Source organism: Budorcas taxicolor, chromosome 7, assembly GCF_023091745.1.
Source record: "Budorcas taxicolor isolate Tak-1 chromosome 7, Takin1.1, whole genome shotgun sequence".
In the NCBI taxonomy this organism is placed as follows: domain Eukaryota; kingdom Metazoa; phylum Chordata; class Mammalia; order Artiodactyla; family Bovidae; genus Budorcas; species Budorcas taxicolor.
This window is the reverse complement of record NC_068916.1, coordinates 71,028,059-71,100,147: the sequence shown is the minus strand read 5'-3', so window position 1 is coordinate 71,100,147 and position 72,089 is coordinate 71,028,059. Positions and strand designations below refer to the sequence as shown.

Sequence of the window (72,089 nt, the reverse complement as noted above, 5' to 3'; positions counted from 1 at the left end):
AAAATTTTAGAAATGGAGGATGAATGAGTTGCAGGGGTTGGGGATGAATGAGTTGCAGGGGTTGGGGATGAAGTGGGGAGGTAAGTGTGGTTACAAAAGGGCAACCCAAGGGATCCTTCTGGTGATGGAGCTATTCTGTATCTTGCCTGTGCTGTGGACAAAGGAACTTAAACAGGTGATAAAATGACAACTCCTCATTCCCCTCCCCTCACCAGCCCCTGGCAACCTGTGTAGTATTGATTCTTTCTGTCTTTCTGAATTTGATACTCTAGGTATCTCATAAGCGGAATCATACAGTATCTGTCTTTTTGTGACTGGCTTTTTTCACTTAGCATAGGACCCTCAAGGTTTATCCATATTGTATCATGTGTCAGAATGTCCCACTTTTTAAGGCCAAATAATATTCCGTTGTCTATATGGACCACATTTTGTTTATCGGTTCATCCATCGACGGACATTTGGGTTGCTTCCACCTTTTGGCCACTGTGAATAATGCTGCTATGAGCATGAGTGTACAAACAACTCTTATTCCCTGCCTTCCTGGCCCGATGAAGGCTTCTGTCCTGCCTGCTAACCCACCCAAAGACTGTTCTGCCTCCTTGGCTTGAATTCCATGTTGTCAGCCTTTGCTTCATTTGTCCTTTTTTTTTTTTCAACTTTTCAATGGTCTTTGATTTCTCCAAAGTGCTTGGCACAGGGCCTTGTTACGGTTACAAGTCTGAAAGGCTTTGGGCTGATTGCCAGAGCTGCCAGATGGCTGTGTGAGCCAGCCCTGCCTACCCTTGAACCTCACCTTATGTCTCCCTCTCTGTGCAGCCACACTGCCTTCTCCCAATTCTTCCTGCAGATGCCTTCGCTTTGCAGGGCCTTTGCACATTCTCTTCCCTCTGGCAGAAAAACCTTTTCCCACTTGTACTGAACTCCTAAAATTCTTCAGGTGCCAGCTTGAATATCATTTCCTTGGCCAGGCATTTTTATGCCTGTGTGCGTGTACTAAGGCTCTTTAGTTGTGCTCGACTCTGTGATCCTGTGGACTATAGCCTGCCAGGCTTCTGTGTCCATGGGATTCTCCAGGCAAGAATACTGGAGTGGGTTGCTGTGCCCTCCCCAGGGTGTCTTCCTGACTCAGGGGTTGAACCCTTGTCTCTTATGTCTCCTGAATGGGCAGGCAGGTTCTATACCTCTAGCACCACTTGGGAAGCCCTCTATGCCTGTACTTTTCCTTTATGGCACTTTTCACAATTAGATATGTGAGGTTACTTGTTTATTTTATTTTTTGGCTGTACCATATGACTTGCAGGATCTTAGTTCCCCAACCAGGGATTGAAGCCACCACCCTATCCCCATCCACAGAGGTGGAAGCTCGGAGGCCTAACCATTGGACCACCAGGGAATTCCCACAGTTACTTATTTACTAGTGCTCTTCCTCTTTAAACTGTAGGCTTTCTGAGGCCAGGGGATGGGAACTATGCTTACCATGATATCCTTTGTACCTAGCCTAGTGCCTGCCACATAGAAGGGGCTCCGTACATATTTGGTGATTGAAATAATTTACAGGAAGCAAAATGCTTGGACTAGGAGACCTGATGTTATATAATACTTTGGAGGGTGGGGGAAGATAATTACTATTACTAGTTGTACCCCAAATCCTAAGAACCAGGGTAGAAAGAAGGCTAACTTTTCAGTCTGTTCTCTTGAGTGGTCTGAAGTGTTCACTATGTGCATGTGTTCATTGGGAAAATGTTACATATAAAGAAATCAGGAGGCCTACCTCTAAAAGAGGACATTTGGACCCAGGTCTATGTGTGAACTCCCTTCCGTACCCCTTTCCCTATTCTCACTGGTGCTCCAGAGAGTGATTTCAGAAAGAGATCCATGTCCTTGCAGGAGAGGTTCTGCCAGTTATTTGCGCAGCCAAGCAGGAAGTTTACTCAACCAAAACAAAGACCCACTGGGACGAGCTTTTGAGCCTGACTTTTCCTTATGCTTAAACTTGCCAGAGTAGCATGTCCCTACAAAAATACTGTCCTTCCTAGCTTGTCATGGGTCCCGGTCATGGGACTCAGGTCGTTTGGAGTTCCAAGTCATTCAGTCCTTCAAAAGTACTGACCTTTGTCTAGAAAGAAAGGAAGAGAGGGAGGGAGGGAAGAAAGAAAGAAGAAAGGAAGGGAGGGTCGGAGGGAAGGAGAAAGAGGAAGGAAGGAAAGAAAAAATGAATAAAGATCCCCTCCCCCACCCCTTTGCCTGTTTCTGCTTCTGAGATGCTGTCAGAGGAGATGGCTTGGTTGGGCTTGACTCCATTCTCAGGGCAAATTTTTTTCTCTTGATTCTGTGCTTTTCAGTTTCTCCATGTGGCTACTTGTCCAAGGCCCTGCTTCGGCCACCTCCGGGAAATCAGAGCCAGGTCTAGCAAGCTTGTATCCTAGCTACCTTGGAAAAAGAAAAGGACCTTGATGAGAGATGAGCTAGAAATAGCAGAAGAGTTCAGTGAGGGAGCAAGCAGACCCAAGCAAAGGCCACAGCTGCTTTTGTATCTCAGCCGGAGAATGTTTGTTGGAAGAGCTAGAGCCCGAGCTCAGTCTTTAGACTGAGATGCAGAAAGGAGAAGTTGATTAAAGAAAGGAAACACTGTGTTGCATTCCTGCTTCCAGGTATGACACATTGTGGGAGATTGTTTCATGAATATCAGGTCACCTAACCTTCGTAATAATCTTAAGGGTGATAATTACTAGCCCACATAGCCTATTGGAGAACTGGAGTCCAAAGAGAGTTAGTGATGGAGCCAGGATGTATTTCAAGGGTACCTTGTATCTCTCTTACGGCTGGTGCTTGGCCACGTTGCCTCGACACTCTGATCAGCCCTGCCCAGGCAGACATTAGCCCTAATATCCAGCAGCGCTTCCCTGGTGGCTCAGATGCTAAAGAGTCCACCTGCAATGCAGGAGACCTGGGTTCAATCCTTTCATTGGAAAGGTCTGTCTCTTGGAGAAGGGCATGGCAACCTACTCCAGTATTCTTGCCTGGAGAATCCCATGGACAGAGGAGCCTGGTGGACTACAGTGCATGGGGTCACAGAGTTGGACACAACTCAGCATAGTGTTCTGTCTGTCTGCCAGCAGGGGAACTGTGGGTGTGGCTGCTCCACAGGTCATTAATGAAACCATCAATTGATCAACCTCCAGAATATGAATCAGTCAAGAGTTTCAAATTTGGAGTTCGACAGCTTGAGTTTGAAACTGGGCTTTACATGTGGACTAGTGTGGTGTGTTTGAGCCTTGTAGACTCTTGTGACCACTTGGTCTTTCTATGCCTCAGTGTGTTCATTTGTGAAAGGGGGATTAGGTTGTGGCAAGGATTAAGTGATTTAACAAACATGAAGTGCTCAGCACAGAACCTGGCACATAGTAGGAGGTCTATAAAGGTTAGCTATGATTTACTGAGCACCTACCACATGCTAGGTCTGGGGCTAGGGTTTGGAGATGAGCAACGCAAGGCCCTGGTCCTTGCTCTGTTTGGTCTGGCGCAGGGGGAAACAACAAATATTAATACATAAGTCAATAGGAAAAGCTTTGTGGGAAGATGTGACCTGAAAGATAGAGGGGTATGTGCTAAAGAGAGTGTAGGGTTCCAGGCTGAAAGAAAAGCACCTTCCTGAGCTTAAAAGATATTATTAGATCATCTGGGTTTTTGAGACCCTTTCTGTTAGCCTCCTCTGAGCCTGTGGGCTGGTTTCCATTACTCCAAAGACAGAGTCACATGCTGAAAGCTGATCTTTGGACCACAGCCTTCACAAAGACCATCAATGGTTCTACCAAACAAAGATTCTTCTGGGGAAGTAACAAAATATGATTAGTACTGGGTCCAAGGCGAGTAAATGGTTAAAAAGGTGAGTTTGGATTAAGACCAAACTGGGCCTGGGTCTTCAACTTTTGGTGGGTTTCAGGTCACCTATGGATACTTTTCAGTTATCCCAGGGCCAGACCTGGGGAAATCCTGAGTTGGTGACTTTAGGTGAGGTCTGGTAATCTCTATTGTCTCACGCTTAGCAAGGAGTGAAAACAATAATGCTCTCAAAGTGCTCTCATTTTGGATGCTGGTTCCACCACCTGCCACCTGGGTGACTTTTAACCTCTCTGAAACTAAATATCTTCAATGAGGATAAGAATACCTACCCATAGGGTTGTCATAAAGATGAGATGGTATTAATACACATAAACATTTATTAACACAGACCTTGGCATGTGGTAAGCATTCCAAGTATGGAAGTTGTTTTTACTAACATTTTTGGCCAACAATGAAATATTCAAGTTTGGCAGTAGGCATGATTTATTATGGGAATCCTGACCCATTGTAGGCTGCCAATGAGATGGATCAGAGATCCTTTTTTGGGGGTTGCTGCTTCTGCTAAGTTGCTTCAGTCGTGTCCGACTCTGTGCGACCCCATAGAAGGAAGCCCACCAGACTCCCTCGTCCTTGGGATTCTCCAGGCAAGAATATTGGAGTGGGTTGCCACTTCCTTATCCAATGCAGGAAAGAGAAAAGGGAAAGGGAAGTCACTCAGTCATGTCCGACTCTCAGGGACCCCATGAACTACAGCCCACCAGGCTCCTCCATCCAAGGGATTTTCCAGGCAAGAGTATTTATTTCTTTATGGGTCTTTTTTGTGGTGCACAGCCTTCTCACTGTGGTGGTGTTCTTGTTGTGGAGAGCACAGGCTCTAGGGCCCGCAGGATTCAGTAGTTGTGGTCCACGGGCTTAGTTGCTCTGTGGCACGTGGTCTTCCTGGATCAGGGATCAAACCCATATCTTCTGCATTGGCAGGCCAGAAGATTCTTTGCCACTGAGCCACCAGAGAAGCCCCAAAGATCTTTTCTTTTATTTTGGTTATACCAGGTCTTAGTTGCAGACGTGGGATTTAGTTCCCTGACCCAGGGATCCAGCCCAGGTCCCCTGCATAGGGAGTGTGGCGTCCTAACCACTGGGGCACCAGGGAAGTTCCCAGAGATCTTTTTATACTACATTCTTGTCTTTCCCTTCTCCATTTCACTTCTTTGAACACCTGCCGGGAGTGATGATAATAGCACTTTGGCCTTAGGGGAAAGTCAGGCAAGAGTGAATTCATTCCTTCTGCAAAGATTTTTTGAGGCCTACCAACAGCTAGAGACTTATCTAAGTGCAGGGGTGGGGGCAGTGAAGGAGGTGTATGGGAGGGGCAACCATCATTTCTTATAGTGACCAGTGGTAAAAAGAAAATAAAACAAGGAAAGGGGAGGAGCAGAGTCTGAATAGATTATCATTCTTTCTTCAAATTAGTCATTTTGAGCTGCTTTATACCCAGTCCAAAAATGTTGTTATTGATTATGACTTTCCTTCTCTTGAAATAGCATTCAAAGACCAGAGCACACACTTTTGAATATTCTTTATAGTGGCTAATACTTACCCATTAAGGGGAAAATATTCTTAAGGAAAAATTTCTTTAATTTATGTTTAATTGATTTACAATGTGGTGTTAATTTTTGCTGTACAGCAAAGTGATTCAGCCATATATATATACACACACACATATATATATTTCTTTTTTATATTTTTTCATTATGGTTTATCCCAGGACATTGAATATAGTTCCCTGTGCCATATGGTAGGACCTTGTTGTCCATCCATTCTATATGTAAGAGTTTGCATTACTAGCCCCAAACTGCCAGTCTATCCCCCTCGTCACCTCCTCGGCCTCTTGGCAACCATGTCTGTTTTCTATGTCTGGGGGTCTATTTCTGCTTCAAATGGGTGTGGCTACGTGTGTGCTCAGTTGTGTCCAATTTTTTGAGACCTTGTGGACTGTAGTCGGCCAGGCTCCTCTGTCCATGGAATTCTCCAGGCAAGAATACTGGAGTGGGTTGCCATTTCCTTCTCCAGGGGATCTTCCCAACCCAGGGATGGAACCCAGGTCTCCTGCATCTCCTGCATTGGCAGGGGGATTCTTCACCACTGCTCCACCTGGGAAGCCCTCCTGCTTCATAGATAGGTTCATCTGTCATATTTTAGATTGCTCATATAAGTCATATCATGGTATTTTTCTTTTCTCTTTCTGACTTCCTGAATACTTAGTGTGACAGTCTCTGGTTGCATCCATGTTGCTGCATGGATATTTTGTTTTTTTTAATCCCTGGGTTGGGAAGATCCCTTGGAGAAGGAAATGGCAACCCACTCCAGTATTCTTGCCTGGAGAATCCCATGGACAGAGGAGCCTGGTAAGCTATGGTCCATGGGGTGGCAAGAGTCGATCACAACTTAGTAACTAAACAGTAGCAGCAATAGCAGTATTTCATTGTAAATATATAACACTTGGCAATGGCACCCCACTCTAGTACTCTTGCCTGGAAAATCCCATGGATGGAGGAGCCTGGAAGGCTGCAGTCCATGGGGTCACTGAGGGTCGGACACGACTGAGCAACTTCACTTTGACTTTTCACTTTCATGCACTGGAGAAGGAAATGGCAACCCACTCCAGTGTTCTTGCCTGGAGGATCCCCGGGATGGGGAAGCCTGGTGGGCTGCCGTCTATGGGGTCGCACAGAGTCGGACACGACCGAAGTGACTTAGCAGCAGCATTTATCCATTCATCTGTTGATGGACATTTAGTTTTTTGCATGTCTTGGTTATTGTGAACAGTGCTGCTGTAAAGAGAGGGGTGCATGTATCTTTTCAAATTATAGTTTTGTCTGGATATCTGCCTAGGGGTGAAATTGCTGGATACCATTTATATTTGGTTTTCTAAGGAATTGCCATACTCATTTTCATAGTGGGTGCACAAATTTAGTTCTCTTCAGCATTTTAGGAAGGTAGCATTTTCTTCACACCCTCTCCACATTTGTTATTTGTAGTTATTTATTTATTTTTGGCTGTGATGGGTCTTTCTTGCTGCAGGTGGGCTTTCTCTAGTTGCAGAGCATGGGCGTAGTTGTCCCTTGACAGGTGGAATCTTCCGAGACAAGGGATGGAACTCATGTACCCTGCATTGGCAGTCAGATTCCTGACCACCAGGAAAGTCCTGTTATATGTAGATTTATATATATATATATACACTTAAAAATATTTATCTTGCTGTGCCAGGTCTTAGTTGTGGCATGTGGGTTCTAGTTTGCTGATCAGGGATCAAACTGGGGCCCTCTGATTGGGAGCTCAGAGTCTTAGCCACTAGACCACTAGGGATGATGCCATTCTGACCGATTTGAGGTGGTACCTTATTGTAGTTTTGATTTGCATTTCTATAATAATTAACAATGTTGAGCATCTTTTCATCTGTGTATGCTGCTGCTGCTAAGTCACTTCAGTTATGTCCGACTCTGTGCCACCCCATAGACGGCAGCCCACCAGGCTTCCCCATCCCGGGGATCCTCCAGGCAAGAACACTGGAGTGGGTTGCCATTTCCTTCTCCAATGCATGAAAGTGAAAAGTCAAAGTGAAGTCGCTCAGTCGTGTCTGACCCTCAGTGACCCCATGGACTGCAGCCCACCAGGCTCCTCCATCCATGGGATTTTCCAGGCAAGAGTACTGGAGTGGGGTGCCATGTCCATATAGTCCAATGTATTGTTTCTTTGGAGAAATGTCTATTTAGGTCTTCTGCCCATATTTTGATCCTGTTGTTTTTTGTTATTGTTGAGTTGTGTGAGCTGTTTGTATATTTTATAAATTAAGCCCTTATCAGTTGCATAATTTGCAAATATTTCTCCCATTATATAGGCTATATTTTCAGTTTGCTTTCTTTTCAGTTTTGCTTATAGTTTCCTTTGCTGTGCAAAAGTTTGTAAGTTTGACTGGATACCATTTGTTTATTTTTGTTTTCATTTCTGTTGCCTTGGGCGACTAACCTAAGAAATATTGGTGTGATTTATGTCAGAGAATGGTTTGCCTATGTTCTCTTCTAGGAGATTTATGGTGTCTTATATTTAAGTCTTTCGGCCATTTTGAGTTTTTTGTGTGTGCACATGGTGATTTGCATACAACTGTCCAGCTTTCTCAGCACCACTTGCTGAGGAGACTGTCTTTTCCCCATTTTATATTCTTGCTGCTTTGTCAAAGATTAATTGACCATAGATGTGTGGGTTTATTTCTGGGCTCCCTATTCTGTTTCATTGGTCTATATGTCTGTTTTTGTGCCAATACCATGCTGTTTATTTTTAATTTATTTGGCTGTGACAGGTCATAGTTGTGGCATGTGGGATATTTTAGTTTTGGGAGTGCAGAATCTTTAGCTGCAGTATGTGGGATCTAGTTCCCTGAGCATGGATCCAAACCTGGGCCCCCTTCCTTGGGATCATGAAATCTTAGTCACCATCCGGGAAGTCCTGCGCTGTTTTGATTACTGTAGCTTTGTAGTATTGTCTGAAGTCCGAGAAGATTATGTCTCCTGCTTTGTTCTTTTTCCTCAGAATTACTTTGGCTTCTAGGTCTTTTATGGTTCCCTTAATTGTATAAATTGTAGGATAATTTATTCTAGTTCTGTGAAAAATGTCATGTGTAATTTGATAGCAATCGCTTTAAACCTATGCATTGCTTTGGGTAGTATGGCCATTTTAAAAATAGTAAATCTTCTAATCCAAGAGCATGGGATATCTTTCCATTTCTTTGAATTATCTTTAATTTCCTTTATTCATGTTTTATAGTTCTCAGCATATAAGTCTCACCTCCTTGGCCAAGTTTGTTCCTTATGGAAAATTTTAATCATGCAGAAAAATAGAAGAAAAATTACAATGCCTTCTATTTCTAACATTCAAATGTAAAATATTAATACTTTAGAGTATTTATTCCCAGGAGTTTTTATGCATTTAAATAATATTGCAATACTTTATATCCAAAGACTTATATCATAAATACTTTTCATGTTAATGCAAATCTTTATGAATACAAGTTTGGTTTTTTTTTAATGGTGACGATATTCTTTTATTTTTGAGTGGTGAATTTTCAAAACTTTTTTAGAATTTCTCAATGGTATACTGTTCTTCACATGTCTGAGACCCAAGAACAAGGTCAACTCTTCATTCCAGATTCAAATATCATTTTTTACAGCAGCAATCTGAATACAACTTTTAAAGTTGCATAATATACCACGGAGTGGCCATATTATAATTAATTTACCAAACTTTGTTAGGTAAATTTGGTAAATTTAGGTTGTTCCTTTTCTCTCCCCTTTAATAAGGTGAAAGTGAAAGTCACTCATTCGTGTCTGACTTTTTTAGACCCCATGGACTATACAATCCTTGGAATTCTCCAGGCCAGAATCCTAGAGTGGGTAGCCATTCCCTTCTCTAGGGGATCTTCCCAAGCCGGGTCTCCTGCATTGCAGGTGGATTCTTTACCAACTGAGCCATGGTGCACAGTGATAAAATCCTTTGTATATAAAGTTTAAAAAAACACCTAGAAATTGAAAAATTAAGGGACCTTGTTTATATTATCAAGTTGCTATTCAAAAAGAAAATATCAAATTGCAGAGGCTTGAGTGCCTAAAGGAAAGCTCATCTCACTCACCTTCACTCACATTTGATATCACCATTTCTTTCATCTTTACAAGTTCTCTGGGAAAGGGCATGGTCTCTCATTTTTGTTTTAATTGGAATTCTGGTTCCATCTCTTACAAGCCATGACATGACCTTGGGGAAGCTAGTTTACAGTTCCAAGCTTTGGAGTCTGGGACTTCCTGGTGGTCCAGTGATTAAGACCCTGCCCTTCCACTGAAGGGGGCACAGGTTCAGTCCCTGGTGGGGGAAGTTGCACTTGCTGCGCTGTGTGACCACCCCCCCCCCCAAAAAAAAATGTATATATATATATAAACAAATAAGTTTTTGAGTCTGTTTGGCCAGGCTTGCGGTGTTGGCTTAGCTATCACCAACTGTGTGATCAGGGGCAAATCACTTCACTTTCCTTAGTCTGTTTTCTCATTTGTATGATGAATAAGAGTTACTGTGAGAACAAAATGATTTCTTATTTGCAAAGCATCTAGCAAGTAACAGTTATTATAATCACAAGTCCAGTATGACTAAAAGATGTGATTATTATGGCCTCCCTTTATATTTGTGGCTTTAAGATGCCAGTCTCCCTAATCACCCACCCTGCAAACTTGCAATGTCAGGATTTGAATTTGGAGGTTCACGCCCAGCAGGTTTCTCCTCAGCTTTCAGAAGTGTGATCTCCCTGAGAGCTGAGCTTGGAGAGCCGAAAACCAGGAGGTAGACAAGTTAGAAATCAACTGTAACTCAAGCATGGGAAGCTCGATTCTAATCCCCTGTCAGGTAGAAAGAGGGCAGAAGTGGAGTGGTCTCCCAGGGCCTCAGGCACTGTTTGGAAAGACAGAGACAGGCAGCCCAGCTACAGCCCAACCTTCTCCAGAGATTCCTGACAGTTGCCAGCAGAATCGAAAATGAGGGAGACTAGTTAGAGAGAAATTCCTCTTCCATATTCATGCAGGATGAAGGCAGAGGTGTTGATTTCCTCTTAAGTACACGTGTCACTTCAACTGTAATTACCTTTCTGCAAATTCAAGTACAGACTGGGGTGGGTGGGGAAGGGAAGGATGTGAATCTATAATGGGATTCTAAAAAGGAAAACAAAAGCCACAACAGCTCATCAAATTTATAACCAAATGCCAACTGCAGTCACTTTCTGGGACAATTATTGGGACGTAGAACTGATGGAGAACGGGATTTGTTTGACCAGATGTGGGTTCTCATAAAGGAAATTCACACATCAGGACCCATGAAATGGAGGCTGCCCCAGTGGCCACCCAGCCCAAGTCACAAATCTAAACCTAAGTCAAGCCTTATCTTTTAAAAACAGCCTGTCTCTAGAGTAAGAAAACAAGATAAAATGGGATTTCGAATAAGATACAATTTGGAATCAAAACAGGTCCAGGTGACTGTAGGACCAATCTCCAACAATCATACCTTTCTACTTTGTGACTCAGCCTCTTTAGAATTTAATGGGCTATGATCTTTGATCTCAATTACAAGGTCAGGGACTTCTCTGGTGGTCCAGTGGTTAGGAACCCACCTTGTAATAATGCAGAAGACGCAGGTTTCATCCCTGGTTGGAGAGCTAGGATCCTATATGCCACGAGGCAACTTAGCCCGTGCGTGGCAACTACTGAGCTTGATAGCTCCGGAGGCTGCGCACCACAACTCAAGAGCCCACACTCCACAACAAAAGGTCCTATATTACACAAGGAAGATCCCGAGTGTCACAACGACGACCCGATGCAGCCAAATAAATAAATATTTTAAAAATAAGTTACAAGGGTAAGGGGAGTTCCCTGGTAGTCCAGTGGTTAGGGCCCTCTACTTTCATTGGATGGCCACAGCATAAGTCCCTGGTCAGGGAACTAAGATTCTGCAAGCTGAGCCACCAAAAAGAAAAAATTACAAGGGCACATAAAGATCACACCCAACGGAGAAATAACCCTTGAATTCCCTGGCCCACCCGAATCATGATTATTATGTACGCCATAATCTGCAATGAACAGTATTGAAGATGTTTCACCCTATGAGACTCCAGAGTTATCTGAAGTTCCCCAGAATCTGTGGGCAACTTTATCATCAGACATTTAGCAAAATCAAGAGTGCTAAACTCAGAAAAACATAATCTACCAAACTTTTGTCTAAATTGATTGGATATCCATTAATAGCACCAAGGCTACACGAGGAATCATCCCCATTGTTGAATCTTAAATTTTACAAAGATTACTGTTGCTTGCACCAGGCCTTGTAATACTCCCATCCTCCCAACTAAAACACTGAGTGCGCAAGGATGGCAATTTGTCCAAGACCTAAGGTTGATAAATAAAATTGTGATTCCTCATTTTCCAGTTCTACCCGATCCAAAGAGCTATTATCACAGGTCCCACCAACTGTTAAATGAACACAGTGGTAGCCTTCAGCTCAGCTTTCTTTAGCATCCCTGTGGACCTGCATCACCAACATTTATTTGCCTTTCATGGAACACTCAGCTATACACTTGGACCACAATGCCTCAGGGATTTACTGAGGCTTCCACGTATTTTTCCCAACCCCTCTAGCAAGATCTGAGCACCCTACAATCCCCTCAGTTTTACAATATGTGGGTGATGTGTTGTTATGTTCTTCCACACAGGAAGTCTCTAAATTAGACTCAATATATTTACTCTAACAGTTTCCAAACAAAGTCCTCAAAAAAAAAAAACTCGAGTTTTGCAATCAGTATATTTACTATTTAGGACATGATTTAAAGTGCTAGGGGATTTTACTTTTCTCTAAACTGCATACAGTGAATACAAAACTTTCCCAAGCCTACTATAAAAATAAAACAAAACAAAAAAGGGTTTTAGGCCTGGCAGGATATTGCAGGCTTTGGATTCCTAATTTTTCCTCAAAAGCTTCCCTGTTTTATGAACTCACCAAAACCACACCAGAACCATCCTCATGACAAACATGAACAAGCACCTACTGACCTTTAGACAGCCCTCCAAAATCCCCGGCATGGGGGCTACCCAGCTATGACACGTCCTTAGAGTCCTCTATGAAAGGAATAATCAGGCTTTAGGAATTTTTTTTTTTTTTAATTTTTGGCTGTGCGGGGTCTTCTTGCAGCTCTCCAGCTTCTCTTTTTGCAGCTCACAGGCTCTAGAGCTCGTGGGCTCAGTAGTTGCTGTGCACAAGCTTCTCTAGTTGTGGCACTGGGGCTTAGTTGTCCCACCCAGCATGTGTGATCTTAGCTGCCCAATCAGGGATCATAGCCATGTCCCGTGCATTGGAAGGCTGATTCTCAACCCCTAGACTATGAGGGGAAGTCCCAGGCTTTAGGAGAGGAAGAACGAGACCTGCCAAATATGACAGCAGGCCGCTGAACATGGGAGCCAGGGCTCACCCAAAGCAGCTTACGGCAGTCACAGCTGCAACTCAGTTAATAATAGCCTCAACAGGTCTGAACTGATGCTTATCTCAAACATCTCACGCTGTTGTTCTAAGATCAGCATCTTCTCTCAAGTAGACCCACTGCTTATAGATTCTGCTTTTGTCTCCATCTTCATCTTAAACGCTGCCTGGCTTGGCTTCCCTTATCACGTGCAGGAGAAGAACATGGCTGCGAGACAGTCACTTTCGAATTAGGTACCCCACATCCAGACCTAAAGGACATAGGCCTACATAACCCAGATTTAATTTTCTGTGTGGATGGGTCTCATACTGAAAATAAACAGTGAAAATATCAAGCAGGTGATGAGGTCACTACTCAATATGAGTTCATTGAATGCAGGCCTTTCCTGGAGGTAATTCAGCACAACAGGCAGAATTATTTGCCTTGACCAGAAGACCGTGCATCATAACTCAAGAAAAAGCAGTTAACATTTACTGATAGCCACCATGCCCTTGGCATGGTAGATAGTTTTCCAGCTTCAAGCAACTCCTATTAAAAAGAGGGAATAAGTGGAAGTTCTTCTCTCCACCATTCTCCTCCCTTCTAAACACGCTATCATTAAAATCACTCATAAAGAACTGAGCCTGAAATACCAGAGAAAGGCATGGGAAGATTTTCATGCCATAGTCACTGCATCCACACTTCCCCTACTAAGGACACCAATACTAGAAATCATATTAAAAACAAATTATTTAGGGGACTTCCCTGGTGATCCAGTGGCTAAGACTCTGAGCTCCCAATTCAAGGGGCCAGGGTTCAATCCCTGGTCACAGAACTAGATCCCACATTTGCTGTTGTTCAGTTGCTCAGTTCTGTCTGACTCTCTTTCACTCCATGGACTGAAGCACACCAGGCTTCCCTGTCTTCATTATCTCCCAGAGTTTACTCAAACTCGGGTCCGTTGAGTCGATGATGCTATCCAACCATCTCATCCTCTGTCACCCCCTTCTCTTGCCCTCAATCTTCCCCAGCATCAGGGTCTTTTCTAATGAATAGGCTCTTCACATCAGGTGGCCAAAGTACTGGAGCTTCAGCATCAGTCCTTCCAATGAATATTCAGGACTGATTTCCTTTAGGATTGACTGGTTGGATCTCCTTGCAATCCAAAGGAATCTCAAGAGTCTTCTCCAACACCACAGCTCAAAAGCATCAGTTCAGTGCTCAGTCTTCCTTATGGTCCAACTCTCACATCTGTACATGACTACTGGAAAAACCATAACTTTGACTATACAGATGTTTGTGGACAAAGTAATATCTCTGCTTTTTAATATGCTGTCTAGTTTCATCGTAGCTTTTCTTCCATGGAGCAAGTATCTTTTAATTTCATGGCTGCAGTCACCATCTGCAGTGATTTGGGAGCCCAAGAAAATAAAGTCTGTCACTATTTCCATTGTTTCCCCATCTATTTGCCATGGGACCAGATGCCATGATCTTAGTTTTTTGAATGTTGAATTTTAAGCCAGCTTTTTCACTCTCCTCTTTCACTTTCATCAAGAGGCTCTTTATTTCCTCTTCACTTTCTGCCATTAGGGTGGTGTCATCTGCCTATCTGAGGTTTTTGATATTTCTCCCGGCAGTCTTGATTCCAGCTTGTGAGTCATCCAGCCTGGCATTTCGCATGCATATAAGTTAAGCAGGATGACAATATAGAGCCTTGACTTACTCCTTTCCCAATTTGGAACCAGTCCTTTGTTCCATGTCTGGTTCTAAGTGGTGCTTCCTGACCTGCATATAGGTTTCTGAGGAGGCAGGTAAGGTGGTCTAGTATTCCCAACTCAGTTTGTTGTGATCCACACAGTCAAAGTCTTTAGCATATTCAGTGACGCAGAAGTAGATGTTTTTCTGGAACTCTCTTGCTTTTTCTATGACCCAATGGATGTTGGCAATTTGATCTCTGGTTCCTCTGCCTTTTCTAAATCCTACTTGCCTTTCTTTGGGATTGGAATGAAAACTGACTTTTTCCAGTCCTGTGGCCACTGCTGAGTTTTCCAAATTTGCTGGCATGTTTAGTGCAGCGCTTTAACAGCTTCATCTTTTAGGATTTGATATCGTTCAGCTGGAATCCCATAACCTCTGCTGGTTTTTGTTCATAGAACATGAACAAGGCTTCCTAAGGCCCATGTGACTTCACACTCCAGAATGTCTGGTTCTAGGTGAGTAATCACACCATCGTGGTTATCTGAGTGAATAAAACTTTTTTTGTACAGTTCTTTTGCCACCTCTTCTTAATATCTTCTGCTTCTGTTAGTCCATACCATTTCTGTCCTTTATCGAGCCCTTCTTTACATGAGATGTTTGCTTGGTATCTCTAATTTTCATGAAAGAGATCTCTAGTCTTTCCCATTCTATTGTTTTCCTCTATTTCTTTGCATTGATCACTGAGGAAAGCTTTCTTATCTCTCCTTGCTATTCTTTGGAACTCTGCATTCAGATGGGTATATCTTTCCTTTTCTCCTTTGCCTTCCACTTCTCTTCTTTTTTTTCAGCTATTTGTAAGGCCTCCTCAGATAACCATTTTGCCTTGTTGCATTTCTTTTACTTGGTGATGGTTTTGGTCACCACCTCCTGTACAATGTTATGAACCTCTGTCCATAGTTTTACAGGCACTCTGTCTACCAGGTGCAATCCCCTGAATCTATTTGTCATGTACACTGTATAATCAAAAGGGATTTGATTTAGGTCATACCTGAATGGCCTAGTGGTTTTCCTTACTTTATTCAATTTAAGTCTGAATTTTGTGATAAGGAGTTCATGATCTGAGCCACAGTCATCAGCTCCCAGTCTTGTTTTTGCTGACTATATAGAGCTTCTCCATCTTTGGCTGCAAAGAATATAAACAGTCTGATTTCAGTATTTGACTGTCTGGTGATGTCCATGTGTAGATTCCTCTCTTGTGTTGTTGGAAGACAGTGCTCTGACCAGTGCATTCTCTTGGCAAAACTTTGCCCTGCTTCATTTTGTACTCCAAAGCCAAATTTGCCTGTTACTCCAGATATGTCAGGAGAAGGAAATGGCAACCCACTCCAGTGGGATTCTTGCCTGGAGAATCCCATGGACAGAGGAGCCTGGCAGGCTACAGTTCATGGGGTTGCAAAAGTCGGACATGATTTAGTGACTAAACCACCACCACCACCAGGTATGTCTTGACCTCCTACTTTTGCTTTCCAGTCCCCAGTGGTGAAAAGAACATCTTTTTTTGGTGTAAGTCCTAAAAGGTCCCGTAGGTCTTCATAGAGCCATTCCACTTCATCTTCTTTGGCATTAGTGGTTTGGACATAGACTTGGATTACTGTGATGGTTACTGTGAATGGATTCTTGCCCACAGTAATAGATAAAATGGTCATTTGAATTAAATTTTCCCATTTCTTAACCATTTTAGATCGCACATACCACAACTTAAAAAAAGGCCCTATGCACCACAGCTAAGATCCAGTGCAGCCAAATAAATAAAAATAAATATTTAAAAATATGTTTGTTTGCTTGCACAGGGTATTAGTTGTGACACATAGGATCTTCAGCCTTCATGGCAGCACTCAGGATTTTTAGTTGCAGCATGTGGGATCCAGTTCCCTGACCAGAGATTGGATCTAGGCCCTCTGCATTAGGAGCAGAGAGTCTTAGCCACTGGACCACCTCAAAAGGTTTTATATCAATAAGATCCCCAAGCTCTGGGATATTCAGGATGGCCATTTGGTTCTCCCACAATCTTTTTTCCATAACTTATGTTCCATGTCACACGATAAGAAAAGGAAGAAGTATTTACAAGCTATCAGCACTTTCTTTCTTGAGGAGGAAAGTGAGGAGAGTGCCAAATAGTGGCAGACTTTTAAACTTTAAAGTTGTCTGAGTACCTGAACTGCTAAATCAATAGCTGCCCAACAAAAATCCCTGGACTCTGACCAAAGTTGTTCTTGATAATAGATAGCCCTTGATTATCTTTTAGATGAGCAAGGAGGTATCTGTACTGTGGCCAACACCACTTGCTGCACTTGGATTAATAATTTAGGGAAGTTGAGACTCGGCTGTGTAAGATCACTGAGCAAACAATTTTGCTTAAGAAGGTGACTCCTTCAACAGGGTTTTTCTTTGATCTATCTGATCTGAGTTGGTTTGCATCGCACGGACTTTGGCCTCAAGGTACCCTCCAAATATTGGGTGGCATCCTGCTTATAATCATTCTAATAATCTCCCTGGTGTGCCATGTTCTCTCAAAGGTTTTAAATGCATGCCCGCAGCCTCTGGGAACCAGACAAATGATCTCCGTTTGCCTAGAGCTGATCTCAGGTGGCGTCAGCCTGTGGGGGCTTGATGCAGGATTTTAGTTCCAGACCAGAGACTGAGGTCAGGCCACTGCAGACAGAGTGCTGAGTCTTAGCCACTAGACCACCAGGGACAAGACCCTGGCTTGTCAGCTGTGTAGAAATGAATTTCCACATAGAGACGAAAAGTAGTAAAACTAACAATGTGTTTATCAGGAGGAAAAAAAATGTAAGCATGGATAGAAACACTGGCAGGCTCAGAGAGAGTCGCACCCTTGCGGTGATTTGAATCACTCTTAAAGGGTATTTCTTCTGGGTTTCTGTTGGCCAATCACCTTGCTTTTCCTAGTTCTGAGTGTATTTGGCATATCTTAGGATCCTCCCGTGTGTACTTGTGCATCTCTTAGCCAAGATGGATTCTAGTCAAGAGGCTTATGTGTACTTTGACATCACTTATTATGAGATGATGCCCTCTCCCTTTTGACCTTCAAGGAGCCTTTCTGTGCATGTGTAGTTGGGAAGATCTCCTGGACTTGGAGAATGAGGAGTATGTGGTCTTTTATCTCTTATCTGTGCAGGACTTTGCTATTCTCTGGATCCTCATCTGGGAGTATCTGTCCCCAGGGGGACAAACTCTGGCTGCTGAGCCTGGGGCCAATTTATCTCCTGCCTCAGAATGTCAAAAATGAGATGAAGAAAATAGCCAACTCAGGGACCAAGACCCTGGTTATCCTAGCCTATGAATTCCAGTTAGAGATCCAGCCTGATCCCAGCATTCACAGAAAGCAGTCGTGCAGAGCAGAGCTAACACCTTAAGTTTTAATCAATGCTCTAGTACAACTGAGAGTATTGATTAAATGTGGTGAATTGATAAATCACCTTCATATATCAGGACCTACAAAATGGAGCCTGGGGCTTCCCTGGTGGCTCAGATGGTAAAGAATTCACCTGCAATGTGGGAGACCTGGATTCAATCCCTGGGTTGGGAAGATCTCCTGGAGGAGGGCCTGGCAACCCTTTCCAGTATTCTTGCCTGGAGAATCCCCATGGACTGAGGAGCCTGGCGGGCTGCAGTCCATGAGGTTGCAAAGAGTCCAGGTGAGCGACTAAGCACGCCAGTGGTCTGATCCAAGTTATAAATCTAAACCTAAGTCAGCCCACACTATCTGGAAACACCTGACTGTCTAGGAAACTAATCACAGCCCTCCAACTCAGCTAAAGCTGGGTCACCTTACCCTAGAGAGCAGGACCTCCCTGATCTCCTGGTCAATCACACCCTGTTTCCACATTGCCTTATCTGATACTCTTTTGCCCAAAATCCCTTAGAAGGAGTGCTCTGCAGCTTGTGAGGCACTGTACTTCCCCATCCATGGGTTGTTTTCACTTAAGTAAAGGACAGAATACTCATTTCTAAGATGTATTATTTTTGTCATTTAATGTTCAAATTCTGTTACCTGAAAAATGGGTTTGCCTCTTGGCTCTTGATACATGTTGAACCAAAGATGGGGTTAGAAGGAAGGATTTATTATTACTAGCAGCAAGTGAGGAGAACACTGGGGTCTTTCTTAAAGCAGTGTCTCCCCAACAGCAAAACTGGGAAAGTTTAAGCTTAAAAAAAAAAGTGTTAATGGCTCTGTCAGGTCTGACACTTTTTTTGACCCCGTGGACATGCAAAGTCCTGAACAGGCTTGATCAGAGGAGAATTCACAATAGAATTGGGGCCAAGGTCACAGTCTACCCTTTAGTTAATTGAAATCGGGAGGGTCAACATCATCATTTCATTCCCCACCAGGGTGGGGCCTTTGTTCATGCAGAACTTAACAGATATATTATTATGTATATCCCCTGAGGAGGAACTAGGACTTCAGCTCAGTTCAGTCCCTCAGTCTTGTCCCACTCTTTGTGACCCCATGAATCACAGCACGCCAGGCCTCCCTGTCTATCACCATCTCCCAGAGTTCACTCAAACTCACGGCCATCGAGTCGGTGATGCCATCCAGCCATCTCATCCTCCGTTGTCCCCTTCTCCTCCTGCCCCCAATCCCTCTCAGCATCAGAGTCTTTTCCAATGAGTCAACTCTTCACATGAGGTGGCCAAAGTACTGGAATTTCAGCTTTAGCACCATTCTTTCCAAAGAAATCCCAGGGCTGATCACCTTCAGAATGGACTGGTTGGATCTCCTTGCAGTCCAAGGGACTCTCAAGAGTCTTCTCCAATACCACAGTACCAAAGCACCAATTCTTCGGCACTCAGCCTTCTTCACAGTCCAACTCTCACATCCATACATGACCACTGGGAAAACCATAGCCTTGACTAGACGGACCTTAGTCGGCAAAGTAATGTCTCTGCTTTTGAATATGCTATCTAGGTTGGTCATAACTTTTCTTCCAAGGAGTAAGCGTCTTTTAATTTCATGGCTGCAGTCACCATCTGCAGTGATTTTGGAGCCCAAAAAAATAAAGTCTGACACTGTTTCCACTGTTTCTCCATCTATTTCCCATCAAGTGATGGGACCAGATGCCATGATCTTCGTTTTCTGAATGTTGAGCTTTAAGCTGACTATTTCACTCTCCTCTTTCATCAAGAGGCTTTTTAGTTCCTCTTCACTTTCTGCCATAAGGGTGGTGTCATCTGCATATCTGAGGTTATTGATATTTCTCCTGGCAACCTTGATTCCAGCTTGTGCTTCTTCCAGTCCAGCGTTTCTCATGATGTACTCTGCATAGAAGTTAAATAAGCAGGGTGACAATATCTAGCCTTGATGTACTTCTTTTCCTATTTGGAACCAGTCTGTTGTTCCATGTCCAGTTCTAACTGTTGCTTCCTGACCTGCATATAGGTTTCTCAAGAGGCAAGTCAGGTGGTCTGGTATTCCCATCTCTTTCAGAATTGTCCACAGTTTATTGTGATCCACACAGTCAAAGGCTTTGGCATAGTCAATAAAGCAGAAATAGATGTTTTTCTGGAACTCTCTTGCTTTTGCGATGATCCAGCGGATGTTGGAGATTTGATCTCTGGTTCCTCTGCCTTTTCTAAAACCAGCTTGAACATCTGGAAGTTCATGGTTCACATATTGCTGAAGCCTGGCTTGGAGAATTTTGAGCATTACTTTACTAGCGTGTGAGATGAGTGCAATTGTGCGGTAGTTTGAGCATTCTTTGGCATTTCTTTGGGATTGGAATGAAAGCTGACCTTTTCCAGTCCTGTGGCCACAGCTGAGTTTTCCAAATTTGCTGGCATGTTGAGTACAGCACTTTCACAGCATCATCTTTCATGATTTGAAATAGCTTAACTGAAATTCCATCACCTCCACTAACTTTGTTCGTAGTGATGCTTTCTAAGGCCCACTTGACTTCACATTCCAGGATGTCTGGCTCTAGGTGAGTGATCACACCATCGTGATTATCTTGGTCATGAAGCTCTTTTTTGTACAGTTCTTATGTGTATTCTTGCCATCTCTTCTTAATATCTTCTACTTCTGTTAGGTCCATACCATTTCTGTCCTTTATCGAGCCCATCTTTGCATGAAATGTTCCCTTGGTATCTCTAATTTTCTTGAAGAGATCTCTAGTCTTTCCCATTCTGTTGTTTTCCTCTATTTCTTTGCATTGATTGCTGAGGAAGGAACTAGGACTTACCACTGAACTATTGTCTGACTGCCTTTTCCCTGCTCCTCCATTTCTTTGTTCTCTAAAATCAAGGATTACTGAGACCTGTTCAAGGGCAAGCAGTGCAGCCAGGCTGATTGCAAAATGGCTTAGGCCAAATGGCTTCTTTTATATCAAGAAAGCCATTCCTGGTTCTCTTTCTCTGGGGACCTTGTAACCTATATTCTTATAACCCCAATTTATAAGCTAAATGGCTCTCGGAGCCTCAGTTTCCTCATCTGTTAAATGAGGATAATAGTACCAATCTCATGGGTTTTATAGAAATTAATGATATAAATATTATCCCAGTGCCTGCAAAATAATAAGAATGCCTGCTTTTTTTTTTTCTTATGGGAGACAGTTGTGAGTGTTAATATACTGTTTTATATAGTTGAAATGTTCAATTATATTCTTACTAAAGAAGTCTTTTCTTTATAAAATGATATAGTACATAATAATAGTGATTCGGTGACTTTATCTGGCAAAATGAAGGGTTAGTATCCCTAAGTTTGTCCTCTACTAGTACAATACAGATGACAATATCTTTCAGATAATATTGTTGTGACAATTAAAGGAGAGAAATGTGAGGAGATGTTCTACATAGGTTAGCTGAGCTAGAATTAGAATTTTCTATACCAGCTCAGTTTTATAAAAATACAATATGTATCACATATATAACTGAAAAATTTCTAGTAGCTGTATTAAAAATATGAAAAGAAATGGATGAAATTAACTCTAATAATGTATTTTACTTAAAATATCATTCCAGGGACTTCCCTGGTGGTCCAGTGGTTAAGGCTTTGTACTTCCACTGCAGGGGCTGTGAGTTCAATCCCTGGTCAGGGAATTAAGATCCTGCATGCTACATGGCTGGAGAAGGCAATGACGCTCCACTCCAGTACTCTTGCCTGGAAAATCCCATGGACAGAGGAGCCTGGTAGGCTGCAGTCTATGAGGTTGCTAAGTGTTGGACACAACTGAATGACTTTGCTTTCACTTTTCACTTTCATGCATTGGAGAAGGAAATGGCAACTCACTCCAGTGTTCTTGCCTGGAGAATCCCAGGGACAGAGGAGCCTGGTAGGAAGCCGTCTATGTGGTCGCACAGAGTCAGACACGACTGAAGCGACCTAGCAGCAGCGGCATGCTACATGGCATGGCAGGGGGGTTAAAAAAAAAAAATACACACATATATATATACATAATTATTCCCAACATGAAGATACTCTTATTTTCGAATTTTAATAATTTATTTTTATTTATGTTGATTTGCAGTATTGTGTTAATTACTGCTATATGGCAAAGTTATTCAGTTCTACATATATATATATATATATATATATATACACATTCATCTTTTAATATAGTCTTCTACATTATGGTTTATCGTAGGATGTTGAATATAGTTCTCTGTGGTATACAGTAGGATCCTGCTGTTTACAATGGGATATTTTATAAAATTTTTTTCCCACAAGTCTTTAAGTGTCAGTGTGTATTTTATATTTATATCACATCTCAGTTTGGACCAGATACATTTCATGTCTTCAGTAACCACACAAAGCTGGCAGCCACCCTGCTGGGCAGCATAGCTCTGAAAATATTGGCAGCAAGGCTATAGGGAGGTACAGATTTCCATCCTTCCCTTCTCTTCCCTTGTCTAAATCTTTTGAAAATTGAAAATCAGCCTATGAAAAGCATCTTCCAAATTCACCTTCCTCTCTATGGAATGTCCTTTTTTCAAGTACTCTGCTCCTTGGCTGACAGCAAAGGTTTTGGGCTCTGGGTGAGTCTGGAAGAAGATTGCAGACTTTTCTGTTTTTGTCTGTGACCAGAAGTTCTAGCAGGAGAGTACTTTTTAATTTTGGAATAACAAAAACTACTTATTGACTGTCAGGCATAGTGCTAAGTGATTTATATTCATTACTTTATTAACTCCTCACAATGACTTATAAAGTAGGTTGTTTTATCATGTTTGCACAAATGCAAAAATAAAGGCTCAGAGAAGTGAAGTAACTGTCAAAAGTCACACAGCAGGACAATGGCTGGACTTGATCTCAGTGAATTTGAAGTCATTGCCTGAACTAATGAGCTATTGTACCGTCCTTTATCATTAGTAAATTGCAGAGTAGCATTCAAATTTGCCTCTGACTCCAAGTAGACAGATTCAGCCACTCTCTGAAGCTTCAGGTTTCTCAATTTAAAAGGAAATAATGATAGTCACTTTGCAGGGTAATTTTAAGGATTAAATGAGCTAATTTACTTGCAAATCTGTACTGGAAATCAAAATGATTTGTCTCCCTACAGGAACTCTAGTTCTGGCCTTTCACCAGGGGCTCATCACAATCTGATTACCATAAATTTGGTAACCTTTAGTGACAGTCCCAGGAAGTGGGACCCCAGTGCTTGGCACAAAAGCCCAAGAAGTTAGAAAATTTGGGTTGAGAATATGGGCCCTGCACACCCTTGATGATAAGAAACTGTGGGTGAGTCCTTTCTCCTCTGTAAACTGAGGGGACAGAACCGGAAGGGGTCTCAATCCCTTCCCAGCTCTGACCCTTCCCTCTGAACAGCAGAGCACTGCCTCCCTTCCACCAGGCTCAGGCTCAGGCTCCCTGCATACCACTGCCCTGCCACCCTCCCCTCCCCGGTTTAAAGGCCCAGTGTGTCAGCTGCACGACTGTGAATGTACTCAGCGCCTGTTCCCCCGTGGGTGGAAAACGCAGAGGTGGCCTTGTTATGAATGAATATTGAGCAAAAACCACAGGGTTGAGGCTTCAGAGAGAAGTCACTATGGTGACCAAAGCCAAGAGAAGGAGCGTGGGCTCCAAGAGCCCTCCAAGGTCTAGCCTTTCATTCCAGAAGTCTGCCAGCCTCCCCGCACTGGGCTCCCCCCACCCCAGGAGCTCTGCTGAGTTAAGCGCCTCAAGGTCAAGCGAACAAAGCGAGGACGACACCTAAATTGGCTTGTCTGTTCCCTTCTTCCCCAGCAGCCACAAATCTGGGTGGAGAGGGCTGAGTACGGAAGGAATTCAGATTTGGATATGGGGGCCAATACTTACGGAAAGGGGTCACCTCTGAGGGTTCAGGGACAGGCGGAGGGTGGGAGCCGCGCCACCTCTAATGAACGCTGAGCCACAGAAACAGTCAAGGTCGAAGAGCTCCTTATGAGTCATTCACAGTCCTTGAAAAACTCTCTGAGGACTTGCTTCTTGTTTTCACCCAGTAAACATATGAGAGCAAAATATGATGTGCTGTGACCCAAAGGAGAATGGAAAGGGCAGGCTGGCGGAGGCTCTGGGTTCTCAGATCGGAACTCTTGCGCCTTCTCCCCATCACATCCCATGTCTCTGAGTCATGTCTGAGGCTCTGCACACCCAACCCAGACGGCCCATGTTTGTGATCTTCCTGTTACAAGACTACCCAGGTTCCATTTTATACACTAATTTATTTGCTGAAGAAAGATTTTAAACATTTTCTGTAAGAACTACATGTTCTATGTAGAAAAACGAGAAACTTAAGATAACTGGGACATGTAGATGGGCAAAAAGAAAAAGAGAGCCCGCAGTGATCCTGCCAAGTCGCTTCAAGTGTCCGACTCTGTTCGACCCCATAGATGGTAGCCCACCAGGCTCCCCCGTTCCTGGGATTCTCCAGGCAGGAACACGAGTGGGTTGCCACTTCCTTCTCCAATGCATGAAAGTGAAAAGTGAAAGTGAAGTTGCTCAGTCGTGTCCGACTCTTAGCGACCCCATGGACTGCAGCCTACCAAGCTCCTCAGCCCATGGGATTTTCCAGGCAAGAGTACTGGAGTGGGGTGTCATTGCCTTCTCCAACAGTGATCCTACTCCCTAGTAATAACTATTCATTTGGTCATCTGTTTATGAATTTTACAATTTTTTTTGGCAGTCCTGCATGTGGGATCTTAGTTCCCAGATGAGGCACTGAACCCATGCTACCTGCAGGGAAGCACGAAGTCTTAACCACTGGACTGCCAGAGAGGTTGCTACAAATGTTTTTGAGGGTCTGCTGTACGCCAGGCACTGTGCTCTCTGCGTGCTCCGTCGTGTTCAGATTCTTTGAGACCCCATGGAGTGGACCCTCCACCCCCTGACCCCTGCCCTCCGGCTCTTCTGTCCATAGGATTCTCCAGGCAAGAGTACTGCAAGGAATTATCGCTCCCTCCTCCAGGGGATCTTCCCAACCCAGGGATCCAACCCATGTCTCCTGCATCTCTTGTGTTGGCAGGCTGATTCTTTACCACTGAGCTGAAGCACTGCGCTCTGTGGGAGAGGTCACATGATGCACAAGACTGATGTCACAAGGGTTTTTTTCTATGTATAGCTGTTCGCACATTCCTTCCTAAGAAGAATCTCTGCTATTTTAAAAACAAATACAAATAAAACAGAAAGTTGGAACTTAATATAAAAATGAACCAAAGCAACATAGAACTGAATATTTTGTTTTGTTTGTATTTGCAAATGTAACAGCTCTGTTGTTGCTGTTTAGTTGCTAAGTCGTCTCTAACTCTTTGTGACTCCATGGACTGTAACCCACCAGGCTCCTCTGTCCATGGAATTTCCCAGCCAAGAATGCAAGAGTGGGTTGCCATTTCTTTCTCCAGGGGATTTTCCTGACCAGGGATCCAACTGGCATCTCCTACATCAGCAAGTGGATTCTTTACCACTGAGCCACCTGGGAAGCCCAGCACCCGTGTAGTGAGAGAAATTACTGGGGGTAAGCACGGAAATAGCTGCTTAGAAACGAGTAGCCATGAACTGAATGCTAAGACTAGGGCCTGACCGGCAGCCTCTAGCTTAGAATTTGTATTGCATGCGTGCTCAGTCTTGCCCAACGCTTACATTGGACGAACCAAATGACCTCCACACTCCCACCCAGGCCTTCAGACCTTTGGGAGGGATAATAAGAATAGTTGCTGCTTCACAGCCCAGATCCAGGTAGAGATGATTGTTTTTTTGAGGTAGAGGTGATCATTATCATTTGAGGCAGAGAGAAGGAAAGCAAGACAGAGAGAAACTGTGATGACACAGAAGTAATGCTATCAAAATGAGTTTGTGTTTTTTTCAAGAATGGATGTCATATATGAACCTCTTTAGCTGAGGTTTCCACCTGTTTTTCAGAAAGATTAAGTCTGTCAGAGCAAATAACAGTTTTTTTCAGAAAAAGCACAGGGAGTTCTTCGTAATCAACAAGCAAATCGATGTTACTCTTTGGTGCCTATATTTACTAGCTGTGTGACCTTGGGCAACTTACTTAACCTCTCTATTCCTCAGTTTCCTAATCTGTAATGGTGATAATTATGTGATTATACCTCATAGGGCTTAATTGATTTAAGGCTTGATGTAAAGTAAGTACTTGATAAATATTAGACATTACTACTTGGCCTAGCACTGTGCTAAGGAAGCTGTAAAATTAAGTCCTTACTTTACAAGGATCTAATAATCTAATAGCTACCACATTTGACATGAGGGGAGAACCCAACCTAGAGGATTGTTAAGTAAATAAAAGTTCTTGGAATTATTATGAGGGGGTGGGTACGTTCAAAGGTGTTTAGAATCTAAGGTCAGGTTTTGTTTTTGTTTTTTTAGATTTTCTACTTTAAAGGTCAGATTTAACCTGTCAGCTTGAAACTAGAAGGCTAGACCAAAAAAATGCACATTGATTTGCCATTTACCCAAGGATCTTGTCCCAGGGAATGGCTAAGGAAACATAAGAAACAGCAAAAAATCAAAGTTGCCGAGAGTGCATTCTTTGGAGACTGTGAGGCCCAGTCTCTAGCTTTGGAAGCTTTCTTTGACCTCTCTGAGGCTCCCTTTCTTGCTGAGTTGTTATGTTCATTTCTGTAAGATACGAAGAGTGAAGTCTGGCCAACCATTAGGGTATGCCTAGCTAGGCCTGACTGACTTGTGTTTTGTTTTGTTTTTTAATTTGTTTTTTCTTTTTGGACTGTGCCATGCAGCATGCCGGAGAAGGCAATGGCACCCCACTCCAGTACTCTTGCCTGGAAAATCCCAAGGATGGAGGAGCCTGGTAGGCTGTAGTCCATGGGGTCGCTACTAGTCGGACACGACTGAACAACTTCACTTTCACTTTTCACTTTCATGCATTGGAGAGGGAAATGGCAACCCACTCCAGTGTTCTTGCTTGGAGAATCCCAGGGACGGGGGAGCCTGGTGGGCTGCCGTCTATGGGGTCGCACAGAGTCGGACACGACTGAAGCGACTTAGCAGCAGCAGCAGCATGCAGGATTTTCGTTCTTAACCATTTGACCACCAAGGAAATTCCAGGTCTGTTCAACTTTTAACACTGACCATCCTGTGTCACAGGAAATATTTCAGTCCCAGACAAACTGAGACATTCAGCCTAGAACCACTCCCTCCCAAGCAGTACCCTTAGGGTCCCTTTTGAAGGAACTATGTTGACATGGCAGCTGTTGAGCATATACAGAGAGGGGCAGGGACCACGTGAAGGAACACCTGAGACCAGGGAGGAAGATGACTCAGGATGGTGCCCACCTGTGATGTGCTTGATTCCACCAGGCTCATCTGGCTGCTGTCTCAGCCTGGCACATAATAGGTGCTCACTAAATAGCTGGATAGATGATGGCTCTCTTTACAGGGATTTTCTTCAATGTTGGGATTTACTTTTTTTTTTTTTAATATTCATTTATTTATATGGCTGTGCTGGGTCTCAGTTGCAGCATGCAAGATCAATCTTCCTTGTAGCATGCAGGATCTTTAGCTGCGGCATGCAGGATCTAGTTCACTGAGTAGGATCTAGTTCTCCGACTAGGGATTGAACCCGGGCCCCCTGCACTGGGAGCTCTAAGTGTTACCCACTGGAAATCCCAGGATTTATTTTTTTTAGTATGATGGCCCCTTCCACCTGCCAGTCTGAGGTGAGGATCTGTTACTAGGGGCAGGTAATATGGTGTGGAAAGCATCTGCATTGAATAAGAGACTTCAGCAGAGTCTGTGGATGAGTGTGTCGGGGTGGGGGGAGGTTTGGGGAAACATCTAGAATATTTTTTTTTCTTTTCATCTTTTAAAACCTTTAAATGAGGTGTCCATCAGCTCCCAGTGATCCTCACCTTCTTGGTACTCCTGCCCCTGTGTGATCTTCTCCTCTTGTGTTTGGGCTGGCTCTAGTGTCTTAACTTGCTTTTGAACAGAACACAACAGAAGCGACAGGCTGCCCCTTCTGAGATTAGGCCATAAGAGACTGTGACTTGTGTCTCCCTTGCACCATTTCTCCCTGGCTCTTCTCATTTGCTTGCTCTGATGAAGCAAGCTGTCAGTCACAAACTATTCTCTGGACAGGCACACATGGCAAGGAGTTGAGGGCAGCCTCTGGCCGGCAGCCACTGAGGAACTGAATTCTGCCGGGATCATGAGAGTGAGGTTAGAAGTGGGCCCTTCTCTAGCCACACTTTCAGATGACACTGCAGCCCCTGCTGGCATCTTGGTTATAGCCTTGAGAGAGCCCCTAAATAGAGGACCCAGCTAACCCTTGCCTGAATTTCTGACCCAAGACACTGATAAAATAAATATGTTGTTTAAGACACTAGCAGTAAAGGAAAACTAATACAAATCTATACACAAAAAAGCACATATGTGCACAGCTTGATGAATTTTTATAAGTTGAACATTCCTTATAACTAGTGAGTAGATGAAAAACAGAAAAATATCAGAGTCGCCGGAAACTCCATTCATATTCCCTTTTAGTCATTAGATGTACTGTCCCCTTTCTCCTGCTAAGAATAACCTCTATTTTGAGTTGTAACAGCATAAGTTTGTTTTCTTTCTTTTGTACTTTATATAAATGTGATTACACAGTACATAAAACAACTTTTTAGCGGATTCTCAGAGATCCGTTAGAGAACCGCTGAGACACATGGAGAGCCAGCGACATGTCTGTCCATAGTTATCATCACAGTCTTGGCCTGGGAGTGGGTGATCTGATTGTAGAAGAGAAATATTGGTTACTTGGACAGAAATAGCCCTAGAACAGGAGGAGCAATTTATTCAGCCACTGTGACTTCATGACGATGTGCTGACAGTTACTTCCTTTTGTCCTGAGTCTCCAGGACCCATGCTTTTGTCTGTCTGTAATTCGATTTCCTGAGAGACCAGGCCCAGGGAACAAAAACTACTAAAACATAATTAGCCATATTTATCTGTCTTCATAAACCACCACCCCAGTGTTTTGGTCTTTACTTTATCTTCCCTGGGTGGGGAAGATCCACTGGAGGAGGGTATGGCAACCCACTCCAGTATTCTTGGCCTGGAGAATCCCATGAACAGAAGAGCCTGGCAAACTACAGTCTGTGGGTTCACAAAGAGTTGGACACAACTGAGCGACTGAACACATACACAAATTGTAGTACTCTGGAGAACTCAGATCAAAGTCTGTTTGAGACAGTGAGAATCCGCTTGGTTAGTCAGCTGGATTTCTTATCCCTGCCATTCATCTCTCAGTCCACCCATCCTTTCAACAATTTGTCAAACCAAACAGCTATTCATCTGTTATGGTCTGAATGTTTGTGTCCCTCCAAAATGCACATGTTGAAATCTCAACCACCTAGGCAATGGTATTAGGAGGTGGGACTTTGGGGAGATGATTAGGTGACCAGACTGGACTTCCCAGGTGGCACAGTGGTAAAGAAGTTACCTGCCAGTGCGGGAGATATAGGTTCAATCCCTGGGTTGGGAAGATACCCTGGAGTAGGAAATGACAACCCACTCCAGTATTTTGCTTGGAACATTCCATGGACAGAGGAGCCTGGTGGGCTAGACTCCAGAGGGTTGCAAAAAGTCAGATGTGACTGAGCACTAGATCGCTAAAACAAGGCCCTTATGCAAAGAGACTAATGCCTTTATGAAAGAGGCCCAAAAAAGCACTCTTGCCCCCTTCTGCCAGTGAGCATACAACAAGAATTATGCAAGCTGAAGGAGGGCCCTCACTGAACTGTCCTGGCACCTTGATCTTGTATTTCTAGGCTGCAGACCTATAAGAAACAACTTTCTGTTATTTATAAGACACCCTGTCTGTGGCATTTTGTTCTAGCAGCATAAATGGACCAACCTTTCAACCATTCATCAAAACCTCTCTCAATTCAGCAACAAATGCCATGTGGCTATCCATTCTATAGGGGCTTCCCTCAGAGCTCAATTGGTAAAGAATCCGCCTGCAATGCAGGATATCCTGGTTCAATTCCTGGGTCGGGAAGATCCGCTGGAGAAGGGATAGGCTACCCACTCCAGTATTCTTGGGCTTCCCTTGTGGCTCAGCTGGCAAAGAATCCACCTGCAATGTGGGAGACCTGGGTTCAATCCCTGGTTTGGGAAGACCCCCTAGAGAAGGGAAAGGCTACTCACTCCAGTATTCTGGCCTGGAGAATTCCATGGACTATATAGTCCACGGGGTCGCAAAGAGTCGGGTACGACTGAGAGACTTTCACTTTGATTTCATCCATCCTACAAATACCTCCGCTATGCTGACCCTATGCCAGGAGAAGGCTGAAGGCAGTGGAGACTAGGATATAGCAGCACATGTAAAAGCTGGATTCCCAGTAGATCTGGAAACCCCTGAGGGCAGATCCTTTGTTTTATATTTGAAGTACATAAGATATGACTTCTATTTCCCTTTCCAGCCTTATCTCCCTAGCTTATCTTCTTGCTTATTCCTCTTCAACCACATTGAATGAGAGAGATTTCTTGATCATTAGGGTCGACTCTTGTGACTTCATGGACTGTAGCCCACCAGGCTCCTCTCTCCATGGGATTCTCCAGGCAAGAATACTGGAGTGGGTTGCTATTCCCTTTTCCAGGGGATCTTCCTGACCCAGGGATTGGACTGTGGTCTCCTGCATTGCAGGCAGACTCTTAACCATTTGAACCACCAGGGAAGTCACACTGGTCTTTCTGGAGTAAACCAAGCCCTCTTTTGTCACAGGACTTGAGCAATTGCTGTTCCTTTTGACCCAAATGTTCCTTCAGCAATGTCAATAGCTGGCTCCTCCTTCTTTTTAAATATATTTATTTATTTAGCTGGCTCAGAGGGTAAAGCATCTGCCTGCAATGCAGGAGACCTGGATTCGATCCCTGGGTCAGGAAGATCCCCTGGAGAAGGAAATGGAAACCCACTCTAGTATTTTTGCCTGGAGAATCCCATGGACAGAGAAGCCTGGTAGACTATGATCCATGGAATCGCAAAGAGTCAGACACGACTGAGCGACTTCACTTTCACTTTCATTTACTTAGCTGTGTTGAGCCTTAGTTGTGGTATGTGGGATCTAGTTTCCTGACCAGGAACTGAACTCAGGCACCCTACATTAGGAGTATGGAGTCCCAGCCACTGGATCACCAGGGAAGTCCCTGGCTCCTTCTTAATCCTTTGCATTGGTTAAAATGTCTTGTCCTCAGAGAGGTCTTTTCTGATCACCTTATCTGAAAGTGACACTCTCTGCCTCTCCCCTAGCTATTCCCTATCACCTCGTCCTGTTTATTTCTTGTATGGCATTGCTCACAATTGGTAATCATGTTATTTATTCATTGCTTATTTTCTAGCTCCCTAAGTAGAAAAATAAGTCCCAGGAGGCTTACGTGTTCTTTCTGCATGCCTTTTGACTGCTAGCCCGGTAACTGACATATGGTGTGTGTGTGCTCAGTTGCTCAGTCATGTCCAACTCTTTGTGACCCCACAGACTGTAGCCTGCCATGCTCCTCTGTCCATGGGATTTTTCCAGGCAAGAATACTGGAGTGGGTTGCCATTGCCTTCTCCTGGGGATCTTTCCGACCCAGGGAACCAACCCGGGTCTCCTACATTGTAGGTGGATTCTTTACCACTGAGCCACTTGGGAATCCCCAACTGACATATAGTAGGCCTTGAATATTTATTTGTTGAATAAATGGATGAAAGATCTCCCCAGTATTAGAAATCTTGCAGAGCAAGGGAGAGCAGACCCCAAAAGATAAAGTAGGAACAGAGAGAGCCTTGAAGGACAAGCAGAAGAGGCTAGGAAGCCAGTAGAGAATCTTGAGTTGCAGGCTGAAAATGGTGATTTAGAAGGGTTACTTGGTATGCCACTACCTGCTATAAATCCTTAATTTAAAGGATTTACTGCAGTATCTTGCAGTGAATTACTGCAAGAGGTAATCACATCCTAGGACCTGAACTGTATTTTTCTCCCTGTGGGATATTATGCAATACAGGAACTCAGTGTGGGTCTCCAAGTTTCATAGAACTATATGTTATGTTTAATTGATTATGTTGAAATATAGAAAAGCAATCATGGTAAAAACTCTGTAAGTTGGGATCCATGGCTGTTTCCTTTAAGAGATCTAGCCTGCAGGGGACAGATTATTTGTTCAATGAATGAGTGAAACAATCATGCTCTTGGAAGGACTTGCATTCTCTAGGATCTGTTGCTAGCCATCTGTGTGATGGATAAGAAGGCCTGTAACCTGGCTAAGGATCGGTTTCCTCACCTGTAGAACAGGGAGAAGGTTTAACTCACAGGTTTTAAATGAGAGCTTATGGGGGAAATCTCTGGTACAGAGTGGATCAGTACCTTTATTTCCTTCTGTTAGTTTGGAGATGCTGAACCTGCCCTGATTGGGATTTCCTATTTGCCTTTCCTAAGAGCTCCAGGGCTTGAAATAGGGCCTATGGCGATTTTTCTTTCCCATTTTCAATCCTTTCAATGTAAAACTGCAGGGTTTTTTTTTTAATTGAAATATAGTTGATTGATAATGTATTTGTTTTAGGTGTATAGTAAAGTGATTCACTCATATATATATGTATTATTTATCAGGTTATTTTCCATTATAGGTTATTATAAACTATTGACTATAGTTTTCTGTGCTATACAGTAGGTCCTTGTTGTTTATTTTATATGTAGTAGTGTGTATTTGTTAATCCCAAACTCCTAATGTATCTACCCCCACCCCCACCCCCCAAAAAACACACAAAACCTTGGAATTCTGACTGCAATTTACTATATGACCTTGGGCACCCTTTTTGTGCCTCAATTTCTTTATTTATAAAATAGGTGTAATAACAGTTGGGCTTCCCTGGTGGTTCAGTGGTAAAGAATCTGCCTGCAATGCAGGAAATGAGGCAGGAGCCATGGTTCCATCCCTTGGCTGGGAAGCTCCCCTGAAGGAAATGGCAACCCATTCCGGTATTCTTGCCTGGGAAAGCCTATGGACAGAGAAGCCTGGTGCACTCAACAGTCTATGGGGGTGGAAACAGAGTTGGATGCAACTTAGCAACTAAATAACATTACCAGTAACTGCCTTATAGGAGTATTTTAAGGATTACATGAGGTGTTATACCAAGTGCTTGTACTAGTGCCTGGCACATAGGGGATGCTTAGTAAGTACTGGCTGTGATGAGTCTTTATGATTCCCTTTTTCACTCTTAATTTTGGTAAACTTTCTTCCTTTCCTCCTGTAGGCATTCTCAGTGCCTATGATCTCTTCTGGAGAAAAGGCTCACTCTGAGGTACACTTTGAGAGAAATCGATTCAGTAGAGTCTTCCAAACAAACAAATCAAGAAACTTAAAGTGGGAATAGACAAGTAGGGGCATTAGGACACTGAAGAGAGAGGCTTTTTGCACCTGTAGCATACACGAGGCAACGATAAAGGCTGAAGCAAGAAACCAGGTGCTACCACTTTACAGTGAATTTGGGTTGAAAAATTGCTGTTCATGTGGAAGTCCAGCAATGCCTCAAAACTGGTTTCTGAAACATTCATCAGCTTAATCCAGTGTGTGTGATGTTCTTCCTGTTTTCATTAGCATTTTCCTACTTTGAAATAAGTAGGTGCATTGTTCCTAGAAAGTGGAGAGTACTCAAGGAGACACTCCTTGTGTGGGAGCTGAAGCGGCTGCCATGAGGTTATGGAGAATGTCTTTCACATCTTTCTATCCCTAGCAATAGCACAGTGCCTAGCATAGGAGGAGCTCAAAAAGTGTTTGTAGAATTATCTTCAAACTTTAGTTGTCCTTCCCAAAGAAGCTTCTCTTGCCCACACGCGGCCGCAAGCAGGTCCGCTCCTAGAAATAACATTTATTCTAAGGACCTCTGCGCAGAGATTCTTGGGAAGCGGTTCCCCTCCCTCATTACCTCGTTACTCCTCCCCTCTGTAGCCTTGAAAGAACAGGCACGCCACGTGATTCCCTCCTTTATCCCGCCTCCGAGAAAAACCTGGTTGATAATGGGCAGGAGTGTAGGCCAACCATAAGACTCTACTTTCTCTTCCATCCAATAGAAAGAGGCGATAGGTACTAGGCTCAGCTTTTGTGACTTCCCCCGCCCCCTTTGAGCCCGCCCCCCCATTCTCCTCTAAGATTCGACATTTGACAACTCGTCTGGCCAATGAGAAGTTCCTCCTCTGTATGAGAAGGATGGACCGACTGAATGATAGACGTCCCCACCTGACCAATGAAATGTCACAAGTGCGGGAGGGGTGTAGGACAGGACCAATGGCGCGGTGCCAATAACGAGCATCGGGGTAAGGGCGGGACAAAACTGTTTGCTGGAGGGAGGGGAAGGCCTAGGGAACCAAACAGCGCTGCCGCCGCCGCCGCTACAGCCCGAGTTGGAGGAGGGAGAAGCCAGGAAGAAAATGGCGGCCGTGGCTGCAGAGGCGGCAGCGACTGCAGCGTCCCCCGGGGAGGGGGGCGCCGGCGAGGCCGAGCCGGAGATGGAGCCCATCCCCGGCAGCGAGGCCGGCACTGACCCCCTCCCGGTCACGGCTACTGAAGCATCTGTGCCGGACGGCGAAGCTGACGGGCAGCAGTCCTCTTCTCAGGCCGACGAACCGCCGCTCCCGCCGCCGCCGCCGCCGCCGCCGCCGGGGGAGCTCGCCCGCAGCCCAGAGGCGGCGGGGCTGGAGCTGGAGCCTGAGGAGAAGCTGCCCGCTCGAGTAGTGGAGCCGGCGGCAGCCGCGCCTCAGGAAGGGCCCAGCTTGCCACCTTCTCCTGTACCGCCGCCGGAGGAGACCCCGGCTCCCGAGGAGCGCCAGGAACCGCCGCTGCCCCAGCCAGCAGCCCCGGCTCTCGTGCCGCCGGCGGGCGGGGACTCCGCGGTGTCGCAACTGATCCCCGGCTCGGAGGTGCGGGTCACGCTGGACCACATCATTGAGGACGCGCTCGTCGTGTCGTTCCGCCTCGGGGAGAAACTCTTCTCCGGGGTCCTCATGGATTTGTCCAAAAGGTACCGCGCCCGCCCCCAGCAGTCCCCCGGGACGCCCCGGCCCTCTTGGTCCCCGGGGAGGGAGCGAGCCCAGGCTGCCCCTTTACACCCGGCTCCCGCCTCTCGGGCGCCCCGCCGCCTGCGCCGCCCTCGGGTACCGCGCGGCGCGTGGCGCGCGCTCCGAGTGGGGCAGGCGCGCGGGGCCGCGAAAGGGCGATCCCTGCCCCAGGTGGGCGCCTGGAGGCAGGTGTGCCGCCAGGTGGGGGGCGCGAGTGCTAGGGGGGCTCCCGGGTCTCACTCCCCCCACCCCCAGTCCCAGCCTCCTTTCACACCTGACCCTGGCTCACCCACACTGAGTCGGGTGGGTTAATGCAAAACGCAGAAGAATTTTCGCAGAGTTCGGGGTACAGAGTGGGGGAGATTGCTGTGTCCCGAAATTAATCTTTAATGAGGTTGGAGAAAGGGGTGTGTGCATTGGGGTTCCGGAAAGGTTAACTGTCACTCCTTATAAAGGGAAGAGCATTTATTCAAAATGAGCCCTTTGATTGTTATTCTTAATGTTAGAACTAATTCCCCCTATATAACTGTTCAATACGGAAGCATATGTGGGTAATTACGATAAATTTTAAGAGAAGCTTAAAGAAGAGATGGGATTTTCGTTATTTAACTTTTAATATCAAGATGATGTGGTATAAAAGTGTTCAAATACTGACTTCTAAAACTGGATACAGTTTGAATGGTTGAGTTCACCCATAAACCTCTTTAGCACATTTTCATTTCTTACATTGTTTTGGGGCTTTGGTTTAGACAGGTGAAGATACTGTGTTCCGAGTCTGGAATTAAGTTAACCTTTTTATTCTCTTCTTTTGCAGATATGAAGTGCAGAGACTCCCATTCACGGCTCTCCATTCTGTTTCCTGCAACAGCACACACACTGATGGTATCTCACCTATTTAGAAATGGCTTATTTTAGTGTGTTTTACTTGTAACTGCTTGCCCTCCCATCAAGACACAAGAATCTTTCCTCATTTGGGGAAGAAGTATGTAATAGAAGTATGGGAAAAGATGGGAGCCTTTACCATTATCGCACACACTTCTTGAAAAATTTTTTTAGTTTTTTATTTATAAAGAATTTTGGGTGAAGACTTTTGCACTTTTGTTTTCGTAAAACAGAAAGCAGAATAAGACCAGTGTGCTTTCTACTGATGTATTTATTTATTAGCAAGAGAGAAACTGTATGGTCAGTAGTGTGTATGCTATTGAATCAAACAGAAGTGAAGGGCAGTGATTGTGTGAGAATCTGGATTTCAAATCTGCAAAAGGAAGGTGCAAAAAGGTAAGTTGTTTCTGGAAATGGAATCCATAGTGCTTTCCTGTTTTGAAGTGCTCATTGTCCAGGTGTTTTGTTTTTTAAAATTTTCTTTCATAGGAAATTGCAGTTCTATTTTGCCTGTAGTATTTCTAATGAACAGCAGCTTCTTTTGTAGCTTTTGTTATGAACCTTTTACATTTTAATGTTTTGAAATGAAAAGATTTATTCATAATTTTTTAAAAAGCCATTAAGTGAACCATATTAACTTTTCATTCCACAAATATTTATTGAGCACATTTATGTAAGGCACCCTCCTAGCTATTCTAAATACTATATGTATGAGACACAATCTGACCCTCCTAGAAACTTACATGGGAGGCATACACATTATGGAAGTGGTGAGGAAATAAAATAGTTTTAAAAATTTAGCTCTTTGAGGAATTATTGGATCAGTGATTGATTAGTTGAAAATCCTTTCATAATATAATATGGAAAAATAGATCTGCCAATATTATTTTGTAATCTATGCTTACTTTGCATACTTTCACGCACAGTTTTGGGGTTAACTGATGATTCAGGAGAGAAATCTTTACAGATTTTATCAAGACTGTGAGTAGAGTCATCAGTTCCTTTAAAAATAGTTTGTATCAGGAATTCCCTCGCTGTTCAGTGGATAGGATTCTGCACTTTCACTGCCTGGACCCGGGTTCCATCCTTGGTCTGGGAACTAGGATCCACAAGGCTGCGTGACCAAGAGATAAATAAAAATAAGTTGTTTCCTATTTTAATTGGCCATTGAGTGAAACCTTTAGGTAGAAATAACAACAGCTTCCTCTATATGGGAAAAGAATATGAAAAAAAATAGACGTGTATGTATAACTAAATCACTTTGCTGTACACCTGAAATGAACACAACACTGCAAATCAACTGTACTCCAATATAAAAATTCAGAGCTTCCCTTTTTATTTTTTTGAGTGCCTGTTAAGTAACAGGCTTTGAACCTCATGCTTTAATTCTGGGGGTATTTTTCATTTAGATGGGAGGAAATTTTGTCAATTTTGCCAGTTATTTAGCTTGTAAATTACAAAGATTCAGATGTAGCTGATCTGATTCTAAAGCCTGTGCATTTTCTAATTTCATATTCGAAAGGCAGTTGGGCTGGCAAATTTCCTGTTAAGTAGTAAGTAAAGAAGTGCATGCTTCTGAAATATATGCTTATCCTTCTGTTAATAGCTATATGGGATAATACAGAGGTTGTGTATGTTGGAGCCAGGCAGGTATTTTTAGTCAGCTCATAGCCGTAGAACCTGCTCTGGAGACTCCCCATTTTCATAGCTGTATACTGGGAACGTAGTAAGCTCTGAGGCCTTGGTTCTTGCCTCTTCAGTGAGAGATCAGATTGGGAGGCTACTAGGCTCCTCATTGTACGTGTACTTTTCTTCAGTCTTCCAATGGACCACTTAATGCTTTTATTAATTTTTTTATTCTGACGTGTGGCACAGAAGTGTCTTTTAAAGTTGGAAGAGTTGTTCATGTAGAAAGAGTGTCAGATCCTAGAGTACAGGATTTTATATATATATATGTGGCTTGATCAAGAGTATGCTTTTTGTAAGCATTTGTTTGACATTCTTTACCTTCCTGTCATTGAATTATTTTTTGCTTTATTTTTAGAATTGTTTGATTGAAGAAGACATTTTTGAAGAGAATCTTTTTGTGGAAAAGGAGCAGGACACATGTAATTAAAAAAAACCTAAAGAAAAGAAAGTGGTGCTGAATGGTACATTGATCTGGACAGAGTTTCAGGGTACATGGGTGCTGACTTCTAGCATCTGCCTCTCCAGTTAACACCTTGACTTTGGGCAAATCTCTTTGCCTGTCTGGGATTCAGTCTCTAGTCTTTATGAGGCTAATTCATTTTGACTTAAGGCAATTCACTTTAGACACAAATAAGCAAACAAACTTTACACCTCAGTTTATAGACCTACATAGGGTGACCAAGTGGTCTGGTTTTCCTGTACCATCCTATACAGGTACCTGGTTTCCTGTACCTGGTTTGATTGTTGGATCTCCTTTCTTGATTCAAAGTAGCTTGCTTCGGCAAGTGAAAAACATGGTCACCCTAAAAATGAGGATATTTGAATATCTAGTTAAAACAGATTTTGTGTAGTGGAGTATTTATTTGAAACTGAATGGCTTTAAGTTGAGGCTTGCATTATTTAGCTTATTCTAGGCCTATCCACTATTTTATCCTCAGCCCTCTTTGGTAGTTTAAATTAACCCTGTCTACTTTAGCAAAGTCTAATGACAGTAGTCTAATGACTAGCAGATAAAGTAATCAAGTAACTCCCAGATTTAGTTTGGTTTTCCTATTGTCTTTTCTTCCTTAACCTTATGCTTTTGAAATTTTGACTTTGGTATGTTTGTTTCTTCATTTAGCATTATATACTATTATATAGTAAACATTTCTTCAGGTTGCTAAACTGTCTCAATGCTTATTTTAGACAGAATAATCATTGGTTGTACAGTATTTGTTTAATTTTCTTATGGTAAATGAACATCCATGGTATTATGGTAAGTGGATGTTCCTTGCTCTGACATATGTCAGCTGTTAGCCAGATTTGTTTTATCATATGCACACCTCCACTGGGTTATTTTGAAGCAAATCGTAAACATACCATTTTACCATAAATATTTTGGTACAGATCTCTAAAAAGATAAGGACTTTAAAATTTTAACTGTACTACTGTTGTCACATCTAATACAATAGCAATTCCTTCACATCATCATATATGCAGTCAGTGTCTCAAAATTAACATCTAAGTGAAGTGAAGTCGCTCAGTCGTGTCTGACTCTTTGTGGCACCATGGATTGTAGCCTACCAGGCTCCTCCCTCCATGGGATTCTCCAGGCAAGAGTACTGGAGTGGGTTGCCATTCCCTTCTCCAGGGGATCTTCCCGACCCAGGGATCGAACCCTGGTCTCCCACATTGCGGGCAGACGTTTTAACCTCTGTGCCACCAGGTAAGGTAAAGTCGCTCAGTCATGTCCGACTCTTTGCAACCCCATGGGCTGTAGCCTACCAGGCTCCTCTGTCCATGGGATTTTCCAGGTAATAGTACTGGAGTGGATTGCCATTTCCTTCTCCAGGGGATCTTCCCGACCCAGGGATCGAACCCGGGTCTCCCACATTGTAGACAGACACTTAACCATCTGAGCCACCAGGGAAGCCCCCTAAAACATCTAAGTTTTGTTCAAATCAGAATTCAAGTAAAGTTTATGCATTGCAATTGGTTAAGTTCCCTAGGGTTTCCATCTGTAGTTCTCCTGCCATTACTTTTATTCCCTTGCAGTTTATTTGTTAATCCATAGCCTTTTTGGTAGAATTTTCCACATTGTGAGTTTCTTCCAATTGCATCCCCTTGGATGCATTTCCATAACATTTTAAAAATAGTTCTTTTCCCTCAGGAGTAAACAGATGGGACAACTGTAGCCCCCTACAGGCCCGCAAGGGCCTTGTTTTGGGTCAGTAGAAATGATACGATATCTTTTGCCTGCCTGCAGACTTCTAGGCCTCTCCCTTAAACACACCTCCAACTTTAGTAATTCCAAACATAGAAAAGTTTAACCAGGCAAGATAACTTGCTGAGGGCAAAAGCCTTCAGCCGGAGCTTCTGAACAGGTAGTTTCTCAGGCTTTTCAATCTATACTTGAAAGAAAATAAGTCTTTCTGTAAGTTGTGACCGACTCTCTGCCCCACCAGGCTTCTCTGTCCATGGGATTCTCCAGGCAAGAATACTGGAGTGGGTTGCTGTTTCCTTCCTTCTCTAGATCTTCCTGATCAGGGATCAAACTCAGGTCTCCTGCTTGGCAGGCAGATTCTTTACCACTGAGTCTTTTGAAGGGACGTATGTATGAGACCTGTGGTTCCTTTCTATAAGAGGGATCTTTAAACTGTTACTATTCTTCACATCTTTAAAGTTAATAAAGCCACGTTGAAGTCCTAAAAAATCTTTCTGATCCCGTATTTTGGGAACTGATAGGAATTAAGGGATCATGAAGTAAATGCTTATGCTTAAAAATTCTTGTGCATTTTAATTTTGTGGTACGTACTTATTAAAGATTATAGCTAGTTGTATTTTGGAAATGATCTTTTACAAATATTGACTTTTGTTTGTGTATGCAGGTTGCATTAATAAGAACTGAGGTGATTTCTTTAGACAACTTCAGATTTCACTAAATTCTTAAGACAATTTATAGATTTACTTGTTTTTTTAAGGAAATATAAACCAAGACAATGATTTTTTTTCTTTACAGACATCATGAAACGTATGGTGCAATAGCCCTACTTTTGGTGGGAAAAATATACAGCCATTCTGGTGAAGCAGTGAGTAGTGGTATGAGTAGCTTATATTAAGTGTCCAGGTTGAGAATTTAGGCCCTGAAGTAGTATGCTTGAATGATTGTGCTGAGTTGTGTATATTTAAAACACTTAAAAATATTTTTGATTATTCTGCTTATATCTAAACATGTTGATAAAGAATTTCCACAGTAAAACAGCATAGAGATGAGTGCCAATTACTTTGACCCAGGCAGCTTTAGGACAGCCACTGCTGTACTTGTATATATATTGTATTGAGAGTTAGCTCTTCATTGCTGGTTGGACTGCAGTGATTTTTTTGGAAATGATTAATTGAACATTAAAAGTCTAGTTTGAATGTAAAGAATCTTGTAATATCATAGTATTGAAAATGAATTTTGTAGACTAGATAACTAGATGTGTTAAACACAAATTATGCCAGGCATGTTTTATTGGAGTTGGGTCTCCAATAAAATGAGGTTAAATTTCAGCCTTTTATGTGTGAATAAGACCATACTTCACTGTGTACTGTCTTAAAGCAATGCTCTTGATGGAACTAAGTTCAATCTTCCTAAGATCAGCTTTTCTGTGGGGGGCCATTAAAGAATCTGTGTTCATCTTCTCTGTTATGGCTGAGTTAATTTCACATTGATTAAAAATGAAAGATATTTCTAGTAGTAAATTGTGCCTCCGAAGTGCCTCCTTGTTTCTTGGCGTTTACTGGCCCCACTCTGTCTTAACTCCCTCGTTAGTTCAGGCACACCAGCAAAGCAGAGCTTACTTTAGTGGCAGACCATGCAGGAAAGTGGAGGTTAAATTATACCCTGGATGGATTTAATAGAGAATGTTTTGGCTAAAATCTTTTGGGCAGTTTTTCTCAAAACAAATGTGCTTTTAAGATTTCTGAGCTTCACTCCACCAATTTGTTTTTAACAAGCTGATTCTGATACAGATGACTCTTAGAGCATATTTGGAGATAACTGACTTTTAGGAAGGGGCAGTTTTGCCAAGATAGTAGGACCATAAATTTGTTAAACCTGTTTTTAAAGTTATTGGGTAATTTGATTGGAATGTAGTTACAAAGTAAGCAATACATGGGCCACTTGGGTGGCAGGTCAGATCCTTTGTGTAGAACTGGTAATTAGACTTGCAAATTGTTCCTTAAGTCTGGTTGCCCACTAGAAGTTTAAGAAGTCAATTTTTGTCTCTTTACCTTTGGACCAAGTGGCCTTAACAAAATTGTGGGGGTTTTTTAGCCTTTTTTAAAACACATAATTCCTATAATATTTGACTTCTCTTTTCTGCTTGTTCCCACCATCTAAGAAGGTTGCCAAGCTTTACTTTCTATAATTAACAATAGTTACTATGTATCTCCCACTCCCATTCTAGGCACTGTGCCAGGTACTTTGTAGATATTATTTCATTTTACTCTAGGAAGTCCAGTGAAGTTAAATTCTATTAATCCTCATTTCACAGATTAAGACACCAAGGCTCAGAGATTGAGTTAATTGCCTAAAACTATAAGTGGTAGGAATTAGCAGGTGTATTGAAGACACCTTTTTGCTCATGGAATAAGATGAACAGCTGATAGTCATAGTGGTTTGTGAGAACTACATTTTGTGATTTGAACAGGAAAGCACTGAGGAACCATTTTTTTTAAAAGTCTTTATTGGATTTGTTACCATATTGCTTCTGTTTTAGATTTTGGTGTTTTGGCCAAGAAGCATGTGGGATCTTAACTTCCCAAGGAGAGATCGAACCTCCCTGCCCTGCATTGAAAGGTGAAATCTTAACCACTGGACCATCAGGGAAGTCCCCGAGGATGCCTTTTTGAATGACATACAATTCTTTAAGATTTACAAACAGCCCTGTTTTAATTCTAATACATTTAACTATATTGTTCCCATTACCGTTTAGCTTACAATTTTGTTGGGGAGTTACCCTGGTAGGTAGAAATGACAGAGCACTCTGTTCTCACGCCACCAAAAGTAGCTGCTTGACTTTAAAATGTGAACTGCTTTTCAGTTAGTTCAATTTAATGAACTCTTTGGGGCATTTTTGAAACTGGGGCTTCTTCTTCATATATGGTCCTAGGTCTTAAATGTTTTGCCTTGGTTGGCCTGGTCCTGGCAACAGTGGAGTCTACTTCATGGGAGGAATCACAAAGTGTCAGATTGGAAGCTTGTTGAGCACAAGATCACATTGATTAAGTGCTGGATGATTGAATTGGAAAAGACTTTAAAGACTAACCTATAGTAAGTTGTTGGACAACCTGTTTGTGGTAAAACAGAAATAGTGAAATTAAGTGAATTAGTTGCTTTTTAAAAAGTCCATCCATTGAGAAATAACTTAGACCTCTGTGTGATATATCCTATTGGATATAATACAGAAATATCAAAAGTACATAGAAATCATAATGGAAACATAGAGAACTTAAGACTATGTATTGGTATCTTAGAGCCAGGACCAAGGAAATTCCTTCCAAGTGTTTGAAAACTCTAATGAGTATTTATGTTGATAATTAAGAAGATTCTTTTATTATACCAGTGTTCATTTTCAAGTGTCTTTCTCTAAGTGATGTTGCACCAAAGTGAAGTCGAGATTTGTCAGCTCTTAGAAATATTTTGCCACTTCATGGTCATTATCATTTTCTTGGATGGTTATTTTAAAAGACGAATTTACTGTTAGGGAGTTAAATAATTTGAATACCATACAGATGTTATGACCATTTTGCTTTGAAAAAGATTGAAGTGTGTTTTCTCTATAGTTGTTTCCATATTTCCGGAATATCCAGGTAAGTAGTTGTTTTTAGAGCAGCAGTTACCAGCCTTTTGGCACCAGAGACTGGTTTCATGGAACACAGTTTTTCCACGGACGGGGGTAGGGGGGTGGTTGCAGGATAATTCAAGTGCATTACATTTCCTGTGCTCTTGATTCTGTTGTTGTTATATCAGCTTCACTGGAGACCATCACGCATTAGATCCCCCCTGTTTCAGAGGATTAGTTGAAGGTATATGAGTGGGAGCTTAAACTCTAAATTATTCACGATTAACCTCTTTTTTCTTTTCCTCCAAAAACTATATTTATGAAAGGGAATTGCATAGACTTTTTAGAAGATGGAGTAGATTCTTAGGATTACAGAGATGTTCTTTTAAAACTTATGCAGCCTGTCCATGCTCCCCACCCCTAATTAATTTTTCCTGGCATTCTTGTTCATAATATGTGGATGCTTTGTTTTTATGTTGCTAAAGTCATCTTCCCTCCCTCCTCACCCATTTGGGTACCCACAGTCCCTGCAGATTGCCTTTATAATACTTGGGGCTTTTAATTAAAAATATCCATTCACTCGGTTAACAAAATTGAATATATTTTATTTTTTAAATATTGATTTATTTATTTAGGCTAGGCTGCACAGATTCCCAACCAGGGATCTTAGTTCCCCAACCTGGGATCAAACCCATGCCCCCTTCAGTTAAAAGCAGAGTCTTAACAACTAGACCACCAGGGAAGTCCCAGATATGTATTAATTTTACTATAATAATAATTAACATATATTATGACTGCTGCTGCTGCTAAGTTGCTTCAGTCATGTCTGACTCTGTGCGACCCCATAGATGGCAGCCCACCAGGCCTTGTATACAGTAATTATGTATACTCTTAATTAATCTTGACAATTCTATCAAGTTACTTCAATTCCAGTATTGAAAAAGCTCTGAAACCAATTTTCTGTTAAATTTTTTGGTGGCAAAGCCTAACCTGACTGAAGTTATATGAGGATATTATATGTATTTATCCCATTTAGCGTGAAGTTGTTTCATTTCGCCCCTGAACTAGTAATATGCTTGATGAATCAGTGCTTATTATCTTTAAAGCTGGGAAAACTCTGAGGCCTGTCCACCTCGATGGGGTTCAGAAAACAGTATGTGGGCCTGTTAGCTCCTCCACTCCCTTAGAGGTGGAGGAGAGGGGTTAAGTAGCTTGATGAAGTGAGGGGAAGCAGTAGTAGTTGTGGTTAAGATTCTGATTTTGGGGGCAACTGCCTGGATTTGTATCTTGGCTGTACTGCTCACTAGCTATGTGATCTTGGGAATGTCATTACACTCTGTGCTTTAGTTTTTCATCAGCTACAAATTGTGATGATTAATCAGTTGCTGTAAATAATTTAGAATAGTGCCTGGCACAAAGTAAGTACTATGTAGTTGTTAACTATTCATAGTTTTATGAAGTAGCTATTAAGTGGCAGAACTAAGATGCAGCGGCTATTAGAGTCATTTAAATAGGTTTGCTTGAGCCTCCCAGCCTAATGCATTGTGGCCTGCAGTATAATCTGCACCTTCAAAGAACTTGAAAAAGTCTGTAAGCTTCAAGTAACACTGGTGAAGTGTAACTTTCCCGTTTTAATAAGGAAGGATGACGTTTATATTTTATGAAGGAGTGAGATAACTAGGAGTTTTCATGATGGATGGTGAGGGATGTGTCTCAATTTTTTCTTCCCAATAACCCCTTGGAGCAGATGGATTTTGAGGGAATTATGGGCTTTGTCATGAAGAGAAAGTTACAGTGTCATTTGGGAAATTTAGTCCTGCTTCTTACTTGCTTCTAAAACATAATTGAAAGGGGCTCACTTTTGATGAAGACAAATTTCAAACTTAGGGAAAGGAAGATGTTTTGTGTTCTTTTTACTTATTAAATGGTGGGACCAGACTAGAACTTTTTAACAAGTGATTTGTACTTTTGGTCCCATCACTATGTAATCAGAAACCTTCACTGGCATTGTTTTTTTAGGTGACTAGTATTCTTCCCTCACACTCTTAACCTAACCCTCCCTCATACACACGCTCGTCAACATGTCCTCTTTTCCCACCATATGGATTGTCTGTATTGTATCGCTTGTCTTATGAGCCTCTGAACTGTCTCCTATGGAAGGGGGTGTCAGTTTGCTGACGGGTAATTCCTGGGCTGCATCTTATCACCTGTTGGCTTTTTTTCCTAAAAAACAAATGTGATTTCACTAAAATTTGCGAACTCCCAAGTTGTTAGCACTAGTTACAGTGAAGTTAAAAAAAAAATAGCACATCTTATTAAGTATTTCCCATTAAAATGCCTTGTAGCCATTTTCAGGGACCTTAATGACTTCAGTGTCTTTAAGGCTTGTAACATGGCTTTCCTATTGCCAGCATTTTCTAAATTTCTGCAGAAACACATTCAGGTAAGCAGATTCTTTGGCTGGCTTAAGTTTTTTGCTTTTTTAAAACTAACTTTAGTTGGTTACCAACATTCAAAAACAGGCAACCACTCTCTGCCACTCCTGTTTTGCTCTTTACTTAATCTGCATGGGCCCTTCCAGGTGTAGTCTGTTGCAAGGCTCATTGCCTAGACACTGATCCTCAGTGCTTTCTTTCCCTCTAGTCTAGAACCTTTTTTTAGCAGGGACTCTGGCATTCTGTCTCACGTACTGCAGTTGATCCTAGGGCTGGGAACTAGTTTTATACTATCTGACTAATTAGCATACTTGTATTTGAATAGATTTTGTGCTTAGTGGTACTTGAGGTGAATTTATGGGCATTTATGCTTAAGCAGAACAAATTTTCTTTTTTATATACTTCCTTTGGAGGTTTTAATTTTTTCCTCCTTGTCTTGTCTGTGCCACAGCATCCCTAGTTCCCCGACTAGGGATCGAACCCGTGTACCCTGCAGTGGATGCATGGAGTTTTAACCACTAGACTGCCAGGGAAGTCCCTGCTTGAAAGTTTTGATGGAACTGAGGTGTAAACTAAATTTAAGATTATACTTTTTAGAATAATTTTTAAACTTTGAAATAATATCAAAATAGAGAACTTAAACTCTTTTATCTAGCTACACTGATTTTTAACATTTTGCCACATTTGCTTTATCATTCATTATATAAACATGTTTTTCTCTTGAACTGTTTGAGAGTAGGTTGCATACATCATTCTCTCTTACCCCTTAATATTTGAGCATTTATTTCCTAAGATTAAAGATATTTTCATGCATAACCACAGCATAGTTTTCAAATTCAGGAAATGTTGATAAGAGAACCTTTATCTGTTTTGTAGCTCAGGTTTTATTTGTCAATTTTCCAAAAACTGTCCTTTAAAACTTCTTCTCCTTGAGTAAATTTAGTGCATTTAGTTGCAGTATAATGTAGAATGTATGAAATGGGGACTGTTCCTCCCTTTAGCTGTCTGTTACTTACTCATCGGAGGCTCAGGGTCTACAGGCAGTGCTGTGTGCTCAGGGCACCATGGTGATGGTCTGTTACTTACTCATTGTAGGCTCAGGGTCTACAAGGCAGTGCTGTGTGCTCAGGGCACCATGGCGATGGTTATGTGGCCTCACTGGTGATGGTCTGTTTGAGTCTCCTCTCAGGTCAGGGTATTGCCCTGTTATTCTCCACTGTACTTATTATTTCCCCTGCAGTAATAATTTATCACCATGGAAATACACTGCTTCTCATCAAACTTGCCCCCCTTCATTAGACAATTTAAAAAATTTAATTGTGGTAAAAACATAAAGTATACTCTTTAACTGTATGTAGTTCAGCAGTGTTAAGTACATTCATATTGTTGTGAAGCAGATCTTCAGAACTTTTTATCTTAAAAGACTGAAACTTTGTACCCATTAGGTAACTCTTGTGAGTCTGACTACTATAAGTGGAATCATACTGTTGTTTTGTGATGGGCTTATTTCACTTAGCATAATGTTTTCAAGGATAATACATGTTGTAGCATGTGATAGGATTTCTTTAAGTCTGAGTAATAGTGCATTGTACTTTATCCATTTGTCTGTAAATAGGCATTTGGGTTGTTTCCATCTTTAGCCTATGGTGAATGCTGCTGTGTATGTGTGTGTGCAAATATCTCTTCGAGAAACCTTTTTTTTTTCCCCAGTTATTGGCTAAATACTCAGAAGTGGATGTGTTTAATTTTTTGAGGCATATATGTACATTGTATTTTATTTTTATAAAATTTTCTATCTCACGTAGCTGACTGTTGAACTAATTTCATTTGACCTAACCACCAATCTTGCAGAGATGCACTGTGAACCAAAATCAGCTTGCTTCAGTTTTCCCTCCCTTATGATTAAACTTGGTGAGGGAGGTAGATGTCCTGAAAACATCTGCTTGAAATGAGTACATCTAGATATTTTAAAAATGGGTTAATTGCATATAATTTTTTCCTACTGTAGGTTTTTATAAGAGAAAAGAATCCTGAGAGAGAAAGGATTCCCTTTGTCTTTCCTTCATACACTTGATTGGAGGGAGGTTTGGTCCAAACGGAACACTGGCGTCTGTCTCAACTAACTTGCCTGAACTTCTTTTCTGAGCAATTGTTTCACATCTGCATTGGCTGAAGATTCTTTTTCATAATGATTTCCTCTTGCTTTGACAAAATAACTATTAAGCCCCAGTATTTTCCCTCAGAATTTTGATATTCATTACTCCTAGATTATTAAGATGATCTCTAGTTTTAAACTAATTCTGAACTAGATTCACAGGAATCCGCAGAGTTAGGGCAGGGAGGTCTCCTGTCTACTTTATATCCAAAAGCTATTTTTAATTAAGCTATAATACCTGAATAATTTTCCTTTAGAAGATTTGGGCACTAAAGATTGGAAATGGATAGGAGTTAGAATGAGTTGTTGCTAATGTGTTAATAAATATCCTCATGCTGCACAGAGAAGGGGAGGGGAAAGAGAGATGGTTTGAATCTTTCTACTCAAGGCTTGAAGTATTCGTAAAAAGTTCTTTTGGAAAAAGCTCATGCAAGGGATACTAGTCTGCTTTCTCCGTCTCCACTGATCATTAAAATCTTCCTCTGCTGAGGTCACCCTTTGGTGAACATTCACATGGGACATAAATATCTTCACCTTAGAAAATGGTAAAGCAGATATACTTACTAAAAATTTAGATCCTGTGTTCCACCCTAGGAGAGTCTTCACATTCAGTCTTGGGGCAGGGCTTAAGAATCTCCCTTTTCAAACACCGTTGAGTGGTGGTGTGTTATAGATTTCCCCAACTGCATTTGAGAAATTAGATTTTAGGGTTTTTAGGAGACCATAGTTTTATTGCTACTTTATATTCTTATTAAGGTTACAGTTTCATAAGTCATTGGCTTTCACACTTGTGCATAGTAATAAATATATTTTATCTGTGACCCCATATATACACATACATGAGACAGATGCACTGCAGTTACATATATTTACACATTTTTAAAAATTTAAATCACAGACATGACTCACAAAATTGATTTTGCAACCAGCCTTTCCACACTCAGTTTGAAAACAGCCATGGTATTAAGTGTTCTTCCTGGAACCATAACCAAAATGGTCACTAAGATGGAGTAGGACATTGATGCCCTTTTCCTCTTAAAATAATTTATCATTCTGGTTCTTTTTGGAAGTTTTGTTATCAGTTAAAAAATATTTGCCAATCCACTGGCCACAATTACCAGTTAGGCTTCTTTCTTTTTTTTCTCTCTTTTTGGCCTGCAATTTCCATTATCATTATACAATCAAGTGCTTCCCTATGTTATTAAAAATATGTAATACTTGTATATGCATAAGAGGGAAAGGCAAAAGATCTAGTGGGGAAACTAATGTTCTTATTAAAAACTCCATGAAGGTGGACATACCAGATTTCACAGCTTATTTGACATAAACAGCTTTAAAGTAATTGGCCAGATGATACATAAGAGATATAGAAAGGATCTGAAACTCAGGTAAATTGTTAGTTGAAAGTAAGATTAAGTTACTTGAAAAATGGTTAACATTTTTTGATCTGTTAATCTCCCTGAATTCTCTAAGGTAGGAAATAGTGCTATTCTCTTTTATACAAGCAAAAACTGAATTTAGAGGGCTTTAGGACTGCCTGAGGATACAAAGTTGTTAAAAAAAGAAAACAAATAAGATGATTGCAGTTCAGTTATCCCTAATGAAAGGAAGGAAATTTGTTCTTTTCTCAATTATGGAAATAAGTGAAAGTATAATGGGACAAAATGATGGCTTATACAAATGAGGGAATTCTGTTAATACAAATAGTGGTCTCACCTCATTAAGTTTTTTATGTAGCTCCAGAATAAAACACAGAAATACCTTTGCCTTCTTGTCATCTTGAAAAAGTGTTGAGCACTTACATATAAGGGCAGATACTCAAAGTACGTTGCAATTAAGTAGTCAGGAAGCAAACACTTGGGTACAAAATGCTATACTGGAATAGAAAGCTACTTAAAAAAATTTTTTTTTTGTATTGAAGTATACAGTTGAAAGTTAATTTTGCAGTCTGACATAGTGAGGAATTTGTCTTTCCTTTGTGGATTAGCACAGACCCAAACTTGTCCCACCCTAGGTAAAGAAGGCTTTCCTCTTTTTTGTGGCTTATATTTGCTAAAAGTTGCTGGTTTGTGGTAGTCAAGCTAACAAAAGACTTCAGGAAGAAAACCACTCAAGCCTTGGAACCAAATATCCCGGTGCTGGCTCTTCCTGTATCCCTGCCCAAGTTTAGGTTATCTGTAGCCCTAAGAACTCAATCTTAAGATTTCTTTCCAATGAAGAATTCAATACATTTTCAGGGACATAAGGATGGTTTAGAGAATGTGAGAACCAAGACTCACCCATTCTCCAGAAAAACAGATCTATAAAAAACATTTGCATCTACTAAGGTCAGGGGTTCCACCTGACTATTTGAAGCCAGTTCTTTTTGCTTTAGAGAATTGTCATTAGAATTGTATTGTGTTCAATACTGTTTTACTCAATTCGTGCTTAAAATTAGCACGTTAACATGTACTTGATGAAACTGGTGGTGTGATTTTATTTTTATGTGCAGGATTCTGAGTATATAGCAAGTTTAGATTTAAGGGTTCTTGATGTTTAGCTCAGGCAGAATAAACCACAGTAAGTCCACCTGAGAAGCAAGGTTATTTGACCCCTGTTTTATTAGAAATTGATCATTGTAGAGATTTTTGTTCTCTACCATTGCTTCACAAACTGGGTTTGGATTTGTAAAGTTCTGAAATCCATTTAATGCATCTGACTAGCATCAAAACAAATGGAAACAGACCAGAGTAGAAAAAATACAAGTATGTATAACATACTGTACAGTTGAGTATTTAGTGATGCTTTTGCTCAGCTGTGTGCATTTACCTATGTGTGCATTTATATATACATGCATAAACACTGTATGGGATTGCAGTGTGAAAATACTTCTTATTGTGTGATGTGATTTTAAAAAGCTCAAAAGCCATGGTTCTACAGCTCTCTGCTTTTGAAGTTATCTGAATTTCTAATATTTCTGTGTTGTTTCCCCCCACCCCCACCCCCTTGGGGATAGGGCGGGGTGGATGAATGGAATGAGCTAGGGTAGAACAGGAGAGAAGCAAATAAATACCTGTGAATCTTTAGGGTTTAAACAATAAAGTTGAGATAGGATTTTACTGATTGAATATTTTGGAGTAGGTAAGGCCAAAGTTGCTTTGTGAAGCTTTTGAAAGCTATTATATAACCAGAGGAAGATCCATATACTACACATTTATAGTTGCATTTATTGGACATGTCTGTAGTTGAGAGAGTGTTACAGCAAATTACATTAAATATTAAGCTATCTGACAGACCTCCTTACTGATTCAAGTCTGAAAAGATCTATTTAAAATAACAGCAGCTATCATGGCATTGCTTAGAGCAACTATTGAGTATTTCCTGTTGAGTGTATGCCAAAATGTGAGACAAAAAAAATGGAATGGTATGCTTTGGGACTTTTGTGGGGAGGTCCATCTGTAGGTTTTTAGAGTGAAATAGCTTTTTAAAGTGAAATAGCTTTCAAGAAAGGTCACATAAACAGTAGGTGGTCTTTCAAGAAATGGAATTGTAGATACTAACTTAATGGTTTCTTTTTTTCCTTCCATTTCTTTCAAAGGTTTGGGCCCCATGGGATCCCTGTGACAGTATTTCCCAAAAGGGAATATAAGGATAAACCCGAAGCCATGCAGCTCCAAAGTAATACATTCCAAGAAGGGACAGAAGTCAAGTGTGAAGTGAATGGTGCTGTTCCCCATGACCCTTCTCCTGTCCCGCCTCCTGAGCTCAGCTTGGCCGAAAGCCTGTGGACTTCCAAACCGCCACCTCTCTTCCATGAAGGAGCACCTTATCCTCCCCCTTTGTTTATCAGGGACACATATAACCAATCAATACCTCAGCCGCCTCCTCGGAAAATTAAGCGACCCAAACGAAAAATGTACAGGGAAGAACCTACTTCAATAATGAATGCTATCAAACTACGACCCAGGCAAGTTTTGTGTGACAAGTGTAAAAACAGTGTTGTTGCTGAAAAAAAAGAGATTAGGAAAGGTGGTAGTGCAAGTGACTCTTCTAAATATGAAGATAAAAAACGGAGAAATGAAAGTGTAACTACTGTGAACAAGAAACTGAAAACTGACCATAAGGTGGACGGGAGAAGCCACAGTGAAAGCCAGAGAAGAAACGCTGTGGTCAGGGTTCCAAGTATCACCCACAGCAGAGGCCGAGCAGTCAGAGTGCCTGCTCAGGCAAACACGTCAAAAGCTCAGCTAAGTACTAAAAAAGTGCTCCAGAATAAAAACATGGATCATGCAAAAGCTCGGGAAGTGCTGAAAATTGCCAAAGAAAAGGCACAGAAGAAGCAGAGTGAAACCTCTACATCCAGAAGTGCGCATTCAAAAGTCCATTTCACACGTCGATATCAGAACCCTAGCTCAGGCTCCCTTCCACCCCGGGTTCGTTTAAAGCCCCAGCGGTACAGGAATGAAGAGAATGACTCTTCTCTGAAGACCGGACTGGAGAAGATGCGAAGCAGCAAGATGGCACCCAAGCCCCAGTCACGCTGCACCTCTACCCGCTCAGCAGGTGAGGCCCCTTCAGAAACTCAGAGTCCCTCCAGAGGCCCTGGAGAGGCCGGCAGTGGGGTTCAGGACGCAACTGAAGTGCTTGTGCCTGGTGAGCAGGAGGAGCCGCAGACGCTGGGCAGAAAGGGCAGCAAAAGCAGTATCTCTGTTTACATGACCCTAAATCAAAAGAAGTCTGACTCTTCCAGTGCTTCAGTGTGTAGCATTGATAGCACAGATGATTTGAAATCCTCCAACTCTGAGTGTAGTTCTTCTGAAAGTTTTGATTTTCCTCCAGGCTGTATGCATGCACCTTCCACCTCCACTTCCTCCTCTTCAAAGGAAGAGAAAAAGCTCAGTAATTCCTTGAAAATGAAAGTCTTTTCCAAAAACGTCTCTAAGTGCGTCACACCAGATGGCAGGACCATATGTGTAGGGGACATTGTCTGGGCCAAGATATATGGCTTCCCCTGGTGGCCAGCCCGTATTCTTACCATAACTGTGAGCCGGAAAGATAGCGGCATTTTAGTCCGACAGGAGGCCCGTATTTCATGGTTTGGGTCTCCAACAACATCTTTTCTGGCTCTTTCGCAACTCTCCCCCTTTTTAGAAAACTTCCAGTCACGCTTTAATAAGAAGAGAAAGGGCCTGTATCGCAAGGCTATCACAGAGGCAGCGAAGGCTGCCAAGCAGCTGACCCCTGAAGTGCGGGCTCTGCTGACACAGTTTGAAACGTGAACATGGACAGTAAGGTAGGCAAGAACCTTTGGGAGGCGCCCCAGGGTTTCTAGTCTAGTGAGGGGTAACTTCTACGAGACAGCTTGGCTAAACCCGAGAGAGAAACTGCACTCAGTTGGCTGCTTTTTTATACTTAATCTTATAGCCATTTTTAGACAGAGAAGCTTAAACTGAACAAGCAATCAAATTTTGTCTTTAGGAAAGGAGATTTTAGCAGTATTTTTCAGTTTTGAAGTCTAAAACCATCCCAAGGCATAGGAGCCATAGCCTCAACTGAAAATGAATTTTTGCAGGGACTGTTAATTGCCATTTGTACCTAGTACTGTGTGTATGTGTATATGTATATACACACATGTACATGTATGTGTGTGTACATAAATGCATACATATATAAAATATCGCCTGTCACTATGTGACACAGGTTGCATATCTGGGATCTTAAGGGCTGGTGAGCTGGGGGGGAATAGTGAGGATATTCAATGACTTTTGTTTTTTAATTAATCAGTACTTTCTATGTGCATAATGGCACAGGAGTTTGATATTTGGATGTCTGACAAACTGAGATGCTTACTGTTAAGTTGCAGACTGGGGAAGCAGCCCAGTCCTGGAGGATTAAGACTGTCAAGGCTGGCTAGGTCTGAATCATCGCGCCCTCTCTCTTGTCCAGTGGGGACTTAACAAAAACTTTCAAACTTCTGGTTTGGGAGTTTAGATAGATTTGTCTTTGGATATGTAAATAGTTGATTGCTAAATTTGGTCAGATTTCTCCTGACTGACTGGCTGTTCCTAAATTCTTAGGATATGTCCTGGTAAATTACACTTTGTGAATTAATTGTCATATATGTAATTGTTGCATTCTGGATGTACCTAGTTTGATAATTTTAAAAAAAATATTTCCGTTTAAGGTTATCTGTTTGCAGGTCAGAAAATGAGAAACTGTAATTGTGTAATGCTTTGAAATGTAAAAAACAAAAAAACAAAAAAAACAAGCTGTAAATAAAATCGACTAAATACAAATTATTTGTGTGTGTTTCTCAAAAAGCTTTGAAAAATTTCAGGGTGGTAGAAAAGTATTCTTTGTAATAGTATATAGAGAAGATGAAAAAAAAAATCACCTATATTTTCCTGTTTGCCCTATCAGGGAATATATAATCTGAGCATAGATAAAATTCAAATGAGGGACTAATCTATATAGTCTTAAAATGAGGTCTTGTAGTTTAGAGGTCTGATAAGCTTCTAGATTTGAGCCCATCCTCCAGCCAATTTCTCATAAGTACATGGGTTTTAATTACTTCATATTTAGCTTTAATATTTCATCACGTTTCATTTTTTTTTGGTTTGTTTTACATTTGGGTAATTAGAAAGACTCTTTTCTGCTTGATCTTCTGCCTCAGGTATCATTGCTTTTGGGGCTTGTAACTTAGCTAACTATTTTCTACATGGTCCATCTGTCCCTAAGATTTGATCTCTTATTTTCCATTTTTAGATTTTGTATTCTTAGTGAAAAATCTGATGGCCTTTTGGAGGCAAGTTTCTCCCCATATTTGTAAGTTGGTTTCATATTGTATGCATCCAACTTAACCTTTAAGTATGATATAATGTCAATTTGACACTTCTGGAAACTTGGAACTTTTAAAGAGAGCAACTTTTTGTGGATTCCTAAGTAAACAGTTTGAAATACTGTAGTTCCTATGGAATTTTTGAGTTTAATGGAGACTGAAATCAATAGCCTGTCAGCTTCTTTAAGGTAAGGTACTGATTTCTACAAGTAGAATTTCTTCTGGGGAACTCAGTCAATGCTTTTTGATTATAATAAACACACAATTTTAAAAAGATGTTTCACTTGAATAGAAACATATTCTTTCCTGCAAACAGAAATAACTAGTATTTTTTAAATTCTTTGATTATAATAGGCTGAAAGAAGTTCAGTGTGATTGAGGGGTTTAAAGGAAGTATCTTAAAGGTTTTCCGAGTATTTGTTTCAATTAGTGAATTTGTTCATTCAGTTATTTTCTGAAAGTTTCAAATCTAAGGTTTAGGAAGTTTTAAACATAGGCAGAGTCACCAAAGTTAGGTCATTCTAACGTCTCATGAAATGATCCAGGTGAGTTTTATCCTAACATGTTTTTGACTGGATATTGCTAACATAGTCAAGTGCTTGGGCAAATGTGCCCTTGTGGGATAAACTAAATTTGTTTCAGAAGCCATGAGGAAAGAAAAAAATCATGATTGTTGAATATATAAAAGCAAAACTTAATACAGTCCATACCTTTGAGGAAAAAGAGGGAGCATAATCACAATTGTGCATGACCTCTAACCATGCCAAGTAAGCCCTCAGTGTTAAACCAGCAGTCTGGTATATTTCATCTGAGTTTTCAATAAGGAAACTAGTTTGAAAGAAATTCTGTTATCTTTAAGATGTACTGTATGTTCTAGACACTAAAAGCTGCACACTAAACAGTGTTTTATTCAAAGAAGTTTTTAAGCAGCTAAGGTCCAGGGTCCACTGTAGATGGAGATAGGATTGAATTGGGTAATTGTAGTCATTTTTCTCCTAAGTGTCTTTTGAACGATGAAAATGGAGACACTTCTCTCTCTGTGTTGTGCATAGTCGCTCAGTTGTGTCTGACTCTGACCCCATGGACTGTAGCCTGCCAGGCTCCTCTGTTCATCAGATTTCCCAGACAGTACTGGAGTGGGTTGCCATGCCCTCCTTCAGGGGATCTTTCCAACCCAGGGATTGAACCCAGGTCTCCCGCGTTGCAGGTGGTTTCTTTACTGCCTGAACCACCAGGGGAGCAACTCTATGGAGACAACCAAGTGGGTATTTCCCCCTGAGCAGAGAGAATGCTAGGCTTAGGCCAAGTCTCTAGTGGTCCAAGAAGACTAAGCAAAGTAAAAGCTGTGAAGGCTAAAGATGTCTATTTCTAGAAATCTTCAGAAATGTAAAGCGTCAGAGTGTATCTTAGTTTTCTAGAATTTATAGATCAGAAAGGGTCTGGTTTAAATTTGGAAGGAGCTCTTTATAGATGTGGAACCAGATCTAAGTTATCAGTGAAACAGAGAAAGTAGAATTCACTCATCTGAAGCCCATTTGCAGGACTTAACAGTGTCCCTACTTGGATATTGAGTAAAGTTTATAGTAGTGAGTAGAAAAGACAGTAGGAATATAGATATGAGGGTGGACTGCAGGCAAAGGAATATGGGACTTAACATCAACCAAATGAATATATACATTAAGTCTGAATATCTAATGTGAAAATACTGAGTTGCACCCCTATTTGAGCCGGTGGTTATGCTGAAGAACACATTTACATTCCTTTATATACATATACATTCTTAAGTACCTGAGTTGGGAACTGGAATACCTTAAGAAACCAATAATTTAGATCTAAAACATAAGATTTTCCTTTGTAAGTTGTGAATTTCTCTATACTTTGTGCCGCATTGGTTCACATTTGTTACTACTCCTAGCAGAGAAGAGACTGGTAAATGTCTAGAAAAGATGGTGATATGTAAAGTCAGGACAGTGTTCTGATTTGTATCCAGTGGTGGTCTCCAGTAGGGGATTTGCCAGAAAATTCTGAAGCCCCTATTTGTAAGTTGGGACAAATTTACTTTTTTCTTTGGGACTGTACCAAGTATGGTTGATATTAAAACAATTAAAATGCCTGATAGAGGGAATTCAGAAATAGAACAGGAGGCTGGTGCCATGCCAGTTGTCAGGAGAAATAAAACAGCTAAGCTGTCTCAATTACTTTTACCTCATTCTGACTTAGTTACTAGGTTCTTTATACTCTATTTGCCTGTGTGTTTACTGTATACCTTATTTCAACAAAGAGTGAACAGAAATGTTAACAGTTAAAGCTTTAGCAGTTAAAGTCCTGGGGATATAGATGATCTATGTATTTTTAGTTTTCCAGGATGTCTTGGTGTTTTTACCACGGAGAGTTGATGCTGAGATGAGAAGAGAAACAGCTCAGCTCTTTGTTTACTCTACTCAAGTAAGAGACTTAACCTTTATAGACTCAAACAGGGCCTTTTTCCTGTTTACTTTTTTTGTGACTGTAGGTGGAACTCATTTCTTCTCTTATATTAATAGATCATTGTAATTTGCTGGGATTTTATTTTTTTGGTATTTAAAAACTCATTAAATATACCTAACCCAGTTTACCATTTTAACCAGTTCTGTGGCACTGAGTGCATCCACATGGTTGAGTAGTCGTCACTATTATCCATCTGTAATTTGGTTTTGGATAGAAGTCTTCTGAGTTTGGACGGTATTGTTCTGGCAGCCTGGTTTCCAGCATTCCTTCCTAACCAACCTACAGTCCTGCGCTGTGCTAGTGGTGCCCATTTTTAAGAACTGTAACTACCTCTTGGTAAAATTTTTAAGTATTAGTATGACTGTATTTACCAGAGTAGGTTTTGGGTTAAAACCATCACTTCCTAATGACAATTTTGTGAATATGAAAATCATTTAAATGATTTTAGTAATGGAATTAATTAGTTTCCCAAACTTTGTTTACATGCCATCACACTCCTTACCATATTTTCATAATATGGGTACCGCTTTTCCACTTTTTATGTGAGTACTACTAATGAAAAAACAGATATTCCTTGACATATGTAGATAATTTTGTTTGGAATTCTAAGATCATCTTGTTTATCACACTCTGGTAGGAAATACTGAATTTTATACTCTGTCTTAAAATCCATCTTGGATAGAGTCAGGTTTTAATATATCTAATTAATCTTTGAAAAAACTAATTGCCAAACTTGAATTTTTTCTTATACGATCCTATGTCATGCTAGCATAAATTAAAGACTGGTTGTGGGGATGTGTAAAGGAAATGAAACCAGACTCAGAAGTTACCGGGATTTATCAAAACAGTGAATTTGAGTCAAATTCTCACTGTTCACTGAATAAATTAGATGGCTGTAGTATATGTAGTCTAACTTGTGGGCCTTTTGTTTTAGACATTTTGGTTTGTGAAACAATTTTATAAAATTTTAATGTTGAAAACTGGCCAGTCCTAAAATTACTTATCTTTAAGCTTATTCTTTTAAGTTTTTGATATTTGTAAGATCTCATTAAAAAAGTTGAAAACACAGCCATTATTTAAGTATGGAATTTTCCTTTTAAGAATGTGACAGTTAACTTCCTTTTATTGATTTAGAAATCTTAGAGCACTTTTATTACCAGAACCGTCATTTAAACCTCCTTATAATTTTTTTTCTATCTGGTGTAGCTATCTAGAAGTAAAACTGGGTACCCCTAGTTACATAGCCAAAGTATTACATCTATATTATAATTTTTTTCATGTAAACTAAAAAACTTTAATTTTAATGCACATCAAGTTTTAGTAAGGGCTTTTTGTTGTTTAAATATTTAAAATAATTTTGTAATCCTCAGTATCCCTCACTTAGCTGTCTGCAGCACAAAGGTTAAAAAAGCTACCAAAAAAGCTTGATAAATGTGCTGCACAAAAGCTATTGAAAAAGCATGGAAGGAGCACATGCCCATCCCCCGCCCCATTCCCCAGGCACTTTACCTATTGTACTTTATAATAGGGTTCCTCCCCCCCACCCCCACTTGCCTGGGGAGACTTTTTTAAGAAATGTGAGAGGATCATCCTGTTGAGTGTAAATGATAGAAAATGGATACTTCTGAGAATATAACTTGCCAGATGCAGGTGAACTAGAGAGTTAACATTTTTGCGCTAATAGTACTTGGTATCAGTCTTTTAATTGAGCAAAGGATCCTTTTTCACTTTTCAGGAACATGGTGGAAAGTACAGGCTCTTGAGCTAGACTTCCTAGGCAAAGCCTGACTTGGATCTGCTGCTTCCAAGCTGTGTGATCCTAGGCAGGTTACTTCAGTGTCATGATCTGTGAAATGGGGAGAAAAATAGTACCTGTTCAAAAGGTAACTGTGAGAATTTAAATGTTCAATGCAATAAAGTGCCTGGCCATAAGACTTAACATAAATACTTGCTGTCATAACTACCACTTCCAGTATGTGGCATAGAAATTTCATTCTGGTAGCCTCAGATAAGTATCTTTCTGCAACATACATGCAGTATAAACTTTTTAAAAAAACTTAAATTTTCTTGTCTGAAAGTTCAAGTGAAGTCGCTCAGCCACTGACTCTTTGCGACCCCATGGACTGTAGCCCACCAGGCTCCTCCATCCATGCAGTTTTCCAGGCAAGAGTACTGGAGTGGGTTGCCATTTTTTTAATCTGAAAATCCCACTAATCATAGTATGATCAGATACCTAAAAGTGGCATAATCTGAGTAGTCTCAACAGTCACCTGTGGAGAGCAACTGGGTTGGAGGTCATGGAGGTTATAGTAAGGAGAAGTCCATGAACATTGCAGCTCTTGAATGAGGAAGAGTAATTGTGCTTCAGACACTTGTGTACTAATGACCAGTCACCATCTCAGAAGGCCTTCAAAGGCATGAGCAGCGTCTGAGCTGGTGGGGCTCAGTCGGGCCGAGGTCCTCTTATGAAGACTTTCCAAAGGCGTTAGAACCACAGAGGTATACTTGTCAGCTTTTAAGTAGCATGAATTAGCGTTTTTTGGTGTTCTTATTTTCCTGGAACCTCAGTGTTTATTATTTTAATATTCTGCCAGTTGGTGGAAAAGTGGACATTAACTTGAACATTCCTTCTTAGTGCCACTGGTGTGACTGAGTAGGAGATTGTTTCCCATTTCTAGCAGGGAAATACCTCACATTCCAAGGCCTTGACCTGCGTGTGTTGTGGTTGTATTTTCCAGAGGGTAGTCATTTCTATCTGCGGCTCATTTTTGAGGTGCTGTTGTTTACCAACCTGTGATTTCCCCTCACCATTTAGTTTTTAGCAGGGAGTCCAGCTGGGAGTGGCACATCTTGGTGGGAGTCCTGGAATGCTGGGAAGAACTATGCAGTTTGTCTAAAACCCTAAAAAAGAACTGGTTAGAAAAACAGCATTGAGGCTGAAAAACCAGAATGTCTATTGTAAAATGTTTTTCCTGGTGGTTCATGTTGCATCATGCTACACTGTATTGAGAGGCAGCAGGATGTATGTAATCTTAGTTCTTTAGTTTTTAATTCTGGGCTTTGATCTAAGAGTGTGACCTCCTCTACTTCATTCCTTCATGTGCTCTAAAAAAGGAAAATTCTTACCCTGTTCTGGTTTGCCCCTTTATGTCTTTGCTTGCATCCCAAGGAGTAGTTGCCATTGTTGCATGTAAGCTTTTCTCTTAAAAAGGACAAAAACAAGTAATTTCCAGTGAAATCCCTACCTTTTATGAGGTTCTCCTATTTACTACCTTACTGTCAGGGTTTCCTGGTTCTTCCTAATGAATCCTGTGTGGTCAATTCTAAAGAAAAACCTTGAGACCCTAAAAGCTTTGAGGGGAAACTCAGCATTAGCACAAAAGACTCACAGGCCAGGCTCTGTGGACTGGGGTCTTGCATGTTAATATTTTACACAGCATTTCTGGGCACTGGTGGGGTTAATGCATAGGCTAAGATTGTTCTTTGATGCAGCTTTTTGGCCCTCTTCTTGCCTAAAAGTGAAAAGGAGATTCTTTAGAATGATTGTTGAAACCTAAGTTTTACCCATGGAGGGAGAGGTTCAAAAGATCATTCTTTGTGTATTCATATTTCTACTTGTGTGATTACTGTTGGGTTATAGCTAATAGTATATTTGTTTTCCCATAAACAAAAGGGTAAATAACCTCATTATTGAACCTCATTTAAGAAATCTGTTCTCTTGAGTTAAAATTCAGTAAGTAATCATGTTTATAGATCAGGTGTGTAAAGTTTCTTCTTTTGCAGTATTAGAAAAGCCTTTTTTAAGGTTTTGATTAGCTACTATTTCTGATTTAGAACTTAGTATTATAGGGACTGGACATTATCTAAATCAGTGATCCCAGAGTTGCCCACACTGATATGCTACATGAGTTGTTTCTTACTTATACTGTACTTAAAGTAGAGAAAAAAGGAAACAAGCAAATAGGTTAATAAAAAATAAGGCTTAACAGTAACCCTTTTGCTTAGTGTTTGGTCTCTTCTGAAAGCCTCAGAGAAAGCTTACCTTGTCAAACCAATTTCAAGCAGGTTTGACCTCACAGTAAGTTCAGCTGTTGAATGGTACGCAGAGGTGCCACTGGCATTACAGTGAAAGGGATTCAGGCAGTTTTGGTGATTCTTCAAAACGGAGTCTCTGAGCTCATTAATGCAGGTTGGGATGACAGCTTTGGCCCTTGTAGAATACTGAGACTATCAGGACTGTTTCACCACTAAGGTAGTGTTAGGCTAGTACAAGATTTTTGAATTAAACCATGAGTTAGCGTTGGCAGGCAACATTTTCATGAGCCTTAAGGCATTTTGCGGCTCAACTGACTTGGGCTGGCTAGTGCCCTCTTCTGGCCAAGACTGGTGTGTACACACCTCAAGTCTACAAGTGCTTCCCATTGTGTGAAGCCAGCAAGCTATCTAGAATAAACTCATTATGAAAATTCAACTGAATTTTAGCCTATTTTTATCTTTTTTTGGTAAATGGATGAAAAAGAACTCAAATGCTCTATTTTTGTTAACTTGGTTTTTTCTACCATAGGTCTCAACAAATGGCAGCTATTACATCAGACAGTGACGAGCGCTGCTGCTCCCTTACAGTGTCTGACAGACCACTGTGGATTCAGACTGGGAGCACTGACGTTAACAGTGAAACGGGCAGGTCTGTCTGGGCTAAGCCCTGCCACAAAGTGAAGAGGGCATCATGTCATCACTTATCATTCCCTAAGCAGATTAGGGTAGACATAAAAGAATGTACTGGTTCTTTTTCCTTTGTTTTCACTGACCGTGGTAGCTGGGTATACCTCATATTGGTGATAGTTTTTGTGAGTGAAAATAGCTTTCAGTCACTATTACTTGTTGTGTTAAAAAAAAAAAAAAGGAGAGCCGCCTCTGGAGCACTTCATGAATTGAGAGGAGTTACCTCATAGGGTGGGAGAAGTTGGGTGTCCAGTTGCAGAATTATGTCAAGTAGTGACTGAGGCTCCACAGAAAGTCAACTAGTGGGCTGTTTTTTCTCAGTCTTTTGTCTCTTTTATATTTGACTATTTAGTCATTACTTAATATATATATTAAGAATATATATCTATATGAACATACACTTAGTGAATTAAATCAACCTCAAAACCATTGTCATTTACATAAGGCAAGTCAGAATTCAACATGGTGGCAAAAGATAATGCTGAAGTACAGCTGTAATCTATTTCTTCACATTTAGTAAAACCTCCTTGGATAATGCACAAAAAGCTTCTTTGGGGCTTTTGTATGGCAGGAAGGGCTTAGGGATTTTTGTTGTCATGCTGCTTTTGAATTTAGGATCTTTTTTTTTTCTTTGCTTCCTTGAATTAATGCCACTTAACTCTGCTGTTTGAAGCTAGTGCAGAGCTGTAACTGGGCTGTATCATTGTGTATGAGCTGAAATTGGCAAACCAGGTCAGAATGGCACATTTTGGATCAGAGATTGTGGCTGGAATATTTTGGACTCTAAATATTATATAGGAGTCTTTGGTACTGGTGATCCCTTGAGGAAATAGCATTTTCAGTTTTCTTCATCTCCCATAGGAGGAATAGTAAGCTTCAATCCTTGGCTTTCCTGCCGACTTGAATAGGCCTAAGGTTGAAGCCAAATATTGGGAGAGTCATAAATAGAAGTGTGTATAGAATTGGCTCTTTACCTTTTTTTCTCTTTCAGTTTATAAAATGGGGATATTTACTTCCAAATTTCCATAAGTCTAAATTTATTAGTATTATATTAGTGTAATAGTCTTAGAAAATAAAAACTTTTCTTAGCTCAATGTTAGATTTTAAAACCATGTTAATGATTCCATTGCTTTAGTAAGTGTGGACTACTGTTGTTTTGATGTGTTGCAGTATTTATGGCTAGAAGTAACTTTCTATTGCTGGAGAAGAAATGTGATAGAATGCCCTGTGAAATTTATAAGCCTTGATCCAGTAAGTGAATGAAGCATGGCAGCACTGGGAAGTTTACGTAAGATCAAGAGTGCTATCAAAAAATGAGAACTACACCTACTCTGAAATGTTTGGAAGTCAAATACTGGAAAGGATGGGGATGGTTTTCCTTTTTCCCTTTTTTGCTTTGTCTGTTATTCCACTGAAGATACCCTATCTTTGGTTTAAAAATACATTTGACAAAAAAATCATAATTCTCTCCACAGTTCACCTCTTGGGAACTCAAACCCTTACTGGTACTTAGGCTTCCAAGTTGGAAGGGCAACTGCAGAGGGTTTCAATGGGATTGTACCACTTCTTGGGATCAAAGTGAGGTTGTAATATTGGGCCTTCTGGTCATGCTCCTTAGCAGTGATTTTTGATAAGCCTTGTCCTATACAAATATTCTGTTCAGAGTTGGGCTTTCTGTTGGAGGTACAGTGCAGAGTGGCTCTGCTGGAAACCTGGTCTGCTGGTGTAACAAGGACACTGTGGTCAATGGCCAGTTGTCTTCTGGCTGCAAAGCAGTACTGCTGATGCCTTGGATGTGCTGTGTGTCTACCCTGGGAGGCGTCCTCCACCCCTCTCTCTGTTTTGCTCTTACATGTGTGTAGACAGTGTCATCTGCAGCAGTTTTTACCTGGTTTTGTATATAAATTTGCTTCTTAATCCCGTAGGTAGTCTGTGCTAGAGGAAGACTGCTGGTGTTTCATGGTCCACAGCGGCAAAGCTGACTTGCAAACTTCTATATTGTTACTTATGAAATGGCAGCGTAAAGAACAAAGCCAAAATCCCCCTTTTATTAGGCAAACATTCACAAATAAGTGTTGAAAAATACACTCAAGTGCAGATCGACTCTGTGACGGTGACAACCATTTTCTTTGTGGTGGAATTTGGCCAGATATACTTTAGAAAGAATAAGAATGCTTCTGCTGGCTTACAGTGGCAGTAAGTTGTTTTCTCAAAAAAATGCACACTGGTCAAATTTAGTTGATTTTAAGTAAAAAATCAGGTGAGATCCCACAGTCTATATAGGGCTTAAAAAACAAGGACATCATGTTTATCATAATTACTTGTGCTTAACTACATTTTCTTCCTTTTCTTTACTATATTTCAGCACAAAGACATTAGCAGGCTGCTGGTTTCATGGACCTGTACCACAATGACAGAGAACACCAGAGCATCAGGACTGAAAGAAATTGGAGACTCAGATTTTTAAAGCTGCACTAAGAAGTAAATGTTCAGGCAGTGGTTAAAACCAACAGTCTATAAAGAGGCACGTGCATATTGTGCTATATTAAACTGAAGAAAAGGTATTAGGGGAATATTTTATTGAAAAAAAACTATTGCAATAAATTATGCATGAGATGAGGAGGAAAGTGATGTGAAATACGCAAAGAACTCTTGAATTCTATGTGTGAAGAATCACTGACAGTACCTTCTTTTGAACGTGAAGTTCTCAGTACAGTTTGGACACGCCTAAAAGGCACAGGATGATGACAGAAATGCTGAATTATTTTTCATATTAAAACTGCTTTCTCCAAGGTTTACTGTTAATCAGCTCAGAAAAGATTATCTAACATCCTACTAAAAGGATGGTAAAGTGTCCCTATACCCCACCAAGAAAATTTGGATCTTTTCTTTAATAAAGCAGGACTATATTATCTTAAATATACATTTGCTTGTTAGAACATATTAAGATGTATTTATTTGCCACCAGTATTTAATATTTTCTGCACATTTTCATACCTACATTCTTAACTTTCAAATTCTGACTCCAAGTGGATAGGCTACTGTCAATCTTGGAGTGAAAACATACTCTCTAGGAACTAGTTCTTAATCCTGCTGAGCTGGAAAGGCTTTATTCTTCCTGTCCTTACTGATTTTATCAAGTTCACAAAAGGTGATATCTGAATTTTGATATTGACCTCTCTCTACAGAGAGCCCCTCTTTCTAAGTGCAAGAATTCCTCAGAGGTGTCCAATGGGGGACAAGCAGCAGGAACCATAAAGATGGTGAAGTTTTCATGCATAAAGTATGAATTCTTATTCACAGAGACCATAATGTTTTATCTATGAAAATTACACATTATAAAAAAATCTTACTTTTTCTTTTTTAATGAATGGAGAAAACATTGAGAAAATCAGATGAACTTGTTAGTACATTTTTAAGGCATTTTATATTTGATGGTGCCGTACTTTTAATAATATACCTGAAGTTTTTTAGTGGCAATACTGATTTATTTTTTAAACCAGAAAGATAATCCATAGTGATTACTTAATACAAAAGGAAAAAAATGCCAAAAATAAAAATACAAAATTCATTTGAAGCAACATAAATGATAACTGAGCATTTGGCTTCAGTGCTCAAACTTTGCATAATCTTACTATATGTGTTTGGAATTACTTATTAACCCCACACTCAGGATTAACACAAAGTTCTGGGTAAGTTTTAGAACATTTACTATACCAGCTAGGATCTGTTTTACAACTCTAGAAAAGGTAGGCAGTCTTGCTTCTAGCAAGTTTAATGCCAACCCTAACCACGCTGTAACTAAAAGTCTTGATTCCATTCTAAGATTGTCTTTATGGAAAATTTTTTATCATGAAGTCATTGTACATTTGATCAAGTCTGAAAGAGTCAGCTCAGGAACTGCAGCAGTAGGGAGCTCTAAACACAAGCAGCGCCCTGCTCTGGCCCAGAGCTTAGGCTGGGGTCCCTCTTGTTCTTTCAGATCCGTAACCCAGCAGTACCACCTCAGGCTCATTTCAAGAACCTGGTAACTCCCGGATCATAGCAGATTTTGCATTATCAAAACTTCTAATTGCAGAGTGATGGAAATGATGAAGTAACAGAAAGGCAAAAAGAACTGGGAGAGATCAGGTTTTAAGTATCTAAATATTTTTTATGACAGTTCTCAGTGGTGTTATAAATCAGACTTTCATTTTTTAAAAGATGAAACTTGGTGGTATTTAAAATCTAGACATACCATGTTTGCTATTTCACCTTCATTGCTTTAGTTGCTTAATATTTAAGCTTTGCTTCATGCTGCCTTCATCTGTATTTCAAATCTTCACAAGCCTATTTCATTTTGTAGACTTGAATGACAACAATTGTTTCTCATCTAAACTATGCTGAGACCTAAATGTTAAAGAATGTTGTGTAACATATATTCAATAAAGTCTTGATTTTTTTAAAATTTAGTTATTTAAAAACTATTTGTTTACTACTTAGGAGTTAGGTTTTAAAGATTATTTTTAAACTGTTAAGATTCAACCACTTGTTCTCTAGGAAGCTGTTTTTAAGCAGCACTGCTTCCTTAGGAGAACAACCTATATAGTTTTAATCACTGGGAGATTTTATGGGATGTCTTTATGACCAAGGATAGAGGAAGGGAAACTAGCTTAATAAGGAACTTGTGCACAAACATTACTGTTTTCTGATAGAAACAATCTACCACTCAGAGCTGGATGTGACTAAACATCTACTGTTGGGTTTGTCTTAATTTCAAGTAGTTCTACTCTTACAGATAAACGGTTGCTTCTTTAAAAGCTGGGTACCTCCAATCTGAGGTCAAGTGTTTGACCAGAAACACTCAGTTGTTAGGAAAAATTAGCCTCTGGACACCTATCAGACAGCTGAGATTTTTTAAGGCTGATCAGAAACTAAAGTCAGGTAATTTTTTTTTTTTTTAAAGTAAAGCAATCCTTTAGAAGGCTGCCTGTTATTCCAGAGTATATACAGAGTCTTTAACCACAAACATTCTCCCATTTCAGTTTACCTAAATGAGTGTAAGAAGGAAGCCACTGGAGTGTCTCCCTGAGAATGCTGGCATGTCACTGCACATAAAAGTAAGCCGTTTTCTTGCTTTTATACGTGACAGCTCATTTCTACTCTTTCAAGTAATGATTCTTCCCTCAGTGCTTTGAAGAGAGTATACTGTAAGTGTTTCTTAAGCATACTTTTCTCTGGTGAATAGCACCCTGCCAAATCTTGGCTTATTCACAAAGAAGTTTCATGGCCTTTGCTTTGATATCAAAGGGTGATGACCTTGGGATGGAAGAATACAACTCAGGCATTCTGTGCCAGAAGAAGAAAGAGCTGGCTAAACCAGTGGCTAGGTCACTGTCCTAAAGAGTTAATACTTCTAGGATTAGCCCTTCATTGCATTGTGGAGCACGGTTTTAGAAGCAACCTCACATACAGGAGGCAAAGTGAGTGGGTGATATTAGGATGATGCTTCTGTCTGAACAGGCACTTCCCTTGTAGCTCAGTCGGGAAAGAATCTGCCTGTAGTACAGAATAACCTGCTTTACTCAGTAGAGACATGGATTTTAATCTCAGTTCTATCAGTTACCTTATTGACAGAAGAATCACTTAGTGGCCACACTGGCCAAGATGAGGTATGGAAAATAGGTGTCTCACTCAACTAGCTCGAGTTCCTATTCAGCCAAGGCCAAAACACAGGTGACATCAGGAACTCTATAGAATAGTTCACTCAGGGAATAATCCTTTCCTGAATTCTGCCTGTGCCCAGTGCCTGACGCCTGTGGATATTAAGCAGACCGCCCACACCTGTGATCTAATGGAGGCAAACGGATTCAGCAATGGGCAGTGCCCTGCGGTAAAGAGGAACCTGATGTGTCCCTGCCCTAGAAACGCAGGGCCAGGGGCTTCAGTGAGACACAAAGCGACCTTACAGAACGCGCTTCCACAGAGCTGCTTTCATGCTGACAGAAAGGGAGCGGCTGGAAAAGCTGCCTCCTGGCCTTGGAGCCGACTGAGAATCCAGTCAGCCACAGGGCTCTTGGAAATAAGACTTTGTTTCCCAGCTAACTCCCTGAGGTAGCGCTGCAGATAGCTTATCTGTTCTGGGCAGCCACACTATCCCTACACAACAGTCCTGTGTCCTTGAGACCAAATACCAGATAGTCCTCCAAAGCCTCCATCCTTTGAAATGTAAACATGTTCCCATCTCACACTGTTCCCTCACTTCCCAACCCTGGCCTCCTCGTCTTTAGTTTGCTTGACGACGTTCATGCTTGCTGGTTTCTGACTTGGAGGGCAGTGTGCCTGCTGTGATGAGGTGGGGTGTCAGATGTGGACCTCCGCTGGCACAGCATTCCACCTGGTACTAGGAGGTTCCACTGTCTGCAGATCTGGCTCCTCACACCTGGAACTAAAGGCTTCCTGAAGAGCATCTGGGTTGATTCCCTTCACAGCTGTCCATCATGACATGTTTGGAGGAGCCCCAGTGCCTGACTTGGGGTTGCATCTGGGTAGGCTGTATTTTTTTTGTTTAAGCAAAGTAGAACTAGCAGCTGGGACTTGATCTCAACCATGGATTATTAGCTGTGGGCTACCTGGCAGTGGGGTGACAGGCTTTGGTGCTTTAGCTAAGGCGGGAGGAAATGTGAAAGGAAGCTGTAGGGAGTCTAAATCTAGTCTGGCCGATGGAAATTCTCAAGAGTTTATTCCTAGCTTGCAGCCCTCAGAGGGTTGAGAAATTAGAAGAAAATGGAGTATTTTTTAAAATCCTAGAACATTTCAAACATCTGTAAAGGCAGACTAGTATAAGAAATAAACCCCATGTACCCATCTTTACCTTAAATTACTCACAGGAAGACTGAAATTTTTGATACTCTGAAATACAAGGACATCCTCACTAATTTTCATAAACTAACCTCATTAGTTTCCTTGATTGCCCTTTGGAAGTTCTTAAGCAGTCACCCTGATGCTCTATGGGCTGGCTGGTAGCAAGTAACCCATTTCTCATTCTCAGCAGTACTAATGGACTCGGTCTAGTGTGAGGTCAAGGCTGCTCTCCAGACAACAGATAGTGACTGGAAACTGCCATTCTCTGTATTAGCTGTGCAGCTTCCCTGAAGAAAGAATTTCCAGCCACTTCTGGTGGAATGTTCACGTATCAGTGCTTCCTTTTCTAAAGGAAATCCAGATGATAGAAGGACTAAGCTGCTTACTACTGAAGTGCAGAGAGGTGTAGGCTGCAAAGGATGAGGAACATCTCACTGAAACTGCTTCCAGGAGATTTTTCCTAGGGTGTGGGAATGTGTTATCAGGTACACAGTATACACCCATAGGAGGATTAGAGGGAGATTTCAGTGCCTTAATAAGTAAGGCATGGTCAAAAGCGGAAGTGATCAGAGAGCACCATGGACAGAACTGTGGGCTGGCAGTGACCCCTGGGCTGCAGGCCCAGCGAGACTGAGCTCTGGCAGCCAAGGGCCCTCCTTTCCCACCGGGGAGCACACACACAGAGCTGAGGAGGAAATGAGTTTAAGCTGCTGGTGGCTCCTGTCCGGTGTGGTGTCTCAGGTTTACACTCTAGTCTTGGAAGGTTATTGGGTCCTGTGCTTTAAAGATCCTTCTCAAGATTAAAGCAGCTATTAACTTCTTTCCATCCTCCTTGGCCTCCTATCATAGCCTTCCCCTTTGACATTCCAAGTTTTGCTAAACCGGTTCTAAGGCAATTTGCAGGTCTGCTCATTAGCTCTTGGGAACAGATAACCTTCCAAATACACCTTCTAATCAGGCTTAGATTTAACAGCAAGCGCCAGCTCCCCATTCCACGCCAGTCCAACCTGACAGTAACATGCCTCCATAAAGTCCCTGTGCCTCTTCCTAAAGCAGTCTGGATTGAGAGCTGTGAGAAACTCAGCAACAGGCTCGGACACCAGCACAGAGATCAAGGAGCACCAGAAATAATCACCAGGCCCAGCCACATTTCCTCAAGCAGTTCTCTATCTTCAACTACACAAAGTGTTGTAAGACTAAACAAACAAACACACCTTTGACTCTACCTGAGAAGCTCTGGAGGTCCAGTGTGTGAGGTCTTGTCATCTTCCTGCAGCTCAAACACAGGCCCAGTGCTGCAGCGTTCAGGTCATAACCGAGCAGGCTCGGCCACTCCCTGCCTCAGCACCTCGGCATGTGATAACATTCTTTAGTCCAGTAAGCATGATAAGTTACGGTATCTGGGCAGTGGGTCAGACAAGGAGCAAAAGGATAGGGAAAAAACCCAGCTGCAGTGCTTGTGATGGAAGGGAAACGTAGAAAAGGAGTTCTTAGAAAAGAGTTGGATATTAAGAATAGGATTTAACCATACTTCAGATCCATGATGTGTGCACAAAATGAACTAAATCCACAGTACACTGCACAAAAAAACTACCACCCAAGTGAGACTGTAACAGAGCCAGGCCCTGGGTAAGCCTACTGCAGAGGCTCCAATGTATGAAAAAGCTGCTCACGTGAGAACCAGGAGGTGGCTGAGACTGTGGACACAGAAATAGAGAACATAAGGTGACCTGGAAGATGGAGGGGAGCATAAAACCAGAGGACCAGCTGGGGGTTTCTGAAAGTCTCAAGACAAAGCCTTGTAAATATCCAAGATGCAGAAATGAAAATATAAAAATCGGGAGGCATTATGTTTACAGGCCAGGGTGAATGATCACCATCTGAGGATACTCTACGTGGCTGCACAACATGGCCTTGACTGGCCTTAAGGGACTCTACAAATGTCTTTTTAAGCTGCAAAAACAAAACCAACCAACCAACACAGGTACTAAATAAAGGCAGGCCACAGAACCTAGAGATGTTTGGATAGAATGATTGCACTGAGGCCACTTCTTATGGAATATCCTTTAACACCAGTTTACTAAGTTTCTAGTAAAGCAGTAGGTGCTATTAAGAAGATAAATATGGCCCTTACCTTCCAGAAGCTCACGGTCTATTCATGGAGGCAGATAAGGAATAAGTAATACTTTTAAAAATGTGTTTGAGTCTTCAAGGAAATTCTAGAAGAGCCAAAATTTTTGTGATCCACTGCAATGTCACTGGCATAAAAATAAATGTCACAGCGTGAATTACCTTAGAAGTCTATTCTGGTATACCTTTTTTGTGGGGTGACAAAAGCATCACAGACTTTTAAATCATACATATTATATCATGAGGTAAATACAGGCCACCATAATCTGAAAAAAACGACTTTTAAGGTGGTCCAAGGCGCCCCAAGGGTTCCTGGGACCCTTTCAGGTGTCTACGAGGTCAAAACTTTTCATAGTGGTTATGAAATAGCTTATTAACAAAAATAAATTTTATTTTAAAGGTGTATTTTTAAAATTTCTATTTTAACTTCTATATAAATATTGATAAATATCAAGAGATTAGTCCACATAAAGTGCTCTTTGAATTTTTTTTTTCCTTTATATTTTTGGCAGCATGGTGTGGCACATGGGATCTTAGTTCCCTGACCAGGGACTGAACCCATGCCTCTTGCAGTGGAAGCGTGGAGTCTTAACCATAGGACTGCCAGGGAGGTCCCCTCCTTACATAGTCTGAGCATGGAGTAGTGCTGAGATCAAGAGGTCGGTGGAGTGCTGGCCAGTAGGGCACTGCTGCACGGGGAGCACGTGCCGCCGCCAGCTGGACCATGCAGCTTTCAGCCAAGGTTTCTGTGCTACGTGTGTGATTTCTCACACACCTTCTGGGAAAAATTAGACGCCAGATTTATCATAAAGACAGCAAAGCAAAATGAACCACATTCTTTCCCCCTCTCCCCTTCCCCCTTATAAACTGCATGAAGAATGTGATCTCCATCTAGGAGACAGGGCTTCCCTGGGGGTCTGGTGCTTCCACCTCAGGGGGCATGGGTTCAACCCCTGGTTGGGGAGCTAAGGTCTCTCATGCTGCCCCTGCCAGAAA

The 72,089-nt window shown here is 41.5% G+C and overlaps 1 protein-coding gene and 1 non-coding gene across 2 annotated transcripts; one reads left to right on the top strand and one right to left on the bottom strand.

The window, feature by feature from the left end:
• The first annotated feature begins 34,499 nt into the window (after positions 1-34,499).
• On the top strand, positions 34,500-54,069 carry PWWP2A (PWWP domain containing 2A). Its single transcript, XM_052643991.1, has 4 exons — positions 34,500-35,089; positions 40,696-40,765; positions 42,440-42,519; positions 51,672-54,069. The coding sequence occupies exons 1-4, from the start codon at positions 34,500-34,502 to the stop codon at positions 53,350-53,352; spliced, it is 2,421 nt and encodes an 806-aa protein (XP_052499951.1). The 3' UTR covers positions 53,353-54,069.
• On the bottom strand, positions 45,842-45,971 carry LOC128051822 (small nucleolar RNA SNORA33). The gene has a single exon (XR_008199752.1). It is a non-coding gene; the product is annotated as a small nucleolar RNA SNORA33 (small nucleolar RNA).
• Positions 54,070-72,089: the final 18,020 nt, after the last annotated feature.

Excerpts from the sequence above, each read along its gene's own strand:
- PWWP2A (XM_052643991.1), top strand. The coding sequence starts at position 34,500 with ATGGCGGCCGTGGCTGCAGAGGCGGCAGCGACTGCAGCGTCCCCCGGG. Across the intron at positions 35,090-40,695 it reads CTCATGGATTTGTCCAAAAG|ACATCATGAAACGTATGGTG; the intron begins GTACCGCGCCCG and ends TTTTCTTTACAG. Across the intron at positions 42,520-51,671 it reads TCCCTGCCCTGCATTGAAAG|GTTTGGGCCCCATGGGATCC; the intron begins GTGAAATCTTAA and ends TTTCTTTCAAAG.